We start from the raw sequence: 60,948 nt of genomic DNA, 5'->3' as shown, positions 1-60,948 counted from the left end.
ACTATATTAAAATTATCACTATATTCTAAATTTATAACTACATTATTTACTTAAACTAAACTTATCACTATAATAAACAACTAATAAAACATTTTTGTACCATTATACATTTAAGTTACCTAAATCATTTAATATTATACCATTATACCTAATTAAATCAATAATCCACAACATATATAAACCAGAAATAAAAAAAAATTATAAAACAGAAATATATATATATATATATATATATATATATATATATATATATATATACCATTATAAAACAAAAAAAATTATAATCCACAATATATATCATTATACCTAATTAAACCAATAATTCATTATTAACTAACAGAAATATATATAAAACAGAAATTAAAAAAATTATAAAACAGAAATTAAAATAAATTAGTAATAATTTAACATTCCGGAAATATTTTCCGGAAGCACTTCTTCCGGAATTGGCCTTCGTAACTTCCGGAAGACCTTGATCCGGAAGTGGTCATTCCGGACCTTCCTCCTTCTGTGCCTAAAATTTCTTCCGGATACATTTTTTACTGTTTTTCTTCTCTAAAAGCTAACCGGAAAACGAAATAAACGCGTACCTCCGACAAAATAGGAACAACAGCCACTAATAAAACTTCAAATACGGAACACGGGACCACCAAATCTTCAAATACTTCACTTCACGGGACCACCAACAGACTGCTGAAGGGACCACCACCGAAACAACAGCAAACGGAAGAAGAAACAAAGCAAACGGAAGAAGAAACAAAGCAAACGGAAGAAGAAAGAAAGAAAGCGCAGTAAAACACAGCCTGAAGACGTTAATTTAAAGAAATTTACACAAGGGCAAAATCGTCATTACATACGCATTAAAAAAAAAAACTAACTTCCGGAAGAAGCTTCTTCCGGAAGACTTCCGGAAGAAGCTCAATGGAATTCTTCCGGAAGAAGCTTCTTCCGGAAACATTCCGGATGACGTTCTTCCGGAAATTGTCTGTGAGTATTTCCGGAAGACACAAATTATTCTTCCGGAAGAAGATTCTTCCGGAAACTTTCCGGAAAAATTATTTCCGGAAACTTTCCGGAAGAACCTTCTTCCGGAAGAATAATTGCTGAAGGGCAGTTTCGCCACTTCACTGTTTGCTGGGTGCCCCAGCAATAATGCTGGGTGCACGTAACAACTCCCTTGAATTTAACTATTTAAGTTGCAACTTGGCAACTTACTAGGCTTATTGGGTCGAGGTAATGGGTCCAAAGCATTATGGAAATGTAAGAGTGGTTGTTGTTCCTGCACCCTGTTTTGCTAAGTTCACCTCAACCTTTTGATTAATGTTTTTTATTAAAATACCCCTTACAAAAATTCATTTTCGTTAGTCAAGAAACACGACAAAAACTTATTTCCGTCATGTCCAATAAATTTTCACCCCTTATATATACAACAAAATTTCATTATGTACGAAATCAAAATACACCATGAAAGCATATTTATGTTGTATATTTATTAATACATAACAAAAAAAAAATTGTCTAATAAACAACATTATTATAAGCTACAAAAAAAATCATTAATATAAAGATAAAAATACTCTATTCACTTTCTCATTATTATATGTCCCTCTCAAGTTAAAACTGCAAAAACATAGGATTGTAAACCTCCATGTGTTCTTCTCTCGTTCAGATCAAACAAAAATCCTCCATCACTCCATGTGTTCTTCTCTCGTTCACACCAAAAAGTTCCTCCATGCGTTCACGTCTAAGTTCGCATCATCTACGTTTTCGGTTAGACAAAAAAGCTCATCTTCATCTTTGCTACAATAACTTAAAATAATGGACAACAACGTTTTTCTTATTATTTTTTACACTTAATATACTAACTTTTTTTTACTTCAACCAAATTTTCTTTCATTTTTTTTCTCTCACCCGCCTCCTCATTTTTTTTTTGTCTCTACCTCTCTCTTAAAAGGCTATAATTCACTTACCATGCTGCTAATCAAGTGATGATGATGTGCTTTTGCAAATTATTGGATACTACATTTAATATACAAAATAATAAATGATTTTCCTCAACATATGTATCTATAGGCTCCGGATGGCTAACAGTATGAAAGTGTTCGTATATCCATGGCTATAAAATCATTAACAAATTTAATTTGTGTTAAACAAGATGTCTTAGGAAGTGCTTATTAAATTGAAGTCAAAATTACCTCCAAATTGAATACACCAAATATCTTTCTTCCAATGCAAGTTATGTACTACTCTTCCCAAAAAGTTTGTAATACGTGGTTCAAATTTGGCATATATCATCTTAACCAAATTTTTGCTAGTTTCTTTTTCAGGATATAGACAACTTAATTAAACGAAGGTGGAATGCTCTGCTCATGCCAGAAGAAATTGCTAGGATCAAATTCAGCTTTGACTCGTGCCAATCTTTCAAAATGAAACTTAAAATACTTCACACCCCAAGATTTTGCTTCTTCATAGCTTGTGCTGCCTCGGTTCACTCCTAGGTTAAGGTCCCTATAATTCAAATATGCAGCCCTTGGACACTTTGAAACATAAGGTGTCACGTATGAATATAATCTTCTCATCCCATATATGTGCTTTGGTGTTTCTTCATTTGAGTCCCAATACACCAAATACTGGATCCCATATATGCTCCCATTTCTATGTGGAAATGGAGTTTCTGATCCTGAAATCTCGCTCATTCTCCCTCCATATGGTGTCAGGATCAGATTGGTGTGTTGACTGTGTTCTCTTCGAGCAACATGTTCCACAGCCCTTCCAAACCTGCCACAGGAATGGGTTCTGTAACATAGTCTGATGTTGCTTTGAAGCTTCTGAATGTTTGGTTTCTCTGAAGCAAAACCTCCAAGGGTCCATTGATTGAATAATCTGTATTTGTAAAGAACTGACTGAATCCAACTCATCTCAGTGAAGCTGTTGAGCTGCAAACCCAACTCAGCAAAATTGTTTTGCATCAAAGGAAGCAGGTTCTCAGCTGTCCCTAGATACAATCCAGTGAAAGAAACCACAACAGTTTTTCCACCATTAGGTGATGATGAATTGGCAACTCCCATAACTGAGTGAAGAAAAAGTTCATTAGGAAGCTTGTGAGAAATAGTTTGCCATTTTTGGAAAAGGTTACTTGCACCTTGATCAAGTGTTTTTGCAACATTGAAAATTGTCACTTTTGGGGGAACAGGTACAAGCTTAACTTTCCATGCAGTGATCACTCCAAAGCTTGACCCTCCACCACCTCTTATGTCCCATAAAAGATCTTCCCCCATCAAAGTTCTATTTAGTATGTTTCCATTAACATCTACCATTTCAGCATCAATTACTTGATCAGCTGCAAGGCCATATTTTCTGAAAATTGTGCCAAATCCAACTACACTCAAGTGGCCTCCTACACCAACTGTGGGACAACTACCATCTGGGAAGCCACACATATTACTTGTTTTTGCAATTGCATAACAGAGCTCCCCAAGAGTAGCACCAGCTTGAACCCATGCACTTTCATCATTAATGTCAATGTTTATGGACCTAAGGTTTATGAGATCAATGATGAGGAATGGAACATCAGAGACATAAGAAAGACCCTCATAGTCATGCCCTCCACTTCTAACTCTCACTTGTAGGCCATGTTTCCTTGAACAAGTAATTGCTGCTTGAATGTGGGCTAGGTTTTGTGGAGTGACAATTAGGTTAGGTTTTGGGACTGAACTGTTCAAGAATCTGAGGTTCCTTATTAAAGATTGCAAAAGGGATGTGTAAGAAGAGCTGCTTTGGGTGAGTATTACTTCTGTAGTTGAGTTTGAGTCTTCTAAACCAGCTGAAAAGCTTGGAGGAAACCGCTTTCAGGGTCAACAGAAAATGAGGTTTCAGGGAAAATTGTGATGAAAATGGAGATTGATAGGAGAGCTAATTTGATACATGAAAAGGCCATATTTGTTTCTATACATACACTTTCAGAGCTTAAGCACTTATAGACAATTCATGCGGCTATTTAGTACGTGAAACATGAATATATTGAGCTAGGGAGGTATTAATTATTCATGAAGGAAAAACCATTGGCAATTACAATGTTTTGAAGGGTAGAATATTCTCTGATGGGGATTGTTTATGACATTTTTTATGTTGGATATATCACATAGAATAACGTGAGGTGTTAATCCTGATAAAGAGAAAGAAGAAATAAATGGAACTTTAAATGTTGATACGTGAATTTTTGTGAAAACTGAAATAAAAGTTACAGCATGTGTATAGGAAATTTTGATGAAAAATATAGATAGACAGATGTAAATTGTAATCAAGTCTTTCTTATCAGGGACGGAGTGACTGACGCATGAGTGTATTAGAGGCGGGACCAAAATTTATTTACACAATTATTTCATATTTAACTTCTAAAAGAAAATTATTTAATAAATAATAAGTTTAACAAAAATATTTATTATTAATTTTATATATATAACTAGATACGTGATCTGCTACCAAAAAAAATAGACATATCGATTCAAAAATCTATTTTTTCTTATGGGAGGGAGAAGGCCTCAGCTCGTCACCCCTTGAATCCGTCAATGTTTCTTATGTATATGATGTTCCATTCCTGATAAAAAATATTCGTCAGCATTTAAAATTTAAATTGACAGACGGAGAAAATGAAAATGGATAAATTATGAAACACATGGAAGCAATCCATTTTTTATTATAAAGGCTAGACACAATTGTGTCTTTTCAAGTTCATCATGGCACTTTAATTCATGTGCATGAATGTGTATTTCAAAAGAAAAAAGTTATTATCCATTTATAATATATAAATTGTGAACTAAGAAACTATATGCAAACACGTCGCTATATTATTCTTACATCAGCATAATTGATCATGTGTCAAATTCTGTACAATACTCATTTTATTTATCTTCTTCTTTATTCTGTCTCATCTCCTATTGTAACAGAAAAGTTGATACAACAACAATCAATGTCTAGTGGTTACGGTTTTTAACAAAATTTTGTTAATTACATACCATAATGAAGTTTTCTCCACATATGGTGTTGCAATCCAATACCTATATCTTTCAGTGTGTCTCCTCCTTCTATCTCCTCTAAAATATTCTCCTTCCACCTACTGTGAAACTCCAACTTTCACCTCTGTCATTCCACGTACAGTTTTCATATTTAACTTTTTTTCTACTCTTTTATATCTCTTTGTATTATTTTGTCTATATGATTGTTTCTTTTCATTTACCATTTTCTTGCAGAAGAAGAGAAGTTGTTGAAGTGAAGAAACTACCATGATTGTCTCTTTTTCAAGAATTAGAAGATCTGCAAAATACCTATCAACTTGTCGCCGTACAATTTCTTTTAATTGACTTTGCATATTATTTGATTTCTAAAATTATGAATCTCATTCGAGGTTAACCCTTGTGTTAACTTCTTTGACCAATTTTAATTGTGGCTCCAAGGTGACACTTCACATTTTCGTTCCAATTGGCATTCACTCACAAGGATTGATACAAATATGTCACAAAATGAATAAACAACCAAAATTCATTAGAGATTGAAGAGGAAAACACAACCCGAGGTCAACAGGGAGGAAGAGATCGCATATGTTTTTAAATTGATGGTGCAGCAACAAAGTTTTATCAAACTAAGAAATGTTAACCATTTGATTATGGAGATAAAGGAATTATATCAATCTAATTTAAAAATATCTTTTTTCCTAAATTACCTTTCTTATTATTTAATTTATTTATATCCTAAGATGTACATCAACTCAACTTTGCATTCTTCCCATGAAAGTTCCTATGAAACTGTACATTTATTTTATACAAGATGATGGTAGTCTTACTTGGCAGGTTACGTGTATTCCTATTAGAACATAATCCACTACTAGGTTATAAATGGCACATTATCATCCACTCATAATTCAAAATGCCTAGGAATCTTGTCTCTTCCTAGCTCGTGGCCTTGTTTATAGAATCCTTATATATATCCCCAAATAATTAATTTGCCAGAGATTTTTCCTTTCTTTAATTTGTCGATAGTGGTTGACTTGAATCCAGTACTGATTTTATACGCATGCCATACCACGCAAAGAGACTTGTACAGCTGCGCCATTTCCATTTTGTAAAAAAAGTTTCTCAAGATTGACCACTTAGTGGATTCTTAAGTGGTGCACGAAGCTAGAGGTAACACTACTATTTCATGGACACATGAATATGCAACACCAACTATTGGTACATCAGCACCAAACGCATCTATTAATTAACATAAGATTGTTTTAGTTTAATAAGAAATTTTAACTTTGAGTCATGATATATGATTTTATTAAATATTTAAAGAGAGAATTTTATCATTCATCATGATCCTGTCCGATTCGATCAGGATTGTTTCAGATAAAAAAAAACTATTGGTGCATCTCAACTTATTAAACGTGTTCCAGATTAGGATAGGCGAAACCGTGGTTTCAGTTGAAAATTTGACAACAGCAAAAGATATGGTGCGGCGTAATATTGTGTATCATCCAGAGGGGTTCAGTCCTGGGTAGGAGTGGCAATCAAATCACAAACTGTTAGGGAAGAACTTGCTGTTACAAAAATCACGATATTTTAAAAAAGTTAATTCAGTCAATACATAAAAAGAGCAAAAACAGATTAAAAAAAACATTTAGTAATTAATGCTTCGGTGCTTATATCTATAAAAGAAAATGCATTTCATTCCTCTAACCACGTTAAAGCTGAAAAATGAAATTTAATAATCTTAATTTATTTATTCATTTATGTGTGTAATAGAAATCTTCAACAACACCTTGCAGATCGATGCAATTTTTTTTTAATCTAAAAACTTATCTACTAATTGTTTCTCGAGTTACGGAGGATGTGACTTTTGGAGGTTCAAATTCCAAACTTTAGAAAATTTTCAATCACTGAGCTCAAACTTGGCACTGGAATCTCCGTTTATAAGCATTAGCAAAACTATAAAAGGTTCACGTTACGCTTTTCATAAAATTGGCAATTTTTTATGTACCGTTTGTTTGTTGCACATACTACACGGAATCCATGTATCTCCAATCGTAAAGGAAGATGAAGCTTCTTACTTTCTTTCATTTTCCTAACTTTCCCTCTCTTTAAGCGTCCATTTGTTCTTCTTTTAAAGCCAAATAACTATGAAAAGAAAAAGAGAGAAACAGTTTCAATATAAAAAATTTACCTTGGGAAGGTTATATCATTGGGCTATAGTAATATTTTCTCTGTTAACAACCACACCAAAAAAAATATTTCCATTCCAAAATGAAGAAATGTATTCTACAGAAAATAATTCCTACCTCTAAAACTGGAATATTGTACACTTTCTTCACTACAAACTATACTGTTCGTTAAACACTTTTTCCCTACGTTACCTACCTTTCCAAATAATTAGATAATAAGGTTTTTTTTTTTCCATTTTAGTTTTCCATACATTTATAAGTTACGCTCACCCTTATAAATTTGTGCAAAATTACAAAGATTACTCTATAACTTGAAAACGAGAATAATTCTATATATGCAGAAGAAGTTTACCTTCTGGAGATGGAAATTTCTTCTTGTTACATTAACTACGCTTGGCAAACAAGTATTTACAAAACTTTTAAGAGTTTGCCATTAAACTTTGCGTAACACTATCAAGTGAAGTAAAATATGTACCAATGAACGAGTGATGTTGTGGACCTGCCGTTTATCCCCACTACAAAGCCATGAAATGAATTAATTATCATGGAATATGGAACAATTAATTAAAAAAAATGCAGAATTTCCTTTAGTTGTTGCATGCTCATATATATGATGCTGCAAGAATACTGACAAGCTTATCTCGTTATTCTAAAATGTTATAAAACTAGTGGGGCCATTGAAGACAGTTGGTTTGCTTATACCATTCTTTTTAGCAACTATGAAGCATAGAGAAATCCTTTCAGATTATGTTAAATGTGAAAAGGGGTCGATGTTCTTGTAATCAAAGATACATCAGAAACTCATGTTTCACAATGTCATAATTAAGAATAGAACATTAGCCACAAGATAATGCCAACACTCTTCATCTGTATTATGACGTTTGTCTTAGCTCAATTATACGTAAACTATTGTGTAACACATTGTGACCATAGCACATTATGGTCATATAAATATAACATTTGTGGTAGCCTCCTTAAGCACAAAAAATTGAAACCAAAACCTCAGAACACAAAACCATGGTGTCACCAAGCTCAAACTTAGCAACTTTAATCCTCCTATTATCAGTTTCAATGGCAGCTTCAGCTTCACTTGAAGAAAACTTTGTCCAATGTCTCAGCTTCTATTCAGACAAAGCAGCTCCATTTTATGCATCAATTTACACTCCACAAAATGCATCATTCAACAAGATCCTTGAATCCTCTGCACAGAACCTAAGGTATTTGGTGCCCTCAGCGCATAAACCCGAGCTTATATTCACACCCTCGACCGATTCACATGTCCAAGTGGCAGTGACTTGCTCAAAGAAACTTGGAATTCATCTGAGAATTCGTAGCGGTGGCCATGACTATGAAGGACTCTCATATGTTTCTGAAGTTGAGACCCCTTTCATAATTGTTGATTTGTCAAAGCTTCGCGCCGTCAACGTTGATATAGAAGACAACACTGCTTGGATTCAAGCCGGTGCCACTATTGGGGAGGTCTATTACAAAATATATGAGAAAAGTTCGGTTCATGGTTTCCCTGCAGGCCTTTGCACAAGTTTAGGTGTTGGAGGGCACATCACGGGAGGTGCATATGGATCCATGATGAGAAAGTATGGCCTTGGAGCTGACAATGTCCTAGATGCAAGAATAGTTGATGCAAATGGCCAAATCCTTGATAGGGAAGCCATGGGGGAAGATCTCTTTTGGGCTATTAGAGGAGGTGGAGGAGCAAGCTTTGGTATCCTTCTTTGGTGGAAAATAAAGCTTGTTCCTGTGCCAGAAACTGTCACAGTTTTCACAGTTACAAGGAGCCTAGAGCAAGATGCAACCAGGATTCTCCACAGATGGCAGGAAGTGGCACCCTATATTGATGAGGATCTCTTCATCAGAGTCATCATTCAACCAGCCACTGTTGGGAACAAAACTGAGAGAACTATCACAACATCTTATAATGCTCAATTCCTTGGTGGTGCTGACAGACTCCTCCAAGTGATGAAAGAAAGCTTTCCTGAATTGGTTTTGACTAAAAAAGATTGTCTTGAAACTAGTTGGATCAAATCTGTGCTCTATATTGCTGGCTATCCAAATGACACTCCCCCTGAAGTTCTGCTTCAAGGAAAGTCAACTTTCAAGAACTACTTCAAAGCCAAGTCAGATTTTGTGAGAGATACAATACCAGAAACTGGACTTAAGGGGTTGTGGCAAAGATTGCTGGAAGAAGATAGTCCCTTGATGATTTGGAACCCATATGGTGGAATGATGAGCAAATTTTCAGAATCTGATATTCCCTTCCCTCACAGGAATGGAACACTCTACAAAATCCAGTACTTAACTCTTTGGCAAGATGGGGATAAGAATGCCTCAAAGCATATAGATTGGATTAGGAAGCTTTACAACTACATGACTCCTTATGTGTCCAAGTTCCCAAGGGAGGCATATGTGAACTATAGAGATCTGGATTTGGGAATGAACAAGAAGAACAGCACAAGTTACATACAGGCAACTGCTTGGGGCAATATGTATTTCAAGGATAATTTCAACAGGTTGGTGAAAATAAAGACCAAAGTGGATCCTGATAATGTGTTCAGGCATGAGCAGAGCATTCCACCACTCCCAGTTTCAAGTATGAGGCTAAAAGACAAGAAGTGCAAGACCTGGGAATGAGGCACTGCGTTGCTGGAGCCATTGGGGTGGTTGCTATAAATTTGTTATGGGTTTGATTAGCTAATTTAGATGAATAAAGGATACATTTGGATTTTGTTCTGTTTTTGGTCATTCCAATGTTGTAAAACAATGTTGGAAGTGCTTAATCATTGCTATCTTTGTGGTTGTGTGTGAGTGTGACAAGATTACAGGTGACAAGTGTTGTTTTGCTAGCAAGAACTGTACAACTAGTGAAGGTACTTTTATAAGGATATGACTCTCTTAAATACGATACTCAAGTGTGACACGTGGACCAAAACATAATCAGAAGTACTCATATAGGACTAAAACATGTAGGTTACATGTACAACTACAAAATATAAAATTAATGCATGTATAGAGACAAAAAAAATAAAAATATAATGATACAATAATACATACCAAATTACATAAGGAGTATCAGAAATGACTTGAGTTGAACGAATTGATAAAATTGTGAATTATAGAATCATTGTACTTGTTTGATGAGTCATAACTCGCTAAGCGAAAATCATATAAGATTTAGATTTATAACTTAAGTACTCGCGCTAAGAGAAAGGCCTCCTTCTCTAAGTGAAAACAAGGACAGAGAGGTTGTCAAAGTAATGCTAAGCAAGGACACAATCTTTACTAAGCAAAAATTATATAGAAAACATGTTAAAGTCTCATCATTAAAACTTTGTTACATTGTGCGAGATTACCTTTATAGAGTAAGTTTGGAGACGCTACACAAACTCACTAACCCTCATAACTCAAGCACCAAGGGAGTGAGTTATACAAAACATGTATAGAAGTTGCACGTAGGCGACAAAGATATCCCTACTCATTAAGCATTAGGGCCTAACTTACTAAGCGAAATTAGGCTTATGCTAATTGAGAGACCCCTGAAACAATAATGTTGTGTAATTGAGGTTTCAATTATGTTTACCTTGTTATCATGTTATTATACACTACTTGAGGATACTGCATAATCACTTGTGAATAAGGAGTCTACTTTGGAGGAAGAAGGGTAATTACCTCCAAATACTAGAGGATGACTAAATGTTTTAAAGTAATAAAGAAAGGACATGCATCTAAATCTCCAATTGTAGCAAGACTTCAAAATCCTTTATATATACTAATTGGCTGATCGTATTTGCCATAAGCTGGCCAATCTTTCATACAAGAAACCCATGCATTAGTTTTATGCGGCTTAGAAGTACTTTCTTTTTAATAAAGAGTAGTTTTACAAAGAGATATCTTTCTCTTACAAGCAAACACTTTGCATGTTCAACGCTTACATACTAAAATTTAAAGTCATCTTATATAAATTTTATTTTTTATAATTAAAAATTTAGGTGAATTAAATCACGGGAGTTCACCAGGATCAAAGAAGATCTCGAGACTCAAAGTGTTTCTTGGTACCCTATAAAAATTTTAGATTTAAGGGAAAAAATATTATCATGCTTAAAAAAGAACCACTTTATTTATTAGTTTATTTATGTTTTTATTTCCAAAATAGTTAAATTTGTAATTATTTTGAGACTTTTTATATCTAAAAAATTTGTGCAGGGTATTCAAATATAGACTTGAAATCATATTTTAAGAATTTAACAGTCACAACGGGATAAAAACTAAATTTATATTTTATCAAGTTCCTATAACCAAAATAAATATCATAACAAATAAAAATAAAATTCACTAATTTATTAAGAATTAAAAATAAAATTTATTATTTTATTAGGTAACCAAAATATCATATGTATAATCATATATTCCAAAACACAAACTGTGGACATACCAACCTATACTAGACACCACCCCATGGTTAATAAAAGCATGAAGCAACATTTAACGAAAGACAGAAATAATCATAATAGTTCCCATTTGACTTCGCCTTCTACCTTTTCACCCTTGAAGTGTGTTTATGTCCGCATCACACAGACTACAATATCCAATAATAAAAAAGATTTATACTAATGAATCATATAAATAAATCTAACATATTTTAATTTAAAACTTTAAACTTTAAAGTTTTAAGTCTTTTTTTCACATTTTTATTCTTACATAATATCATATTTTACCTCACACTTATACTCCAACAACATTAATTTTCTTTTGTGAATTATTGGAAGGACCAGCCCCATTATTGAACATCCTTGCAACCAACACAATGACCAAAAGAACAATGCACCTTAACACTTTTTCTTGCATCACCTGAGATAAAACTAAAATTAACGTGTGCAACTTAGCAAAAAGGATATTTATTGAGTACAACAACTTTAGTGGTCTATCTATACGAATATCAAAATTGGAATTTGATTAAAAAATATCAAAATTCTTTGTGATAAATATTAACTACAATTTAATTATAACAACAGGATTTATAAACCATGACTAAGAGATTAGACAATGATTAAAGGCCAATTTTTCTCCTGTTTAATAAATGAAAATGTTGCAAGTCAAAACAACTTCGTTTAACAAATGAAAATGTTCCAAGAAATTATGCACATAAAAATGTGCCAATGGTTTGCATCTTGTTTAGATAAGCACTAAAAGAAAAATATATGAAAAGAAAACAAAATATACAATCGCATCATTGCATATATAACCTTTTTAAAGAGTAAATTCAATTTAGGATTCACCTCAGCACGATGCTTTCTCCCTGATTCTCGTACACATCTTGAGTTGTGCACATGCATAGTTTGCAATACCTAAATCTAGCTGATACGGAAGAAGGGGTGCCAATGGCAAGGCCCAACAGAAAAAGCACAAGACTAAAATACCTCCACGATTATGTGTAACGGCTGGTGGTGACCTGGCAACTCTGTCTCTTGTTTTGCCTACCATTTCCATAGAGCAGGATCCTTTCTGTTAGTGCATATCCTACAAAATTCCAAATTTTGTTATGATCATAGTTATATATACAGCTTCATGTAATAAGGAAATGGCAATGAAAATTATCTTTAGACATTCTTATCTATGTTAGGAGGACACTAGCCCTCGAAGTCGAGTCTCATTCTTCTCTTTTCCCTAACATTGGTGCTTTCATTAACCTTGTTTATGGTTGAGTCCACTCGCTCCAAAGCAAACTCAAACCATTTGGAGGATGCCATCACCAAGCTCTCACAGAACCATTTATCCCTCAGTGAAACCATTCATTCCATGACCCTCAAATTGGACGAACTCATCCACAAGTTTCCCACCCCAGACTCCCCTCAACACTCACCCTTTTCTTCCACAGCTGTACCACCTCTTGCGTCCCCATCCTCTGCTTATCGCCTGAAACTAGAGGTTTCGTGTTTTTATGGTTCCTACCCAATGGGTTGGATATTCAAAGTCACGCGGTTCTTTGAATATCACTCGACCCCAGAACACGAACGTATAATCGTTGCTTCCTTCTGCATGGATAGCAAGGCCCTTGCATGGTTCCAGTGGATGACTAGAAATGGTCAATTCACTTCATGGCCGACGTTCCTGCAAGCTTTACAGACCAGATTTTCTCCCACTCAGTATGAAGACCCCACTGGGTCTTTATTCAAACTCACACAACGAGGAGATGTTCAAACGTACCTGGCGAAGTTTGAAAACTTGGCCAATCGGATTGTTGGTTTGCCGCCACAATTCCTCTTAACTTGCTTCATCTCAGGACTCCAGGCCAACATCTACCATGAGGTTCAGGCTTTGCAACCCCTCACCTTGGTCCAGGCGGCAGGGTTGGCCCGTCTCCAGGAGGAGAAACTATTTGACGGTCGTCGGCCGCCACGTCCTCGATCATCTTCCTTTTCTTCACCAACGCCTCTCGCGCCGCCGGTGGCTGTTGCTCCTTCTTCAGTGCCGCTAGCATCACCTTCGATTCCATCTCACCCCGCGGTTCCTATCTAGCGCCTCTAACTGGAGGAGCTGACATTGCAGCGCGAACAAGGCCTTTGTTTCAACTGCGATGAAAAATTTCATTGCGGCCACAAGTGTTCCTCCAGGGCATTTCTGCTTATTGGGGATTATGAAAAGCCTTTCGAAGACGCTGCTCCTTCCTTGGAGCCCTCACCCGACCCGCCCGACCCCACTGACCCATTTCAGGCCCAAATCAGCCTTCATACCCTTTCGGGCCATCTCGCCCTTGAAATCCTGCGCCTGGTGGGCCTAGTCGCTCTCCACCTCGTGTTGATCTTAGTAGACAGGGGGAGTATGCATAACTTTATTTAGGAGAGTGTGGTGAAGCAACTAGGCTTGTCACTGTGCCAAATAGCTCCCTTGCGGGTGATGGTGGGCAATGGTCACACGTTGGATTATCACCTTCTTTTCGAAGCCTCCATGATCACAATCCAGGACATTACCTTCTGTGTTGATCTTCATGTCCTGCCCCTGTGCGAAACCAATCTTGTTCTGGGTGTGCAATGGCTAAAGTCTCTCGGGCCGGTATTAACGGACTACAACAAATTATCAATGAAGTTTATGCGCGAAGGGCGTTTAGTGAAGTTTCAAGGAGACACTGATGCTTCCTTACATCTCATCACCCCTCATCAGCTTCGTTGAACTGTTCGTAAAGACACTACAAGCACCTACTTTCATCTCCAATTTACCCCAACAGAACACCCTTCCACACCACTCATCCATACCTCCATACCTTTATCTATTCAGACACTTCTCACCCACTTTGCTTCCGTTTTTCAAACACCTTCGTCCCTACCACCCTCTAGACCCACCAATCATCGCATTCACCTCGTCCCAAATGCAGACCCAAACACGTTCGGCCTTATAGATACCCTCACTTCCAAAAGCAAGAAATTGAAACTCAAGTGAACACGATGTTGCAGAATGGTTTGATTCACCCAAGCACCAGCCCCTTCTCCTCTCCGGTGATCTTGGTTCGGAAGTAGGACGACACTTGGCGGTTTTGTATTGATTAATGTGCCCTCAATGTGATTACGATGAAGGATCGATTTCTGATTCCCACCATTGATGAACTGTTGGATGAACTAGGTGGCACGACATGGATTTCTAAGTTAGATCTCCTCCATGGCTATCACCAGTTATTGGTGCATGAAGAAGACATATCCAAAAAAGCTTTCTGAACGTACCATGGCCACTTCAAATTCAGAGTCATGTCGTTTGGCTTATACAACGCCCCCTCCTCGTTTCAGGCAATGATGAATGCCATTTTCCGGCCATATCTCTGTCACTTCATCATTGTCTTCTTTAATGATATTTTGATCTTCAGCAAGACCCTCAAGGACCATGTCACACACTAGGAAAAAGCTTTCTAGATTCTCTTGAAGAAGCAATTCTTCCTGTGGATGTCCAAATGTTCATTTGTGCAAACACAAATTGAATATTTGGGACATATGGTCTCGTCTCAAGGGGTAGCATCGGTGCCAATGAAAATCCTCGCCATTCGTCAATGGCCTACACCACACTCGGCTCAAACCTTACGCAGTTTTCTTGGCCTCGCCGGCTTTTACCGCCGATTCATTTGGGGTTACGCTTCGATTGCGGCACCACTAACAAGGTTGTTGGGTCAGGATCCCTTCGAGTGGTCACCGGAGGCAGATCGTGCCTTTCTTGACTTAAGGCAAGTGTTGACTAATGCCCCTGTTTTGCAACTCCCTGACTTTGAACTTTCATTTACGGTGGAAACGAATTCGTCTGGTGTCGACGTAGTGTTATCTCAGAAGAGATATCCACTTGCGTTCTTCAGTAAACCTTTTCCACCCAAGCTTCTTCGTGCTTCCACTTATGTGCACAAACTCTTTGCCATAACCACTACCATGAAGAAATGGCATCAATACCTCTTGGGGCACCGTTTCACCATCATCACCGATCATCGTAGCCTGCGAGAGTTGATAATGCAAGTGATTCAAACACCTGAACAACAAACGTATTTGGCTAAATTGATGGGGTACAATTACTCCATTCAATGTCGTTCAAGTAAGTTAAACACAACAGTTGATGCCCTGTCTCGGCTCCCAGAGACCATGGATGGTTCCCTACTACTGCTCTTGATTTCTTCATTGACTTTTCTCAGTGAACTGAAATCTCACTAATTACATCATCCTAATTTCCTCAAGTTGTGCTAGGAGATTACCCTCCATCCTGATCAATTTCGCAACTACCAAATTGCTTAGGATTTAATCTTGTACCAAGGTCGTATATGGTTACCGGCAGGATCGGCTTTCATTCCAACATTACTCACAGAATACCACTCATCTCCCATTGGAGGGCATATGGGGATCTCGAAAACTCTCGCTTGTATTAATGATAACTTTTTTTGGCCCGGAATGTGCAAGGATGTCGCCAGCTTTGTCGTACAGTGCCTTGACTGTCAACATACGAAGTACGAGACCAAGAAGCAGGCCAGCCTCCTCTGTCCTCTACCAGTCTCTCTCCGCCCTTGGGAGGACTTCTCCCTCGACTTCATCGTTGGTCTGCCACCATTTCGAGGCTATACGAAAATTTTGGTCGTGGTGAATAGATTTTCGAAGGGCATCCACCTGGGTATGTTACCCACCCAACACTCCACGCATTCAGTTGCCATGCTCTTCATGGACATTGTGGGTAAGTTTCACGGTATGCCTCAAAGCTTAATCTCTGGTCATGAGTCAGTTCTGGCAGGACTTATTCCGGCTAAGTGGCACGACTTTGCGAATGAGCTCTGCCTACCATCCGCAGACCAATGGTCGGACGGAGGTATTGAACAGGGTCATCAAGCAATGTCTTCAAGCCTTCGTGCATCAGAAGCCATCATCGTGGGGCAAGTTTTTAAATTAGATCGAGTGGTCCTACAACACCTTGATCCATTTTGGTTCGGGTTTGTCCCCATACTAATTCACCTTTGTCAAGAAGCCCCTTTCCATTCCACAATACCTTACAGGCACTTCAAAGCTGGACGTAGTGGATGATATTTTGAAAACCCGAGAAAAAGCATTTTCCATTATTCGCAAGAAGTTGATAAAAGCTCAGGACCTTATGAAGAAAATGGCGGACAAGAACCGTAGGGACGTCACCTTTGCGGAAGGAGATTGGGTCATGGTCAAACTGCGCCCTCATAGGCAATCCTCTATCTCAGGAACTTATTCCAAACTTGCGAAAAGATTCTACGGGCCCTACAAGATCGTGGAACACATGGGCAAAGCTGCGTTTAAGCTACAGTTGCCGAAGGATGCTCGCATTCATCCCGTGTTTCGCTGCTCCTTACTCAAACCCTTCCATCACTCTACTACAGAGCACATTGACCTTTTACCCCTTCCTGCTAACTGCATGAATGGTCAACCCTTGATTACTCCTTTGGTGATTTTGGCCACGCGCAGAGGCACGGACTCGAACATCCAGGTATTGGTGTCATGGAAGGGCCTTCCACCCGAGGAGACCACGTGGGAGGATTGGAATTCATTGAAGAACACCTTCCACCTTGAGGACAATGTGCTTTTCCAAGCCGTGGGGAATGATATGAAAGAATGGGTGACAATGGCAAGGCCCAACAGAAAAAGCACAAGACCAAAATACCTCCACGATTATGTGTAACAGCTTATGGTGACCTGACAACTCTGTCTCCTGTTTTTCCTACCATTTCCATAGAGTAGGATCCTTTTTGTTAGTGCATATCCTTGAAAATTCCAAATTTTGTTATGATCATAGTTATATATACAGCTTCATGTAATAAGGAAATGACAATGAAAATTATCTTTACACATTCTTATTTGTGTTTGGAGGACACTGGCCCTCGAAGCCCAGTCTCATTCTTCTCCTTTTCCCTAACACTAGCATTCAAAATCTTTTGTTCATTTGACTTTAACTCCTTGACTATGGGCATGTTTGGATTATAATCTTTTCTATAAGCACTTTTAGGAAAAGAAAATAAGAAGAAAAAAATGAAATGAACTTCTCCATGAACTAAAATCATCAAAATTCAGATTGAACATTATGATAAAAAGTATAAATCATCTCTCTTTCACTCTTTTCTCTTGTGTTTTTTGTCATTCTTATTTTGTAGTTTCACCTGCTATTATACTGTCCAACAATGGATATTTCCACTTCTTCACTCACCAACCTAGTTCTTGCCCCTTCAATGTGTTTGAAAGAAAGAAAAATTCACTATTTTAAGTAATATAATATTAAAAAATGGAAAGATAATTAAGTTTCAGATTTCAAATCATAACATAAAAATAATTTTTTAGGTAAAATTTTAGCATAAAAAGAAACTTTGAAAATAGTTAATAATTTTACTATTTTCTATAAAAAAAAATAATTGGCACAGTTATTTTTTGGAACAGTAATATCTTTATTAAAATTAACATTAGATAACAAAAATGTTCATTTTGAATTATTAGCTTCTGAAAAAATAATCTAATGAAGTAAGCAATTATTTTTTTCTATAACAACCTATTGAGTTATTAACCTAATGAAGTAAATAATTATCTTTTTCAAAATAGCAATCTGAAACATAAAGATAACTAAAGTTTTCTCAATATTAATTTAACATAAAAATAATTTTTAAATATAGTTAGTTAGTTATCTTTTAAAAAATAAAAAATATTTATAACAACGAATTCATTGAACTGCATATTTAAAATATTCACTTATGGAAAAATTAAAAATAAAATTAAAAAAAAAACTTGAATGCAAAAGATTAAAATGATAATAATTTAAATAATGTAAAATAAAATTCAAATTAATAAATAGTAATATTAAAGTGTATATTTGAAACATTGGCTTTTTTCAAAATAATCAATGGTTTTCTAAAAAATTCTTTACAAAACTAGAGAAATACTATTATTATTTATTAAAAATAAGAATTCAAAATAGAAAGATATTAAAGTTCAGATTGGAAATCTTAACAAACAAATATTTTTATTAAAATATTTGACTGTTCTAAAGTATAAAGCAATGTTAACTACGAATAAAGTGTATAATTGAAATCATTTACTTTAGGAAAAAGAATAAACTATTTTTTTAATTTTTTTCATAATAAATAAAATGAAATCAAAGTTGAAATTTTAAATCTGAACTAAATTTAAAAAAAAAAACATAAAAGGAAAATTTTAAAATAATTTAATATGATTCAAATATTATAAAAGAATAAAAATTGTAATCAACAATAATCTGATATTATAAAGAACATGGACAGCATGTTTGAAAGAAGATCTCCAGAGCTTGGATCGACTGAAAAGAAACAAATGTTAAATACGTTTCATTGAATAATAATTTGAGATTTTAAATCTTAAAATAAGAAGACTTTAAATATAAATAACATAGAAGGTGAGTTTTAAAATATTTAATAATTTAATTAAATCAACAAATATAAAAATAAGTATGAAAAATGATAAATTTACAGCTTATGTAGATTTATAGAACAATATCATATTACTTTAGCATCAAGCTCAAAGGAAAATGTGTGACAAATTGGACCAATAATGAAGAATTTAAGTAGTCAATATTTTTGTGTGTTTTATCCAAAAATTACATGAAAATGAAATGCTTTAATTATTTTGGATGATGAAGCATAAATAAATAAGTGGGTAACAAAGGCACAATCTTCAAGCAAAAGATAGAACAAAAAAGGACAAAAAAACAAAAAAAAGAGGGCATTGGCGTCGCACTCGCCCAACAAGCTAAGAGGGTCGCCCAACGTGACTGCTCCAAGGGCCACCATGCCCCGTGTGGTTGCGTGCGTGTTCGCCCAATGTAACAACTCACAGTGGGATTTTATTTGCTTATTATTTTTTGTTTTTACAATGTTATCGATAAGTTTTCTCGGTATTAGATTAGATTGCTTCCGAACTTTAGTTATTTTTAAAATCAATATTAGTTTCTAAGATAGGATATCCAGAGTTTAAATATGTTATCCGTCGCATAGGATACACTTGTCTTTTAAGTACATCTTTTACATGCATTAAACAATGATGAAGTGAGTAATTGAAATTGTTTACTTCTGGAAAAAAAAACAATTATTTATTTTGGAATCATTTACAATAATGAATTTTAGATATTATAAAAGTAAATTTGCTTTTTGGACACTAATCGATTATTGTTTGCATCATATTTATAATCAATTACTACTATTTTTCAAGCTTCCTTTTTACGTGAATTATTTTAAAAATTTACAATAAGCCTTAATTCAATAAATTATAATGAAACTGTGATTGTGTGCAGTTGTATAAGCATTATTGTCTAAATGCTCATGATTTCTACGACAGTAAAAGTCAACCCACACCAAGCCATTGCGGTACAGATAGGTTTAATTATTATTTTAATATTTCAAGTGTTTATTTTTTTAGTTTCTGGAATTTTTCTTATAACAGGAAATAATATTATTAGACTCTCATCAAGGAATTGAATTAGCAATCGTCACAAAAGAATCAGATTCATGACCCAAATTTGTCAACTAATCGGCACAACAATTTGCTTCTCTATGAACATGAGTAATGTTGCTCTCCATTCGGTGTTACGCGACATATTAGACAACTCTCTGGTAAGAGTTGATCTTCCCTGACTGAATCATATGAACCACAGCCAGCGAATCCATTTCAAATATGGGCATTCCGAATATTCATTCATATTTCTTGCCGGTTTAATTCCATGCTTTAGACCCCACAGTTTTGCCCAAATGGAATTACACACACCAATATTCGAATGAAAGCATGACAAAACTCTCCCAAACGAATCTAGAATAATCCCCCTGCAAGCCATTTTTGCAGTTGAGGCTTTATATGATCCATCTACATTTACTTTGAAAAAGAGGAGGGGTCCAAGCAATGGCCACCTCTACTTTATGTTGTATGATATGCTACAGAAACCCAAGGGAAAGAGTAGATTGCTGAGTAAAGACCAATTTAGTTCTGTCTAACCATAGATGATAGACAGTTAGCCCGAAAAAACTAGCCCACGTGCCTAAAGGAGCTTTGATATCCTTTGTGTTCAAATTCCAAGCAAGCCAATCTTGAAGACCAATACTAAAAAATTTTGCCCTGATGTTCGAAGGAATCATGTCTGACCAAAACTTCATGATGTCTTCACAATCACAGAATGTGCATAATGGATTCTAGCACTGTCATTTGTCATATGGCGACGGATTCTTTCTTCATTAGGGAGCAACCTCCCATGCATCAATTTCCATAGAAACAAACAAACTCTCTGAGGGCCTTCATATCTCCAAATCATCTTGAAATCTCCAGACTCATCCCTGGGATTATCATAATAACCTGCAAGATACCAATATGCAGTCTTAACTGATAGCATACCATTTCTCGAGGTACACCATATTGGAGTATCTTTGTAACCTTGAACAGGTGGATTTATTGCAGCAATGGTAGAACAAACATTCTGGGAAGAATGTTATTCAACCCTCTCCAATTCCAGCCATCATGAAAGCTATATGCAGACACTGCCAGATTGCATTCCTGTGGAGGAATTTGAACCTGCATCATAGAAGAGAGAGGTTGGAAACCAGGAATCCAACGGTCAGTCCAGAAACGGGCTGAATCACCATTATTAATACTCCAGGTGATATTATCTTCAATATGACTCCATGTCATAACGATCCCACGCCAAGTATGAGAGGCTTCAGTTTCATTTCGAATGACTGGGACAGGTTGGCAGCCAAATCCATATTTGGCTCGCAAGACTCGAACCTAGAGATTATCTAGTTAATGAATAATATTCCATCCCAGATTCAGGACATAGCTACAGTTGAGATTTCTGAGTTCTAAAGCCAAGTCCTCCATTTCCTTTCAGCGAGCATAGAGTTCCCACATATCAGATGCACTTTACATTGATCCTGGGTGCTACCCCAGATAAAATGGCAGCAAAGCTTCTCTATTTCATCACAAATGGTTGCAGGAAAGATGTGGGCCTGCATAATATATCTGGGGAGGCTCATTAACGAAGATTGAGCTAATGTTACCCGCCCCCCAAGAGTTTTGAAAATTGTTATTTTTAGTCCTTCCCATGATAAATTAACAATTTGTAATAGTTTTTAGTCGTCAAAATTTGATTTTTAATTTTACCGTTAGAATTTGTATTTTAAATCCATCACAAAGTGTCAATTTATCATGGGAGGACTAAAAAGTCTAATTTTCAAAATCCATGGACTATAAAAAAAAAGCAAATTTAATTTCAGCCTTCATGGACTTAAAAATAAAAACACCCCAAAATTGAAGGACTAAAACACTAAGCCGTAGAGATATTAGTGAAGTACTGAAGTTACAGCGGAAAGGAGTATGCACAAGGTGAGCTTTCCATCATAAATCAATCTGATACAAGAAATCAATTTTTACAGAATGTTTAATTGTCGAACTTTGGCACCACAAAATTGACGAATGATGGCACGCTAACACCCCAGAAAACATCAATGATTGGGGAGGTCAAATAAATTAGATAAATAAAAGCAGGAATTCCTGAACTTGCTATTATTTTAACCAACGAACATATGCTACCCTTGACAGTAATTTACATACTTTTGGCATCCATTTTAGGAGGAAGTGTTCCAAAAACTTTATCCCATAGTGATGAAGTGATCCCAAAGCCTTTATCCTGGATCCGAAAGTGATGATTCAAGTGGTACTTCTGCAGAAAAAAGGGAGAAAGAAGATTTAACTTGCATGGCTAATAAAATGGACATAATTGCTAGTATATGATACACTCAAAGACGAAGTGCAACATAAAAAAAGGGGGGTAGGAGAAAATGAACATTTGGCAGGATAATCTAACAAAAAATAAACTCTTGTTCCTAAGAAAAGGAGGATCCAAATCCCTTGACAAGATACCTTCACATTCACTGTATCTTACTCTCAGATTAATGCCCTTCAATTTCTAAGAACTGGTGAAACCATCAACTATTTTCCTTTTCAATGATTTGTGCTAGAACAAGATGAATTCGTTTAGATAAATATAGCAAAGCAATGCATGGTAATTTAATCATCATCCACAGTTGAAGATAAGAGTTTTTACCTTGAGATTTCGGGGCACTTCAGTCCTTGGCTGACCATGGTGCAAGTAATAATGGGTGCAATCATACATTACATAACCCAATAAACCACCTCCAAACAAAGCAGGAGCAGTTGAAGTGGTCGCCATGAGTTTCACCAAGTTCCAGAACTGGACACAGCAGACAAAATCACTAACATCACTTCATGGAACCTTAAGCAATAATGTGAAGAAATTATCTCTAAATCTTTACCAATATTGACATATCGGTGCTGCATACTAATCAAATAATGTTATTAAATGTCAAAAAAGTTTTATGGGCATTTTCAAAAGAAAGCTAGAAATGGTGATATACGTGGCTCAATCCAGAAGAAAAAAATTCTTTTAAGATTTTCTGAAACTAGTATTACAAATTGAGAATATAAACATCGCCGAATTATTAAAAGATCTCCTCAAACATAAACTAAATAATTTCAAATTTAAAGAAAATCCTATCTGCTACTTAGTTTCACTTCAAACATCCAATGTTGTCCAATCAGTGATTTTCCATCCAAATTTTTATATCAGTGGCATGTAGCTTAACAATATATAAAAAAATTCAACGTGACACATTTAACTATTTAAATGAGTAATTTATATGCTAGAGGGAAAAAGGGAAATAAAAAAATTCAATGTGACACACTTAATTTAAATGAGTAATTTAGATAGTAGAGGGAAAAAGAGAAAAAGAATGAAGTTACTCCTTTGGTCTTTCCAATTATAGGAAGCATGGATGGTAAAAACTTCGATGAAAATTTAAATCCCACAAATATTTTCTCAGCCAATAAAGTATGGGAAAATGCAATATAAAGTATGGCAAAAAAGAGATACCGGCATCAATAATATAGCTGTTGCAGCAGGAGGGAAAACGAGTCTTAAGCCATCCATGGGGTGCTTATGGTGGCAGCCATGGAGAAGATAATGCAAGGTATTCCCCCTAAAGTAGCATTCAATCCCCCAAAATAAAAAGCAAATAAACTTAGTGTTATTCAAACCAATAAGTTAATCAAAGTAGATATAGTTAAACATAATTACAAGCAAATATTAACATACGGGTTCACACTATGGAAAGAAAGGGGAAAGGAAGAGATCTAACCAGTAGGTCTTTGTTTTAATGTGGAAAAGAAAACGATGCAATGAGTATTCAAGCAGTGTCCAAACAAAAATGCCAAGAACCACCAATAGAGCTAAATGAGGACAACTGAGGCCCATTCGTATGGACTTATATATAAACCAGCATACAACTGGCAGCCAAATGACTGGTATTGCCCACCAGACTGTGCGCGTCAAGAACTGTTCCAAGTAGTAGCAATAACAAGTCAATAACAAATGGAATTTTTTCAATGTATTATCAGAACTTAAAATTTAAATCTTTGTCCATTTGTAATGTGGCCAATTTTTTAAAAAAATGGATCATGGGATCATAATGTTAAAATTTGTTGAAACATGCTTATCAACATCAGAAAGCTATGAAACCGGAAATGTTTATGCTAGTAAATGTTGCGTAGAGAAGAATCAACGATAGCCAAACATAACTCTAGTGGTAATGGGAACACTGAGGTTAATGAATGAGCTGAAAAGTAGAAACATATGAAAGGAAAAACAAGATTAAAGGTGAATAGTCATGGAGAAACTAGGATTAGCAACTATTCAGGACAATATGACTTAAACTCACCTGATAAAACTTAATCATATGAGAAAAAACCAACAGAAGATTCATGAGAAGAAAAGTAGATCAAGTGGAATATGGTCAAATTGAAAAGGCAGAGGAGCAAGGCGAAACCATTGGGAAAAAAAAAAAACTTGCTCTAAACGGTTTTACTAAAAGCTTGGTTTTTTATTAAGCCAATGGCAATATGGCATCAATTAGTCCATCTAGACAACCTCTCTTGGTGAGGCCAGGCTTGGTTTTATAGTTTTATCTGTAGTTAAAGGGCATACCTCCAGAATCTCATTTTCAAAGAAACGGGGGCCTTCCTTGCTGACAATGGGCTGGTGAACCCACTCTTCATAAGCTTCTCCAAGATGCCCAACCTTTAAAACATTGAAAATAAGATCAGACTCAACAAGAGATTACTTCGTATACAAAGCAAAAACTAACTACTTGCTATCTCAACCTGAGATCATACATAAACAGAAACAAGACTTATATGAAACTTGAAAACTATGGGAAGAAAGAGCATGGAGAACATGTTAGAAAGAAGATCTCAAGGGGTTTTGCCTTTACCTGGAAAACAAGGGCCTTATTCAAATCAACTACAAAGTTCTGCACAACCATCATGCAACTGAATTCAAAGACCAAAAATAGTATCAGGACTTAACAGGAAGTATGTTTAATGATAAAAAAACAACAATGTTATATAAAAGCATGATATGCATCACTCACTACATGCCACATGGGTTAGGAAACTTCACAAGTATTGTTTTATCTTGCCTTCCTGACGGCATTGATTTTTATCCTTTTTTGTAGGGAAAAAGCTAGGAAGGCGAGTTGCCAAAAAGAACAAAGAAACAATTCATTTTCAATAATCTTATTTGTCTATAGTCTTATATAGACTTATAGTGCCACATTGCAAAAAGGTTCTCTAGTTATCATTACTCCATGCCAAAGCTTACGTGGTGGTTGCTCTAAGAACTATTTCACGCTGCAAACTTGCAAAACAATGATAAGACGCACGCAATTTATAAAAACAAACGGACCCCTATCACACCCTTATAGGTACTAGAACCGACCAGCGTCGTTTTCATCCAACTAAAAACATGCCAAACTACTTATCATCAACATCAAACAAAAAAACAAACAATAATCTCACATGCATAAATACCCCAAAAATTTATAATCTATGAACTAAAAAACTAAAATTAAAAAAATACTTTAAAAATTAAAAATTAAATGGATATTTTCTTTTCCTCAACAATAATCACCAATGCTCAGTATACAGTACGGAAACAAATCCTCAAAACTGGCTCGTCTGCTAGGATATAAAACAGAAATCTGAACTCGAATCAGCAAATAGTTAGCAGTGCCACCAATTAAAAGTTGAACAGGTATCACCGAAAGTGCACGGATCCAATTGAGCAGCAAATTGAAGTGGCAAAACCTCTAAAATCACTATAAACAAAAAACATACACGCTTGAAATTCACATCTAGCAAAGAGCACATGATAACCGTAGAAACACAGCAATGCTGAAACGAAACAATTAAATCAATTCTAGATCTAGAAAGTAGAAACCGTACGTGAATGGAGAGAACAAACCTAGCAGTAGCAGAAGGCAATGCAGTGAGATCGAAATCCAAAACCAAAACCAAAAAGTGCGTTTCTTTCCCTAACCGGAGAGAGAGGAAGCACCCCAACCTTCTCCGCCACGTCGAGCAATGGAAAAGGGATAGACAGTGGCGCGTTGAGTTTTTGTTTAGAAAAAGCGTGCGAGAGGGAATCTCAGCCGTTCGTTTCCACGGCATCGATGAATAATAATATCTCTATCCGCGTTGGATTCTAGCCAGTGACAGCCTGGCACTATGGCGGGATCGCCTGCGCCAACGCTCACGTGAGGATCAGAAAGATGTGTAGAGTTTTGATGACGTGGCAAGATTCTATTGGATAAGAAGAATCCGAGTTTGGGATACGGTGCTGAGTAGCTTCTCAGACGATGATGGTCTTTTCGGGTGGGACCCGCCGAATCTCGTCAGGCTAATGTGATATAACGTGAGATATTTTAAAGTTGTGGCCGCACACCGGTGAGGAAGAACACTCAACCCCTTTTTCTTTTTCGTCTTTTGTACAAGTATTTTTAGGATATTTTTAAAAAATTTAAAGTAAAAATATATATATTAGAGAAAAAAAATTACTTTATTTATGATTTTTTTATATTCTTCTATAATTTAAAAGGAAAAATTATTTATCATATAAATTATGAAAGAATATAAAAAATTTATAAATAATATAATTTGTCATCTTTTAATAAATATATTTTTATTTTAAATATTTTAACCAATATCTTTAAAACACTGATATCTTCTTCTTCTTTTTTTAACACTAAACACCCTTCTACAATCTACATGGTGGGAATCTACAATTTACATGGTGGGAAAATAATGTAGGGTAAATTATACTCTCTCATTTTCTTTTTTATATATAGTTAATATGAATTTTTGTTTTAATTTATTTTGACCATTATTATGATTTTTTTTCATGAATATCCACATTATTAATTACTACTTACTAATTTTGATCCATATTTTAAACTATATAATCATATAAAATAAAATGGAAAATTTTAATAAAAACTTCCAAAATTGAGAATATTATAATAATATGATTTAAAATTTATTTATCATATTATATAAGAGACGATTATTAACTGAGATTATCAGCACACACCTGAGAAACTATGATAAAAATATTATATCATATCATCATATTACATGTTATATAAAAGACAATTATTGAAGAGAATGCCCATAAAATTCCTATTATGCTCGTACATGAGAGTTTGACATGTGGTACTTTTCTTGATTTTTTGGTCATTTTGTCCTTCCATTTTTTTGCACCTTTTTTCTTGCTGCCACTGATACGTGTCATTCCCTGGTTGATGGATTTCAACTTCCCATTTAATTTCGCTTAATAATTTGAATCTTTGTCTTTGAATGAGTTTCTAGTGGGGTTTGTCGGGGAGAAAGTGTGATTAAGTAATTTTTTTTTTATATTAATATGCATCTCTAAGTTTGTTTTCTTGCTTTGTAATTTGTTAAAGCTTGCTATCATAGTAATTCAATCTAGCTAATTTTTTTTACCCTGCCATAACTTTTTGACGGTGTGGTTGCTAGATTGTCACTATGAACTATATCAATATTGAAAAAAAATCCCATACCTCAAAAATCACCATCAATCTAGCTGATTTTTTTTACCCTGTCATAACTTTTTGCCTAATAACAATAATTATTTTTTTGTTTTGTTTAATTATTGTTATTATTATTATTCTTATGTAGGCGCTAGCTGAAGGCCTTTTTGTATGTTGTGATGACACATGTCTTCTTTCTAATAATTATTTTTTTGTTTTGTTTAATTATTGTTATTATTATTATTCTTATGTAGGCGTTAGCTGAAGGCCTTTTTGTATGTTGTGATGACACATGTCTTCTTTCTACTCTCTCTTAATTTGTGTTATTTTTTGGTTTTGTTTAATTATTGTTATTACTATTATTATTATGTAGGCCCTAGTTGACAAGGTTATTTTTTGTTGTGCCGATATGCATGTTTGCTCCCTTTCCGGTAGTAACACTGATCTTGCCTACCTAATACGGTATTATTTGTCTATTGAATGTTCTTTTCTTCGTTATTTTGTTGTTTCAAATTAAAGCAGTTTTCGCTGCTCTGTCAAGTCTTCTTTCTACCCTCTCTTAATTTGTGTTATTTGTTATTTTGTTTAATTATTGTTGTTGTTGTTATTATTATAATTATTATTATTATTATGTAGGTGCTAGCTGAAGACCCTTTTGTATGTTGTGATGACACAAATCTTTTTTCTACTCTCTCTTAATTTGTGTTATTTTTTAGTTTTGTTTAATTATTGTTGTTGTTGTTATTATTATTATTATTATTATTATTATTATTATTATCATTATTATGTAGGCTCTAGCAGACAAAGTTATTTTTTGCTTTGTTGATATGCATGTTTGCTTCCTTTCCGGTAGTAACAATGATCTTGCCTGTCTAATACGATATTCTTTGCCTATTAAATATTCTTTTCTTCGTTATTTTGTTGGTTTTGTTGTTCCAAGTTAAAGCAGTTTTTGCTGCTCCGTCAGGTCTTCTTTCTACTCTCTTAATTTGTGTTATTTTTTTGTTTTGTTTTATTATTATTATTATTATTATTATTATTATTATTATTATTATGTAAGCGCTAGCTGAAGGTTGTGATGACGCAGGTCTTCTTTGTGCTCTCTCCTAATTTGTGCTATTTTTTGGTTTTGTTTAATTATTGTTGTTATTGTTGTTATTGTTGTTGTTGTTGTTATTATTATTATTATTATTATTATTATTATTATTATTATTATTATTATTATTATTATGTAGGCTCTAGCAGATAAGGTTAGTTTTTGCTTTGCTGATATGCATGTTTGCTTCCTTTCAGGTAGTAACACTTATCTTGCTGCCTAATACGCTATTCTTTGCCTATTGAATATTCTTTTCTTCGTTGTTTTATTGGTTTTGTTGTTCCAAGTTAAAACAGTTTTCGCTGCTCAGTTAGGTCTTTTTTCTACTCTCTCTTAATTTGTGTTATTTTTTTTGTTTTGTTTTATTATTATTATTATTATTATTATTATTATTATTATTATTATTATTATTATTATTATTATTATTATGTAAGCGCTAGCTGAAGGCCCTTTTTTATGTTGTGATGACACAAGTCTTCTTTCTGCTCTCTCTTAATTTGTGTTATTTTTTGGTTTTGTTTTATTATTATTATTATTATTATTATTATCATTATTATTATTATTATTATGTAGGCTCTAATTGACAAGGTTATTTTTTGCTTTGTTGATATGCGTGTTTGTTTCCTTTTCGATAGTAACACTGATCTTGCATGCCTAATACGGTATTCTTTGCCTATTGAATGTTTTTTTTCTTCGTTATTTTATTGGTTTTGTTGTTCTAAGTTAAAACAGTTTTCGCTATTCTGTCAGGTCTTCTTCCTACTCTTTCTTAATTTGTATTATTTTTTTGTTTTGTTTAATTAATATTATTATTATTATATATGCGCTAGCTGAAGGCCCTTTTTTATGTTGTGATGACACAAGTTTTCTTTCTATTCTCTCTTAATTTGTGTTATTTTTTTGGTTTTGTTTAATTATTGTTATTATTATTAAAGAAAGGTCAGTTACTTTGTGGGCTGTCTTTTCTTTGTATGTAGTTATGATGGTCATGTATTTATCGTACTTAATCATGGATAGTGTTATGCATGATGTGTGAAGTGCAACAAGAGTGTTGTACTAGAACATGGACCATTCAAATGTTCACGTGGGAAGTACAATGAAGGGAGTATAGTAAGGTTGTGTACTTTTAGTTTACCATTACACATTAAATTAGATTTTATTTTATTGTTAAATTCTTTTGTGAGCCAATTGTATTTGTGTGTAAAAGGTATAAGCTAGAAGTGATGGTGTATCGCAAGAAACAAAGTTTCAATTTTGTACTCTGGGATGATGAGTGCATAGAACTTATAGGGAAATCTGCACAAAAATTAAATAACATGATATTTGTTGTGTGTGTTTATATGTTTCACTTACTCCTATCTTTCTTTTTATTTATATTATTAATGACCGTTTCCCTAATATGTTAACTGTTTTGTTTATGTCTATCTAAGGGTGGTACTCTTGCATTTAAAATCAAGGTCCAGTCCAAATATAGGGTTCATCTGTGAAAAAATATATCTGATGATCCTGAACTAATGCAAGCAATTATGGCTGCATCTCCAACCAAGAAAGCTATGGATGAAGTACCTAACCATGATTCACAACATGAAGTGTCTGTTACTCCAGCCAAGTACGGTTTAGCTGATGTCTTTCTAGATGATAATTTTCCTAAACAATTTCTTTTTGCTCAGCTCTCAACTACCAAGAAGCATATCAAGAATGAATGAATAGTTGGACCTCGAAATTGTGCTTCAGGTGTCATGGTTTAAGATCATGTGTGTCAAGACTTTCTAACTTATTATTTTGTTTTGGTGTGCATATTTTGTTCTTAGACAATTAATCAAATATCAATGGTGGTTTAGCTCTCATGGTCATGGATCTTGTGTGTCAAGACTTTCTAAGCTGTTATTTTGTTTTGGTGTGTATACTTTGTTCTTAGCCAATTAACCATGTAGTACTTGAAATTAAATGCTTTAATGCCCAATGTTATGATCTGATACCAATGTTGTTAAAAGAATGTTTCGTTCCAATGATTCTATTTTTATTTCATAATGATAAAAAAAACTCAACATCTAAAAACTAAACAAAGAATAGAGTATGTGCTAAAAACTGAACAAAAAAACTGAGAAAGTTTACTTTTTTGAAGGGTAAAAGAGTATTGGTGAGGCTCACAATTGGCATGTATTGAAAAAAGTGCACGACCTCCTTTGAATGTTGTGAGAAGCTAACTCATGAATATTATGTGTATTACTATTATTTTTTTCATATCTCTCACTTTTTATTTTATTTGTTAATTTTTTTATCATTAATCAATCATAATTTTTTCTGTATAACTTATAAAACAATTGTTATAGAAAATAATAAATTATTATGATAATTTTGTAATTAAATAACAGTATAATTTGTGTACATCTTATTCATTAGTTAAATTATAGTTGAATAAGGTAAAATTATCAAAGTTTATAAGTTATTTTCATTTATTTTTTAAATAAATAAATTATCAGTCCAATTATATAACTTCAATTATCCTATGTTATTGACACGATGCTTAAATAAGTGTAAAATGAGAATTTTGAAAACTTAGAAGAATAAAAAAACAGAACAAAAAATGCATTTTTTATTCCTACCTTGCAACAAAAAATCCCGATGCTTGCTAAATGAATAACCAGAAGACATGTACGCGCGGGTTAGAGGCTACTATTATATAAAATATCTTGCTAAACATGTTTGTCTGCATAGTATCAGGTTTTGACAAAAGTATATCTCACTTTTTTTCAAAGTTTGAAAAAGGAAGCATAATATTTTTTATTTAAGTCTATTGTATTAATATATTATTTATGTAATTAAAAATAGTAACAAAAATTAAATTTACGTTTATGATGATAATTATATACGAAAAAACTAGACACAAAATTTTAAATTATATTTATGATACCTATTTATTACTTATTATTTCTGGTCAATCATATTTACTACTGGAAAAAATATAATAATTTTTGTCTACCTATAAAAAGGAATGCTTTCTCTTCTGTATAGACTCACTAAATCATTGTTCTCTTCTTCTCCTTGCCCCTTAGGTTCTTTGTTTTTTTCTTTTGCTTGCGAATTCTGATCCTCAAAGCAGAAGACATCGTCACTAACCAATTACAAAATATGATGGACAAGTTTTTTTTCTTTTATCAAACTAGGTTTCTTTGTTATCCTTTTGTTATTTGCACAAGGTGATTTCTTGTTTCTTTGGAGAAGTTTCATGTAATTCTTTTAATTTGTGTGTTTTGACTACCTTGATAGTTGATACTGCCTGCTTTTCTTTATTTTTATTATTTAGAAGCAAAACAATCTCTACAAGATGTACACAGCCACAAACCAATCTCTAATATAGTGCTGAAAAACTAAAAAAGTGATTTTTTTTTAAAAGATTATAAAGGAGTAGTTTCCAAAAGAAAGTTTTAAGGAAAAGGTTATTTAAAAAATAAACCTTTTTTTTTCTCTAACCTTACCCGAACACAATCTAAGATTAACATATAACTTATTCAAACATCAAGACGCTTTTCATCGATAATATCGTGTTTGAAATATTTAAATATTAATTTTTTATGATGAAAAATAATTAGTATTAAATATTTTGTGAGTCAATTTTTCTTTTTAGAATACCTTGACCATAAATGAAATTTATTATGTTTTGATAAATTTACTTCGAAATCCACAATTAGTATTTAATTTATGGCATATGTTTATTGAAAAAAAATACATAAAATAAAAATATAAGAGTATATTTATGTATGTATCTCTTTTATTGAAAGAATTTCAACTCCTTTCTTAATTTTATTATTGTATCTAAAAAAATTATTTTGAGAGATTCTACGCGAGTTTTATGCTTTTTCTTTTATTTCCTCACATATGATACTAAGTTTTTTAGAGGTAAATTTGATAGAGAGCCAGTTTTTTTTTATATAAGATTAGAGAGCCAGTTATTAAATATAAAAACTTCTACTAGTAAATCAAAATTCGAACCTTTCTTTATCTATCATGTTAAACTACGAGATGCATTACTCATTACTTTAAAAGAAAATTGAAACCCGCTACCATTTTATATAGGTCCCATGGAACATGTTTCCGTTTTTGCGTAGAACAAAGAAAAAAACCAAATAAGAGCAAAAGAGAGCAAATTTTCCTCCAAGAGAGGAAGAGCTTGGAGCAAAAGAGAAATGGAATTGACTTGGATTATAATGGTAACTTTCTTGCTTTTTTAAAAGCTGGGAAGTGCCATTAGCAAAAAAAGTGGACACCAATAAACAATGGCCTACATGAAGTTGTCAATTTAACGTCTATTGTTCTGGGCTTAACAGCTAACTTGCAATTTCTAGCCCATTTAGATAGAACTAAATCGAATAATGAAAATATTATCAATGTATTTCTAAAATAAACTATGATAAATGCTGTGATTCATTACTTAAGATCCCGCCAAATATAGAGACCTGGTGGAGGTAAATTTGTTTTCTTCTTCTTTTTTTTCGTTGTTGCACTCAAAACACAAACATGTTCCATGAAACTTATATAGAATGATAATATGTTTCCGTTCTAACATGATCCTACAAAAATATAATTCCGTTTTGATTATTGATAAATAATCAAAGCGGAAACAAATATCAAAATGAAAACATATTTCTATTTTAATTTTAATCAGTAATTTCCCAACTTTATTCAAAATTTATCATCATCATCGTGGATGGAAGTTGGCACATATTTTTTTTCCTAACGAAGATATGCCAAGTGCTTGGGGCAATACCATAGTACCGAGTGACCCTATGTGGCAAAATTCGATGGAAGCAAAATTTGATAAAAGCAAGTGTTAATGCTTCTAACTAGAAAAAATGAATATGTATTTTGATATTATTAGATCTTGATGGAATTTGGATGTGTAAAAAAGATGATATTGTATAAGTTCTTATTATAAAATAAAATGTGTTTCCAATGCATATAGTGATCAATGGAAACACATTTTGAAGAGAGGTATTTTCATAAATAAAAAAAAACGAAACACAGAAGGGTGTTAATAGCAAAAAAAGAGCGTGTGTTTAACAATGGCCTTTCTTGTAACTCATCCAATACGGCCCCATCTAATATCAGTTTATTTGTAATTTTAATATTTTTATAGTTTATATTGTATGCTATTTTTTACTTTTGAGAATTTAGGTAAAATTTGATGTTTGGTATTTTCATGCAAACTCAAGCAGAAAACAACCCATATTTTCAATTTACTTTTTTCTACCAAAATTTAAATTTATTCTTCTCTTTTATTATTTTCAATCACTTGATCACTGGTTATAGAAAATAATTATTACACTTTCATATCTCTCTATCGCGACATTGAAACCTGTCATTGTCACCTCACTCTCTTTCTACCATTTTCACCACTTGTTTGCCCTCTATGCACATTGTTGCTTATGGAACAAAAGGATTTATATGAGCAACGAGATTGAAATGAAAAAGATTTGGTGTTTGTTTAAGAAAAAGGGTTAGGAAGAATTAGAAAATTGAGCTTTAGAAATTTTCACAAATGTTTTTCTTAGTTGGGTTTTTTTCATATTCTTTTTTTATTTATTTTTCACAACTAATTTGAAATTAAATAAAAAATTGTGAGACACAACTTTTTTTTAACAAGTAAATTCTTATTTAATTTATAAATTACATTTGTTACTTGTGTTTCATAATTTATCATGTGACTTTCACATCATACTAATAATTTATGTGATATGTTATATTTGATTATGATATCATTATTTAATTGATAATGTTTAACGAGAAAAATTAAAAACATTTATAAATAGTAATCGAGAGAGTAAATCCAATCAAAATATTGTTGAGAAACTAAAAGGAAATTTAATTAAAAAAATAAGAAACTAAACATAATTTGTACAAATTTTTACATGCGATTATCGTGTTAGATTAGTTCACGTGATTTTTGTGATTGATTCTTCACATTTCTTGATGGTAGTACTCAATAAGGGGACCAAAAATAAATTATGGATAATAGTTAAAAGGCTAAAATTGGTCTAAAAATATTTAGAAATTAAAAGTAAATTTCATAAAAAAATAAAACAAAACATAATTTACCTATAAATAAATACATATGATTTAATAATATTTTAATTTAAAAAAAATATTAATATCATGGTGCTTTTTTAATAAATTTCCAACCTCACAATTAATATTATAGCGGTGTTGTTACGTTTCATGTATAAGTAACCTTTTTATTTTCAGATTTGACAAGTTTCAATTATCAACATTTAATTTTGAATTTATTTCTTCTGACTTTGTTCTCCAAAATTGAACGCATCACGTCATTCCTTTTTGGTACATAAACAAAAAAAAATTGAGCTTTATGCACTTTTCTATATATTTTGCACATCATATGTTTTTGAGGTAATTTTGTTAGTCCGTTATTAAATATAGATACCTTTGTTTGTCAAAAAAAATATATAGATACCTTTACTAATAAAGATTCTAATCTTAATTCGCGACCTTACATTACGAAAATACTATTATTACATGTTTTTAATTGAATAATATTCTATTAAAATTGAACGTTAAATTGAAAGTTACTTACATAGAATATATATATAATATATTGAACAAAAGCTTTATAGTCTATTGCACATGTCCAAAAAGAATTCCCATGACAATAATAATTAATATTAGTCGGTGTGATATGTGAATTAAATTATGAAATAAATGCCATACCTGATTTTAGGCGTCTTTTTAATAATAAAAAACTAACCAAGGGATTAAGTTTGTTTATTCTAAGGAACTTAATTTTTTCAAGAAATTTAAGAGACTAAAATCAAAATTGAAGGGTAAAAAAAATACAATTACGTCAAATATATATTGTGTCACATTTTAAAGTTTTCGTTTGTTTTTCTGTCTATACGAATTTCTAAGCATGTAATTGGAAAAGTAATATCTAATTACTCTATTTTGATATATATATATTGGTTTTATTAATTTTGATTGGCATATACAGGCTCAGCAATTAGGACAATCAAGCTAATTTACCACTCGAACAACCCTTGCGAAAAGATTAATTTAAAGATCGATTTAAGAAAATATCACAACATTTCATCTCGTCTTATGATTTTAAATTTATTATGATACGTCTAGCATCAAGTGAAGAACTTACATACATTTCACAACTTATCATGATATAGATACTTCAGAGCAAAAAATCAGTACCGGAATATTCGCTACATGTTTTGCTGGGAATTAGCAATGCTCTATTGATTATGTACTTATGATTGTCTCCTATGCAAAGAGTGAAAGAGGCACAAACCTTCACAAGCACCACAAATGTTGTCCCAAAAACAACTCACTTCACTTATTGATGTCCCTTATCCACTCCAATAAATATACCCAACTCAAGAGGTAATTCACACTTCACGGGAATCACCTACTCCTTTATGATGAGTATGACCAATTGAGCATGATATGTGGTGCTTGTTGCCTTTTTATTAGTTCCTCTCACATAAACTTGATACCCCTTTTATTTCGTTTGTATATCATGAACATTAATTTGCCTTTTCACCATTAAATGGCAACCGAAGCTTCTAGTTCTTAAAATAACCACTTTCGTCTATCTATTATTCAGAATCCCCCACCTCCTCCCCAATGCTCCAAGTTCATGTTTTTACCCACTAATATTATAAATTATACAGTAAATTCATCAATTACATTTGAATAGTATTCGTTCTAATTTTATATATAAAGTGTGTTAAAGGTTGTTTCAATAAGACACATTTTATCAGGATGTTTGTTTGAATCTCATTATTAATATGAGAATTTTATTAATATATATCATATAATATTTCTATAAGTATTTTTTTGAATTTCAGGTGTGTTTGATTAATCAAATTTTAGAGAATTGAACATAACAAAAACATTTGTCTAGTGTTTGTTTTCAATAATAATTAGTGAACAACTGACAAAACTCGAAATTTGTAACTCATTATTTCATGGGATAACTTTTTGTCTGGTGGTTAACGGTTAAAAAATTCAAAATTATCCTTATTTTTTCTTCTCTCTTTCTCATGTTCGTTCCCACTTTGTTCTATGTTGTTTTGCAGTGCGGTATAACAAGAGAAAATTGGAACTTTCTCGGAGCACAGAAACTCAAATAACGTTAGATTGAACCAAATCCTTCGAAGATTGGAAGAGTGTAATGTGGACTCAAAAGCTGATGTTAAATCTAAGGCCTGTTTGGATGTAAGCTTCTCTAGAAGTACTTCTAGAAGAAGAAAATAAGAAGAAAAAAATGAAATGAAATTCTCCATTAGCTAAAATAAATTTTCTATTAGCTAATTTGTAGATGTCATCTCATCTTTTAAAGAAACTATATTGATGAGCTTTTAAAAATGAATTTATGAAGAGCTTATTTTTGTTTATGAAAAATTTCATCTCATCTTTTTTCTTTTTATTTTTTTTCTTTTAGAAGTGCTTACCTAAAAATACCTTTATAAACTTTACAGTACAATCTGTTTCCTTTGCTTGAATCAACGCCTTCATGACCACACGAGATATCATCTCATGATTTACATCGATCGATGCCGATAGCCATGAAAATATATTACACATGATTGATTATAAAAAAAAAAGTTGCTAACAACTAACAATTAAATCTGTTAAAATTCTAAGAATTTGGACTCCTAGCCATGCCTTTATGAACTCCAATTTGAGTAACATACTGTGATAAATTAACAAAAAAATATATTATGTTAAATTTCATATTTTTACATTTGTGTTGTGCATGTACATGTACAACAAACCACACACATAACGTAAAAATTTGTCTTGCTCGTTGTCCTGTGCTATTTAAGCAGTCATGCACCACATCTAGAAACAAACACATCTTTAAGGTCTATCTTGATTTTAATAAGTTTTCAATATTCAACTTATCTAAACTTTTGTTGGTTTAACAAAATTAACTTTTAAGATATGAGATTGAGTCTAATTTAACTCAAAAAATAAGCTTATAGAGAGTGTGTTATGTCTCACATGTTCAATGTTTGATGCATAAATAACATGAATGATCCATTAATATATTTAGAATAATCTCTAATATTATCTTAAAATATGAATTTAAATTTAATTAAATTATAAAATTAACTCAGAATAAGAATTTTTTCTACTTATATATTATATATTCTATCTTGATAATATTTATAGTTAATGTGTAATTTGAATTTTTTCTAATTATATCTAAAATTAGTACTAGTGCACAAAATTGAGTCAGATTACGTGAAATTATAGGAAACTAAGAAGGAATTTGAAACCATAACTTTTCACATACTATTTCTTCACATTAAAAATTGAAAAACATGCATGTATAGTAGTTTTTTTTTAACAGTAGTAGTTATCTTAGAGTTACTTAAAATCTTAGTTGCTTTATTATTTTTTATTGCTTTTTTTTTATCACATTACCTTGTTCGTTCAAATAGTAAAAAATTGTGAGAATCGGGTATCATAAGAGTTTATGGAAACAAATTTGTTACTTGTATGATCAAATACTTCCCATCAAGTGAGTCTAACAGAAGACATTGCAATGATGTTAAGCATATACTTTCGCATGTTAAAGAATGTATATTTATTTACTTGTGATATAACGATTTCTATGATATCTATAATTTGTTTGGTTTGATTCCTCCTAATAAGATATGATGTGTTATCAATTAATGCTCTTTTAATTAGTAAGTAATGAACTTATATTTTAAAAAGATGTGAATTTAATTTTTGTTCTCGTTGTTTTTATATGTCATATTTAAATCTTGAAGTTTGTCCTAACGTAATCAACCTTCGAAATCTAATTCACTCAAATTTTATTTTATTTTCCATAAAAAAATATGATGGGCTGAGTTTTCGTTGATAAAGACAATCTGAAGAGGATATTGTAAATAATTATCAAACCATAGTTCCCAAATTTTCTCGCTTGGGGATTCTTTTATTTACTTGTATAATGTCCCTATGTGAATGAAATAAGATACATTTTTTACTCTCTCTCTCTCTACTATATTATATTTATATACATCCTTTGGAATTTTATTTACGTTATTTCTAAGAATGCGTCATTATCTGTATTTTTTTTTCTCCCTTTCTCCGTAATAAAGACACAGGGAACAAACAAAAACGAAGAAACTTATGCCATGTTTGAATATTTTTAAAAGCTAACTTTGGAGGAATATCAATGTATCGGTGCATTGAAGTTCTTTTTTATTTGGAAATTTTACTATGGGTGAATAAAATGACAAAAAATTATGAATTTATCACTTCTCAAATCCATTTTATCCCTAGTTTTTTTTAAAAAATCTCAAACACGCTAAATATAATTTCATAGCCGTTTCCAATCTTATTTCCCAATCTAGAAGATATGTAACATTCTACACAACGGAATACAAAGGGGAATAAAGTCACCAGAAGTTCCATTCCTTCCTATCTGCATCTTCTAACCTTTTCAATCTTTTGCCATCCATCTAAAACAACGCATTAGAAGTTAACAACTGAACAAAACATATAGGACGCATCACACATAAGAATAACTAATTAACATCATAGACAAAGAAAGAATGTATGGACTGTGATTAGTATCTATCTATCTATAAATTTACATCTCAAAGTACAACGCATGAAGTTGGATTCCCAACAAATGGTTGGAGTTCCTATCATGGGAATAATCCTCTCCTCACTCCTCAGTCTTTTAGACCAACATGAATCTTTTACCAGCTGTGTATCTTCATCTAGAAACAAAGTGGGAAAAAAAAAAAGAAGTCAAAACAAAAACTTGTTCCATCAAGAGTTTGAAACAGAACACTTGATCATAGGCACATTCTGTGATCTCCATAGAATCCCAACTATCTTCATCAAGCAACACCATGTCATCAAAAGAACCAATGCTGGGAAGCGCCCCAAAAGAAGCCCAACAAGGGCAATAATCATAACTAAAACCATGGAAGAACCTGAATTCCCAACTCTTTCCACTCTCTTCTCATTATCATAGGAACAAGTGATTCCACAATCAAGTTTACTGTTACTTGACTTATTATCCCCATTCTCTTCCTCTACTTCAATTTCTAAAATTGGTAACTTTTCTTCCCCCACAGCGCTTGAAATTTCACTCCCTGACTCACCCTCATTGTGTTTATTCACCTCACCCTTTTTCTCTTTCTTAGACCCACGAAATTTCTTAGAAACAAGCTTCACCATCTTGGACCTAAACCTACCACTTCGGCTAGGTCTAATCTTGCATTCAGAAACATCTTCATCACATAAACACGGCTCCAAAACCTTCAATGCCACGTCACCAATTTCGCAACTAACACCCACTTCGTCGGTTGTTTCCACATCCTCAATTTCATCGATTGACAAACCCTTGTTGCTCAATTCCTCGGATTCAAATTCAATTCTTTCAACACGCTCCTTCATCCCAACCTTTTGGAACCACCATGATTCTGGAACAGAACACGAAACCACGACGCGCCGGCCTGCGTATTCGAGAAGCAGAAGGGAGAACGCCGACGCGGTGATTCCGACGGTGAGCCTCTCCACGCTCGCGACCAGAACCAACACCATCAGAATCTTCGCGACGAGAACGACAGCGTTCACACCCGACCGGGGAGAGCACTGGGCAATTCGATCCGGAGCCGAAACGGCGGTGTCGTTTTGTTGTATTGGAGTGGCTGGAAAGGTGGGGACGCGTGGCGGCGGAGAGGTGGCCGGAGAGGGAGGCGGCGGGGGAGGCGGATCGGTGGCGGAGAGGGATTTTGGCGGCGGCGGCGGCGGTGGTTTTTTGGAGCGGTGTTTTTGGAAGCGACTTCGGTTTTTGACGAAAAGGTCGATGAGGGAGGTGGGGAAGCCGGTCTCGACGACGAGGGAGCCGCCGCGTTTGGGCGATTGGAGATCGGCGACGATTTGGGAGATTCGGGGGACGCGGTTTTTCTTCCACGGAAACGGCATCGTCGTTTAAGGGAGAAGAAGAGTTGAAGAAACTTAAATTGAAACAAGTGAAAGAAAGGGTTTAGTTTAGTTTAAGGGTTAGGAATAATGGAACATTGGTTAGAAGGAAGGGAGAAAATAGAAAGTAACCGGTTTCCACGGAGAGAGAAAGGGGAAGAAACGAAGGCGCGTGACTCTCTGTGTGTGTGAATTAATTATAAAAGGAAGGGTTGTTGTGAGTTGAAAACTCCCCACTCCAGAATGCGACCTCTTTGGAGTTTTTGTACTACTACCATCTAATAAGTCTATACTACCAAACATTATTTTAATTATTCTTATTCTTTTTTTATAATTTTAAAAAATATATGTTATCTTGATTTTGATATGTCTTAGTCTTACTGAAGTATTAATTGATTTTAATTTGAGATAACACCCTTCGTTGTACGGCATTTATTGCTTGTTTTAATTGTCAGAATTATTTTTCATCTTAAAAATTAAAGTCAAGTTTGTACCGTGTAAGCTTGAGTTTAATTTTTAAGATGGATTATTGGTTATTTTAATTCTTGGACAATAACGTATTCATTCTTGAACGCGAGTAATATAACTAACATTTGTGATTTTTTGGAGTTAAAGAAAGATTTTCTTTTTTCAAATTGATATGTTTTGCCGTTGATTTTTATTTTTTAGTGAACGAGAATATGCGTGGTTATGTGGACTATTGATTCGTTTCTTGCATATATATTTTTTTTAGGAAGAGAAGGTGGGTTGGTTTTTTGTTTGGTGAAATAGGAAGACGAAACTAATAACAAGGTACCTCCTTGTGGTGTAACAGCATTTTACCAATCAATGGTGGAGGAATGTTTCTTGCCAAGCTATATATATTGGATTTGGCTGTTTAATATTTATATAATGTAATGAAAAATAAGTGCTTCAGTTTAATACAAACGGTGAGGAAGTATATATTTTGGTTTGAGGAGAAGGGTGTTGATAATATCATCCGTTACATTTAATTATGTACACATAAAACTTAAGTTATAACGTTGCTATGAACAGTGATGAACTAAGACGTTATATAATTTATTTTTTTAAGTTGTTATCAGTCTTCTCTTGTCTTTAATATTCAAAGATGATGTAGATTTTTCCCCCTGAATTTGAAAATAGAGTTTATGGACTTTTATATATATATATATATATATATATATATATATATATATATATAAAATAACAATATCATATACATAAAGGTAGTTGTCATTATATCATTAAAAAAATAAATTAATATACATTTTCCTGAGACATAGGGTTCTTTTTTACCAAAAAAATATACTTTATTCATGAAAAACCTGTTATGGATGTGAGTTAGAACTTAGGAGTATTCTAAAATGAATGCAAGAAGCTCAAAATGTAATAGATTAATTTAATTAATAATATAAAAAAGTACGGTAACGATATTTTTTTTTAGATAGTAATGATATTAATTTTAAGAAATGTTCCTGTTATATTTATTATATAAATAAAAAAATGTTTATAAGATGTAAGAAGAGCAAGTGGACTGACATTCTCAAATATATGTTTAATAAAAAAATTCAAAATAACATGACATTAATTCATAATGCGTGACAGGCTTGTTATATTGACATTTTTTTTCTTATATGACAAAATGATTTTTATGAGGGCATGCTAGTTTTATTTGTTATATAGTTGTTTGAAGGCAACAAAAACAAATCTTACCTATATATATTATAAAGTTGATGAGCGTGTAACAATTAATTTATCAATCAAGAATGTGAAAGTACGTGGTGATCTTACCACAAATTACAAAGTGAAATTTCAAGGTTAATCCTAATTTGGATAAGCAACATCACAATTAAGTTTGTTATTGCAATTATTTGGCAATCTGATATGGACTTTCTTGTCACTTTATGAGCTGCGTAATTCAGCAACGCAACGCGTTCCTTTTCTATCTTCATGGCTTTATAATATGGATTATATCAATTTCCTCCATTCCAATTGGTTGCCAGTAAGAACTAGGAAATGTGAGGTTACATTTGTTAATTGGCAGAAAAACTATACAAATGTAACACACAGGAGCTGCCACAGTGAACTCCAACAACAACGCTATTCTTTTTATCTTCTTTTTCTTAAAGCTGTCTTTAGATATTGCATGATGTGATTGACTATATAATTCTTTCCACTACACAATGAACAATAGGTGTTGCCTTAATAATTGGAGCACATTAGATAATTGTTTAATGGGACCACTAGGCCATTTCCCTTGATCAAATTACATATTATAATGGATATATACTTTAGAATTAAAAGAAAAGAATATTGAAAACATGGATCAACCTGATATAAAATTATTTTAGTTTAATTTTAAATTTTAAATTTAAATTTTATATATGCAATTTACTTAGGGAGATAATATTGTTAATTACAGTATAGTAATAGTATTTTGATCATATATGTCTTGTAGAGAATATTTGTAATATATACTAAAAGAATTGGAAGAAAGGAGCATAAAAAAGGTTGACTTTTGGGGTCCCAAAAGTGGGATAAGACCCAAAGAGCTTGAAAAAAACTATGATTATGGCTGGGCGTGTGAGTGAGTGACAGTGGGGTTGGTGGGTATCCCAGGCACGCAGGCAGAGTTTCTTTGAACAAAGGAATCATTTTAAGACACAAACAAAGCCGAATAATTTAGCATGTTTTCTTGGATCTCATAATACAAAGCCTTATTTAGCACAACAATAGGTGATGTAAATGCAAAGTCAGAATCATTGGGGAACATTGGAACGAGAAGCACGTGGAATCATATGGAATTTGACTCTACTTGGTCTCGTGCTATGAGAAAGTGATACCTTGTCTACTCCTTTCATCCCCTACCTTATGTTTTGACTGATATTGTCTAAGCTCAATATAGAATATGCCATAGATTCACGCTTTAAAATCAGAGCTTCATTTTTTTATTTATTGCTTGTGTTGTATTAAGTTGTTCTTTTACCAATGAAATTCGCCACAGAATGTGAACTATTATTGGACTGAGAAAAAATTGATTCTCTGGTCATATCATATGGCCACCGGAATTCTACGTAGAACACGAGAGATTCTTGTACTAACTTAGTGATAATAAGTTAATAACATTAGTCAGTGTAATGTGTATTCAATATAAGTTAATGATTATCAACAATTACGTGGATCAACTGAGGAGAAGTTGTTATAGTAATCTTATTAGTTCGAACAGAATTATGTCCAATGAAACTTATATGTGGTCTAAACAAAAAAAATTAATAAGTTAATGATTTGTGAATGGATTTAATACATCAAAGTATTTGAGTGAAGTATTCAGCAGGGCAATAATCTACTTGTGAAGGACTCAAACAGAATATACTCTCCAATTTAGGAGGAAAAGAGAGACTATAACAGTGAAAGACCAATGTGGCATGAAGAAGGTGCCACTATTAATTATTGCATGTAGACATCAAATTTGAACAAATAAGACATGGCCTAATCCAAAAGGTATCCGAATCCAAAACATCATCAAGAAGATATGGAGTTTCCTTGACAGACCCGCCAATGGAAAACCCTTTTCAATTATTTTCCTTCCCTTCCAAATGTCATGCTTATGACCCGCATAGGTACCAAAATTGAATCAAATGATAAGTACTTAATTCTTATGAATTTGTGGAACAGAGATTTTTCCATCAATAGCTCTAAACTCTGTCTGCAGTTGCAGATCATGGCAAGGTTCAAACATTTCAAATCCTTAAAACTTATACTGGTTATTTTACTCTTATAATTCCAGCTAAGCCAGCTGATATTTTCTTTTACATTACTTTTGTCCCCACCAATAGTGAGGAAAATATAATGCAAACCCATTCACGAAATGACCATTTATTTTTAAAAAAATTCTATTAAAAAGCCGATAAAAACAATTGATTATTTCTTTGAAATAAACTAAATTAAATAGTATATTAATGTAAAAGCATAGTTGAGCCTCCTGTTTGAACTTTTCTTCCTTCGACCAATAGCATAGTGCTCTGCTCTTTCACCATTATAACTTCCTGACTTTATCTTCAATAAAAGCAGGAGTTTGCTTTTCAGAAAGCTGAAATAAGCATGCAATCAAATATATTTGTCCTAGGATCAACATATGAAATGTTTGTGGAGGAATGTTTCGGCTAAAAGGTGAAGCTGACTTGTCTAAATTCATTTGCTAATCACTAAAAATGTTCACATTTGACCCAAAATACCAATTATGTCATGACACATATCACCCTCTTCGCTGAGAATGTTGCCCAAATTTGTAATTTTTCGAATGCACATGTATAAATTGAGTGGGTAATGCATATTTCTTTAAGGCACTTTGGTTGGGGCTGGCTAATAAATATGTTAAAGCTAGCAACTTAAAAACTACTTATTTAACACGGAGAACAAACTAATGCTAATACTAGTAGAACACAAATTGATATAACAAATGACTTAAGCCACCATCAGCAGCAGAAGTACCTAGTGCACCAAATCAAGGTGACATGGTGGGTAGTTACAAATGTATAACAGCTTCTAGAAGAGTTGCTTAGGGTAGTTAAATCTGGCATAGGGAAAAGCTATATCAAGAAAGAAGTGAATTGTAGAGTTGGAGTTTTCATCCCTAAACTCAAAGGAAGGGATAGGTGCCTTATCTCTCACAGTGTGTCTCATTCTCATTCTTGTTTTTGAGTTTTATATCTTTTTCTCTTGAATCACCACATAAATTCTCCAATTTTCTTGAAAGATCCATCACAATTCAGCCGAGGAAGAAGAAAAAATCTCTGAACATCTTTACCCTTACACAAGAATAGAACGTTTGACCTCCCTACACAAGTTACTAAGTTAGTGAATGAACCACAATAATATCTGTTCCATCTATAGGAACTTGAGCCACATCAAATTAATGAGTATGTGTGTGTCTGAGTAGACAGGAAGCCAGGGATCAATAATGTATTTGGAATAAATTCATGGTGAGAAAAAATCAAATCAATTAATTTTTCATGGTGAAGCTGAAACAATATATAGTTGCTTCTACTTTTTCATGGTTTCAGCATGATTTTGTAGGGTTGAATCAATTCATGTCATTGTTACTCATTGTCAAAACAAAGCCTTTTCACTTTTCAGTTATCTTTTTTCTTCCACAAGTCAAAAATTGATTTGTTACCAATATCACCAACCATGAAAGAACGGGAAAAAAAAAATATCCCTTTTAACATTCACATCATGGACTAAAGAGCTGTCGCCAATAACTTATGTAAAGCTTTGCTTACCAAGCACGAGATTAAAAGCCTTTGTTCAATTCTGTAAATTCATAATAATGATTAAATTCAAAGTGTTAGAATACGTACTACAGTTATTATTGATTTATATTCATAAATATGTTAAATGCTGATTATACTCAAATGTATAGCTGGATGCCATTTATTTTAGTACTGGATCCGTTGTGGGGTGAGGGGGCAATGAGATGTTGCATATATAAACCTTCCCTCAACATATCTTATTCATTAGATGTAATTTGTCTGATGGTATTAGAAACTGATTCTCTGGTTCTGGTCAGTGGTCACTCTTCAATTGTTTTGAAGTGTTCTTATGGGCCACTCATGGTCCTTAATTAGCCATTACTAACCTTTGCAAGCGCCGAGCATTTAGCTTTGCTATATCTTCAGGGACTTCCATTCCTTCCTAAACACAGTTTTACAACCCCAAGTATTTTTGGTATGATCCACGGCTTTATAACGTAATTACATACTCAAAAATCTAAAATTCCTTATTAGACTAATGTTCCTGCACCCGTTGATGTTAGGGCTCAGTAGTACAAGTCAAGTATTTTAAATCATTACTAGATTGAATCAACAATTTTCACAAAACAAGATTCAGTAATTTGATTGTGTTGGAGGCCACTGAATCAGTCTTTTTAAAGTAGCGTCAGACTGTGGTTTGACCAATCAAACAAGATGCTATATTGCTCTTTAACCCCAAATTTCAATCTTCGTTACCTAACACAATAGCACACATTATCAATGCACGTCAATCATGCCCACTAACTAATATACCAAGCTAATTAACAATTATTTTATCTTGTTATTTAAGCCTCCATAGTTAATTCTTCAACCCAAAAAAAAAAAAAAAAAAAGCTCTCATTAGAATTGATGAGACAAAATACAGGACAGGGACATCTTTAATCTCATAATTAATGCAAATTGGTTGGTTATAGTCACAAAATAATTCTAATATTTCTATTCTTCAAGACATTGTAGAAATGTTGGCCATAGGATAATGTTCCTTGTGAATAGAGAATTAGGCATGGAGGTATGATATTTTTCTTTAAGAGGTGCCACACGTAGATGTCTCGTTGTTGAGGGGGCAAGATGGGCACACTCGCAAGCAAAGTTTGAAGATCTTCAATGCCCATCTTTAGGGACACTAGCAAACACACCGAACCAATTAATAATAATAATAAAAATAGAACTTCCATTTAAAGTTAGCTTGATAATGGAAACTGTGAGCGTCCATCTAGTTTTCTTTTCTAGTCTGTGTCCAGAATCATCTTATTTTCTAGATTCATGCATGCAGGATTCGATTTATTTCGTTTTCTTTTCAAGAAGCAATTCAATGTTTTGTGTCTGATGGAACCTAATTCTACAAGAAGCGAAATGTTGTAACTTTTTCTTTCATCATTGTATCACGTTCCCCATAAAAAAAATATTGAGTTAATTTAACAACTTTTAAATTTTATTTTTATTCAACTTTTGAACCATTTTTACTCTGCATAACCTTATAGTGGTTTGACAGATAACTTGCTATGGTAATACTACTACGGATGAGAGACTTGAAAGGGACCGAATAATGAATATTAAGTACTAATTATTTTTGGAACGATCGAAAATACTGAAGTGACACGTTTTAAATGTAAATTATGAGTTGTTTTCCCTGATAGAGAAACTTAGATGTCACGTTATAACAATTTGTCTTTATTTATCACTATAAAAAAAATTGTCTTTATATGATTGAATTTTTCACTATTAAAATCAAATAACATTTTAGTATGCCTTTTCTTTTTTAAAGCATATAATTTCACGTTATTTAATATTTTTAAAATCTTTTAAGATATTAATTCTTAAAATCAAGATATTTTTAAAATCAAATAACATTTTAGTATGTGTTTTCTTTTCTTTTCTTGAATCACCTTGTGATGTGAAAAAAAAACATAAAAAAAGAGAAAAAAGAGTTATCAGGAATATTTTTTCACATCACACATGGTGATTCAAGAGAAAAAAAAAACATAAGAAAATAAAGAAATAAATAAATTTTAAAAAATGACAAATTCTATCAACATTTTAATAATAAGTTAATCTTATCAAGTTAAGATATATTTTTTCATGATATTTCAGTTTTTAGTTGTCATGTAAGCTTAGACATTAAAGATTACGGACAAACCGCGAGACTGAAATGTCACAATTTTTACATATTCAAGTAAAAAAAATAATTTTCCATTTTTCAGCAACTAATATATCAATCAAATATCATGAACAAATTTGAATATTTACTCTTTTCATTTCTTTCTTCTCTCATTTCTACACAAGCAAAGATAGTCACTTTTTAATTTCTCACTCATTTCTCTTCCTATTTACCTATTTCCCATCCATTTTATCGCAATCAAAAGAGAAAATGGAGAAGTAAAACAGATAACAAAGAAATTAAAAAAAAAAAAAAGAGAAAGAAAGAGGGTGGAGAGACTTGGATAATCAATCACTCGCTATAAATGTTTTTTTTTTGGTAATGGGCCGTTCTAATGAATTCACTCACGACATTTTTTAATAATGGAACGAAGAAAACAAAAGGAAGAAATTCTTTTACAAACGCAAGAAAGGGAATCTCATAGGCTCATAGCATCCGCAAGTAGCACAATCTATTTTTTTAATGAAAAGTTTAGGTAACTTTTGAGTTCCAAAAGCTTATGATGATCAAAATATGTTTCCGGTCCTTAATAACAAAATAAACCTTCGTTGGTAGTAATATATTCCTCATTCCTGGAAGTGGCGTGTATTAAGTTTTTCTATGGAAAAAAAAAAATTGATTGTCATCATTAATTAGATGTTTTGAATAAGACTGCACATATGACATATCCGTTATTTTCTGTGTTATGGTAGTATTTTTCTTTTTACGCTACCACTCTTTGGGTAATAGTAATATGGTATCATACTCACTTTGACTATTAAGGAATTAATTCGGTGATGTTCTATAGCAGCGTTAAACCTCTGGCATGAAAAAAAGAAAAAGCAAATATTCATGATTGCATAAATGCATAATGTTCGTCTATTCAACTTATTTCAAATCACAATTATTTTATTGCTATATTTTGAAAAACTTTAAAACCATTAATTACTTCCCAAAATTTAAACCGAAAGAAACAGGGATTTCAAAACTCTGAATAGGCTTTTGGGCTTGGCTATATATTTTCCAAACTGTGGTTGCATGAAGTCAAAGGGAGGAGCCTGTATTACATTTTATGATTTTAATTTGACTTTACCTACTCTAAAGTCTTGAGGGTAATGGTAACCTTAATATGCTTGAAAATTGAATTTTGGATGAAAAAAGGGAGAGGAAGATATATTCTTTTTAGTAAATACTTCTTAATTTTATAGTGTTTATTAATTTTTTATAAATATTACCGTATGCAATTTTTTTAATTTAAAAAAATGTTTACTTTTAAAAAATATTTTATACATATATTTTTATATATTTTAGTGATAAATTAAATTCATTACAAATAAAACTTATCCAACCCCTCGTGACTCCACGACATTGAAAGGTTGGATCCAAAAATTGGAGAAATCGGTGACAGCTGGGTTGGGCTATAAGGCCATCAATTCTCACCGGCCCACCTCACTCCAATCAACACTCATTCAACTGCCGTTTTTAATATCCCACTCCTTAATTATTATTTTTTATTTGGTACCAACTTAAACTTAATTAGGAATTTAGATTATCCGTACCTCAAGGAATTTTACTTTTTTATTGTCTTTTCATGTGTTGTTCAGTTTTGATGATTTTTAAAATTAAATATTAACAAAATTGTTATGCATTATTATTTTAATAGAGTAATACAGGAACATCAAAAAAAAAAAACAGAAAAAACAGGTCCATACTTCAAGACATGTTAATAAATTTTGATTCTTTAAATAGATTATAAAACTAATTGTGGATGGCAAATGAATACATGTCTTTTTTAACAAATTCAATGTTTTGACGTCTAAACTATACTCATTTAGATCTCACTCCATAATTTTTATTCAATTATAATTCAAATTGAAATATTCATATGAAAAAAATTAAAATAATGCCCACTTAAGTTTGGCTCTGTTTTTATTCGAAAAAACTCTCCCATCTCGATTCTCGTACCATTATATTTGTCCATCATCAACTAACTACTCATTCATCTCGCGCGCGATTTTTTTTTTTTATAATTTATAAAAAACAAAATTGAAAGTATATTGTTCAGTCCGTTCTACAAAAACTACACTCTAGGTTAAAAAATAAATAGCGACTCGAATACAACCCATTTAAAGTTATTTAGTTTAGTTTAAAACCTCATAAAATTATTTAGTTTAGATTTTATTTTCAGTGATTTATGATTTTTGTAATATCAATGACATTTCCTTAAAATGGAGAAAAATATTCCCACAATTTTTTTTTTCTTAAATTAAAAGTCTTTCATCAACTAGTGTAATCTGTAAAGGATAATGCAGGGAATAAATTTATTTCTAAAGGAAATTGAAACAAATTAAATAAAGTTAATTCACACTCTTAATCAACTTGAATTAGTTTTTTCTGAGTCTAAAAAAAGTAGTTTAGAATGCCTCTTATATATGTTTTTATAAAAAAATACCCTTATTGTTAGTCGTTTCTTCGAGTTTAATACATAATAAATAAAGTATATTAATATTATAAGCCCTTTGGAAATCAAAGTTTGTCGTAGATTATTTTTAGATCTTACTTATAAAAATTAAAGCAATAATTATTTAGTTATGAGAAAGATCAGAAGAATTAAAATTAATAAAATATATCTTTTTAATGTTATGAATAATTGAAAAAAACTATTATTTTTAATGTTGCCTAACTTATTCCAAATAAATCTTAAAAACCTTATTCCAAAGAAAAAAAGTTACTGCAATTAACAGCTTACCATGGTCACACTATTATTATTAGAATCTATGATCTCGAGTATGTCATCTAAACTTTTTTTGTTTTATCACTAATGCATCTGCAGTGGTTCAAAATGTTATATAAATAATTATGTGAGTTATAAAAAAATAAAACTCTTTTATAAAAAAATTATAAATTTAAATACTGCAGCATTAATTAAATTAACTAAATTTCTTGATATCTATAAATTAATTAGTTCTTATAAGAAGCACGAAGTACTTAATTTCAGAATTCATTTGTAATCACCTAGCTCTCCTTATATCTCAGAAAGGTCACAGACAAAGCACCATTTCTCACAAAAAAAAAAGAAGCCATCCTCATTTAATAATAGAAATATAGAATGATTACAAGCAATGCATGTTATATTTCAGGAGACACCGCAACAGAAAGAGAAACGGCAACCCTAATAGAAAAATGTTACATGAACACCAATCTAGAAAAAAAAAATATAGAAAAAAATATAGACTTAATATAACTTATGATATGATAAAAAAAATGTGGTTAAAAATATTTATTTATAGTTGATATTATTGATAGTAATAACAAAGGCAGAGATGGTAACGATTTTTTTTTTATCAAATGCGGATAATTTTTTTTTTATTTGGGGTCGATTTTAAATTTTCATCAAAGATGAGATAGGTGATAACAAGTATTTTGTGTTAGATATAGTACCATTTACTACAGTTTATTGTTTTTTTTTAAATAGTTATTTTTGTCTCTCAATGTGTAATTGATTGACAAATGCGTCTTTGAAAGATGAAAATACAAAATTGTCAAATGGAATGCAAGGTTGTTGTAGTCTCTAAGTCAGTTAGAGATACAATTCTACGTTCCGCAAGTAATAAACCTTTATACTAGTTTTTTTTTTTGAATTAACGTCTCTATTAGTTTGAGCATTATTATATTTTTTATTTAAATTTATTTGCGTTCTTTATTTGTTAATAACTGTTTTTCATTTCATTCATATTATGTATAGTAAGTGTTGTCTCGAGTGGAAGCATGGAAGGTTTATCCATGAGATTCTTTTATATTTGAGGTATATATATATATATATATATATATATACATTTTATTGATTAAGGAAAAAAATTTATAATTTTACTTTAGTTCTATCTAGTTTAAATTTTCTCTCAGACTTTCTTTTAAAAAAATAGTTGATTATATTATTTTTTAAAAATAAATATAAATAAATTTGGTCATGCAGCTTGTTGTGTTTTTCTACTCAAAACACTTGACATATTAATTTCAATCTAAATATTAGAATACTTAAGTTAGAATTGAGATATAGAATAATTTTAAAGATTAAAAGTGAGAAATTTATTAAAAATTTGATAAAATTATAAAATATAAGATAAAGTTTTTTTAATGGTAAAGATTAAGGTTTGACGAGAAAATAAAAATAATAATAATAATATATATATTAAAAGACAATTCAAAAATATATTGCATAAATACTGAATGAATAGCAGTAAATTACAAACACATAATAATAATAATAATAAGAAGAAGAAGAAGAAGAAGAAGTTACAATCTATTATTAACGTTAAGATACATTTGTCATACTTTTTATATTTTGAGAGACTAAATTTTGTATTTTCATCTTGTAGGGACGTATTTGTTAGTAGAATAAAAAAAATATTATGAAAAATATGTTCCTATATTAGCAATCCACGTTGACAATCATTTCAGTGACAAATTTATTCTTCTGTGTCACGTAGACGACTTTATTAACGGTGACGAACATAAGTTAATGACAAAATATATTTGTAATACTTTTTATATTTTCATCTTTCAGGGATACATTTGTCAGCGAATTGCATATTGAGGGACAAAAGTGACTATTTATCTTTTTTTTTTATATTTGAAGTCGTAAAAATTTTAACGATTTTAGTTTTTTTTTATAACTTCAAACTTGTATATGTTTTTTTTATCTTGTGACTTTAAAGTCGTAAGTTTAATTGTTTTTTTAAATTTATATTTTATGACTTTGAAGTCACATTTTTTTAGGATTTTTATTTAGTTGTATTTTCTTTTGTTTTGCTTTCAATTTTTTTTAAAATATAAATAATTTTATTTATTTAATTATTAAACAAATATGTTTATTTTTATTTGTTATTATTTTTATTTAATATCTTGTATATATTTTTTTATATCATTTTATTTAATATGTTATATATTTTTCTAATATTATTTTATTTAAAATATTTATATAGTTTTTGAATATTGTTTTATTTAATATATTTTGTTTATATAAAAGTTAGATAATTTTTTAATAATGTTATTGAATTTGATTATATTTGTATGAAATAAAAAGACTAACATAATTTTTTTAATATATTTTTTTGAATATTTGTTTTATTTTAAATACTTATTTTTTTTAAAAAAATAAAATTTAAAACAAATATTAAAATATTTTGTTACTAATATTAACTTATAACTTATGAAATAATATTATTTATTTTGTACAAAAGAATTTAGTATTAATAACATGTAATAATTTAGTAATAATAGTAGTTGTTAAATTAAAAAAAACAAAATTCATTAATATAAAATAAATAATACAAATTAAAGAAAAACATAAAAAATATAAATTATATTAGTAGCTACTTATTTTTATAGACAATTACTACGATTATATAAAAAAATATATAATTGTTATTTAAATATCAAAGATTTTTAAATTAAAATATTTTATATTATTTATTTCATTTACAAAATAAATCAAATTCAATAACATTATTAAAAAATTACCTAAATTTTAAATATACAAAATATATTAAATAAAAAATGTTAAAAAATTATATAAAATAGTATTAAAAAAATATATAACATATTAAATAAAATCATATAAAAATATATACAATATATTTAATAAAATTAATAACAAGTAAGCATAAAAATATTTATTTAAGAAATAAATAAATAAAATTATTTATATATTTTTTTAAATTGAAAGAAAAATAAAAGAAAATACAACTAAATAATAAATCCTAAAAAAATTACAACTTCAAAATCATAAAATATTAAAAAAACAATTAAACTTATAACTTTAAAGTTGTAAGATAAAAAAAATATATACGATTTTGAAATTATAAATAAAAAAAATATGTTACAATTAAATAAATAATAAATCTTAATAGGATTTGTAACTTAGAAATGATAACACCTATTACTTATTTCATTTTCTTTGGTAATTTAAAATCCACCTCAGATGAAAAAAAAAATTGCCCTCTTTGGATTAAAAAAAATGGTAACGGTTCCAGAACAGTGTCGTTTCGTCTTTTTGGTTCCTTATCACAGTTGCACAGCTCAGCACACCACCAAAAAATATCATTTAAAAAACATTCGCTCTCTTCCCAAAACACCCTCAAAACATTCCATAATTACTAAACAGGACCACCCTTCAAATTATCCCCCACCTTCAAAGCATTGACCCTCTTCATTCATTTTCATTCCAAAAACACACACACACACAAATTCTCAAACCCAAATCCCAAGTCTCCTAAAACCCTAATTCGCAGTGAAAATGAGAGAAATCTTGCACATCCAGGGAGGGCAATGCGGTAACCAGATCGGAGCGAAGTTCTGGGAGGTGATATGCGACGAGCACGGCATCGACCACACCGGAAAGTACAGCGGCGACTCCGAGCTCCAATTGGAGCGCATCAATGTTTATTACAATGAAGCCAGCGGCGGAAGGTACGTTCCACGCGCCGTCCTCATGGATCTGGAGCCCGGCACCATGGACTCCGTCAGATCCGGCCCCTACGGCCAGATCTTCCGCCCCGACAACTTCGTCTTTGGCCAGTCCGGCGCCGGCAACAACTGGGCCAAAGGTCACTACACCGAAGGCGCCGAGCTCATCGACTCCGTCCTCGACGTCGTACGCAAAGAAGCCGAGAATTGCGACTGCTTGCAAGGTATAACCAATTAGAATAACTATCTTGAATGAGAGCGTTTTTAGCTGTCATTCTTCAACTAAAGTATTTTTCGATCTATGTACATTGCGTAAGTTAAATCTACTGTTTGGTTACTAATTTTGATTGATTTGATTGGATTGTTGTGGTTTTGATGGGATTGGAATGGTGATGATGACGTGGCAGGGTTTCAAGTGTGCCATTCGCTTGGTGGAGGAACGGGTTCCGGCATGGGGACGCTTCTGATCTCGAAGATTCGGGAGGAGTATCCGGATCGGATGATGTTGACTTTTTCCGTGTTTCCTTCTCCCAAGGTTTCTGATACCGTTGTGGAGCCTTACAATGCTACTCTTTCTGTTCACCAGCTTGTTGAGAATGCTGATGAGTGTATGGTTTTGGACAATGAGGCTCTCTATGACATCTGTTTCAGGACTCTCAAGCTCGCTACGCCCACGTGTAAATTTCTGCTTTCTCTTTTTAATTGGTGTTTTTGTTATTGTGGTTGTTCTGTTTGTTGCTGTTTGCTGCAGATGAACGGTTGAATTGTTGAGTAATTGTTGGTGTAATTGTCTGGTTTTGCTTTGAATTTCACAATTTAACTTAGGGTTTAGGTTCTGTAAGCTTGGAGCCTTGGATGAATAATGTTGAGTAATATTTGTCAGTGTAAGGATTGTTTTATTTGTTTACTTTGATAAATTTCTCCATAAGTATTTAGAGAAGAAAATAAGAAGGAAAAATAAAATAAGCTTTTCCTAAAGCTAAAATTAACTTATGCATAAGTTAAATCAACTTTTGAAAAAACTAAATGAGAGAGATCTACGATAAATTAGCTTATAATGGGGGAACTTTATTTCATTTTATCTTTTTTTCCCCCTTGTATAATTGTTTATGGAGAAGTTTATTCAAGTAGAGCTGAACTGTCATTGTGTTGGTGGGGCCATGGGGGGATTCAAGTGGGGTTAGGTCTTGTGTCTTGCTAGTTGCTGGTGAGTGGTGGTGTTCAGCTTCTGCTATCAATTTGGTTTTCAGTCCCTTTCTCTAAATGGAATGTGGTCACTTTATTGATATTTTTTTGAGATTTGTATTGAAGATGTTAAAAGAACTAATGTAAAGAAAATTGAGTTTTGTTTGGGGATGACATTTTAAAAGTGGGTTATAAGAAGAATTGATTTTATTTGAATAATAAAATAAAATCATCTTGAATTTTATGTTTTGTTGGTTCCTTCACCTAAAACAATTTTTACTCCCACCTGAAAAGCTAAAATAATTTAGTTCTTAATCAATTCTACTCACGGCTGGATTGATTTTAAGAACTCCAAAAATTACCTAGACAACTATTGTTAGTTTACGAATAAATTCTTTTGGGCCTTAAACAAATAGGACATTAGTTGGAAGTTCATTTTAACAATTTTTTTTTTCTTGTTTTGATTACAGTTGGTGACCTTAACCACCTGATATCTGCCACCATGAGTGGAGTTACTTGTTGTCTACGTTTCCCTGGGCAACTGAACTCTGATCTTCGCAAGCTTGCTGTTAATCTTATCCCATTCCCCCGGCTCCATTTCTTCATGGTTGGGTTTGCACCCTTGACATCAAGAGGATCCCAGCAGTACCGGGCTTTGACTGTTCCCGAATTGACTCAGCAAATGTGGGATGCTAAGAACATGATGTGTGCTGCTGATCCTCGTCATGGTCGTTATTTGACTGCTTCGGCCATGTTCCGTGGTAAGATGAGCACAAAGGAGGTGGATGAACAGATGATCAATGTGCAAAACAAGAACTCCTCATACTTTGTCGAGTGGATACCTAACAATGTGAAGTCCAGCGTGTGTGATATCCCACCTAAGGGTCTTAAAATGGCATCCACTTTTATTGGTAACTCGACCTCAATCCAGGAGATGTTCAGGAGAGTCAGTGAGCAGTTCACGGCCATGTTCAGGCGCAAGGCTTTCTTGCACTGGTACACCGGGGAAGGAATGGACGAAATGGAATTCACCGAGGCTGAGAGTAACATGAACGATCTTGTTGCTGAGTATCAGCAATACCAGGATGCTACTGCTGATGAGGAGGAGTATGAGGAAGAGGAGGAAGAAGAGGAGATTGGTGCTTAAGGCATCTCTCTTATTTGTCAAAAATTGTTTCAAATATCAATATGGGTTGGCTTTGAACGAGTGGTGTAAGTTTAAAATTGTGATGCAGTCAAATTAGATTGACTCGTTAATGTGTATGCTTATTGTTGATTGTTGACATTGTATAAACTGGGTTTTGTTGACAATGCTTATGTTCTTGAGAGATCAAGTCTTGGATTGTTTGTAAGAGTTAATGACTGGTCCTCTTTTTTTCTCCCCTTTTGATAATTTGATTATATAGTAAGTTGCCTCTGAATTAAACAATAATAATGTTTTTTTGGGTTTCTTTTTTTTTGTTGAATTGACATGCTGTTACCAACGGTTGAAGCTCCGATGATACGTGCCTGGTCCCTGTTGGGCAAGCTTTGGCAGACTAATGAAATGTTGCAGTTATAATCAATGACTAGTAAGAATAAAATGAAGACGATTACTATCATAGTTGTTGATATTTGAAATGCTATTTTGAACGAACATATGGAGGAAGAAGAAGAAGAACATATGGAGGAAGAAGAAGAAGAAGAAAGACGCAAGGCAAGTTGTGATTGTAACTTGCAAGGCTACAGTAGATAATCGTGAAACCCGTGGCTTCATTTATTGGCCTCGTCAAGTTGTGATTGTAAAGGCTACAAAAGATGGTGCCATTATCAAGCCACAGGGGCAGGTCACTGGGAGTTAGTCTCTGAAATTGTATGGGTGGAATATTTTGCTTTTTGAAATTATAAAAGCCTTTTAGTTTTTTATTTTATAGAACAGACTTTTTTGTTTTGTTTTTTTTTTGGGTTAACTTTACTCTTTATTATGGCCAATATTCACCCGTTTTATCATTTTTTATGGTTCCTTTTTAGAAAATTTTGTTTAAGGTGAAGTATGGTGGGGGTTGGTTTGTCAAATTCTTGTTTATTTTTTTTGTATATAACATTAGAGCCTGAAATCATGAAGATAAATCAGAAATATGCAATTTTAATTCAACCATTTGTTAGTATTTTATTCATATTTTTTATATAAAAATACTTGATATCTTTTTCTTTTTTTTACATAACTATAACGTCCATCATTTTATGCAGTGAAAAAAAAGTCCATCATTTTATATAACAGCTTACTGCGTAAGTAATCCGAGAGATTTAAATTAACAAGAAGGATACATATATTATGCTAATTTGTTTATTTTTTGAAAGGATACATTATGCTGATATATTATTTTTGTTGTTGAATGTCTTATGCTGTTAGTATATGAATTGAAAGAAATTTGTCTAATATCAATAAAGGAAAGAATATTGAATGAAATTTCATTAAACTTAAAAAAAATGTAAACATTTTATCCTAAAGTGACGGTCAGCTTTAAGAGTGGGTGAGTTGCAATCTGTTCTTGCTGGTCCACAACGAGCTGTCCAGTATTGTCTTTGCAAAAGACGTATGAAGTAGGTCCATTTCGTGCAAGCTCATTTTCAGGGTAATTCTTTTTTTTTTTTTTCTTCTCTTCCTATCCTTTTATCTTTTTAGAAATTAATTTCTGAAACACATTTTTAACATATTTATTTTATAAATTGATAGATCATAGATGTTTTTAAAATATATTTTTTTAAAATTCATTTGATATATTTTGGAAACTATTTTTCTGAAAATATTAAAATTTTAGTTTCTGTAAAAGTTAAAACTTTTAACTCTTTGAAAAACTTATTTCGGCAAGAAAGGGTAGCAAACATGTGTTCACCAGATCTTGGTTTCCGTTCATCATCATCATCATCATCTCTTGAAAAATAATTGGTTGGGCAAAGGGGGTGTAGAATGAAAAAGGTAAAATGAGAAGGAGAGATAAAAAAAAGAAAAAAAAAAAGAAAAAAAGACACACCTAGGAAATATCCTTGGCATCCGCATAATTAGAAGTGGGGCATAGAATTAAAATTGGGAAGGGCCAAACGTAACTTTCAGAATACGAAATTTCCTTTCCCTTTAAATTTTATGCTCAGCCCGCACGTGTGTACATCACTTTTTCTTTTTTGGTGAAAACCTTGCACTGGCAGCGCAGCCTCAGGTTTTTGGGTTCTCCCTTTGTAATTATCTCTATATAAATTAGAATAATTATATTAAATAAAATATTTTTAGAATTATTGATTAATTGATAATGTTTATAAGCCATTAAAATTAAGCATCTACAAATTACGAAAATAAATCTCAAAACGTCTCCATGTACATGTTTCAGATGATAGCAAAATGTTTCAGACCTTCTCATACATTCATATCTTCAATAAAACGTACAGAAAGAACCTTCAAATAGACAGACCTTGCGCAATTAAGCCCAAAGTAATAAAAATCAAGAAAACATTAAATATTGTTATGAGAGAATTTTATTGTGTTTTATCTTTACTAATTGTATTTCTAAGTTCTAACCTGCAAGCCCTTTTTTCCCTCCTTTTTCTGACTACCATTGATTGCATGTTGTACCAAATAAAATCTATTAAAACATGAAATGTATCTCCTCGAATAGTTACACTTGATCTTAGCCAAAAGGTCGACAAAGTAATACCAAAAAAAGAAATTTTCTCGAATACGTACAACAGCTCCAACCCCAAATAGATACGGTTGTCATTCATTTAGAATACACAATAATACCCTTATTTTTATTCGCCACTCACATTCTACTTTTAGAATGTTCTTTACAAATGGAAGAGTTAGCTGTTTCAATTAAATTTAATTAATCAATTAATTAGATTCTTTTGTAAATGACTAGCCGAATGGCAGCATCGCCGGCATTATTATCCATAGGAAGAGATTCCTCTACACAGTACACACGCTAGCTTGAGCAAAACCAATCACTAATGTTTTTCTTACCACTTCAAAGATGACCAATTATGTTCTGTTTATTTTTTTATAGAAAAAAATATTATTGAAACCAATGTTAGCATGACATGACCAATTCCGTTCTTAATTAGGGCGGCATATTTGTTTCTATACATTGGTTTATAAATAGGCCTTAATGCAATGCCATATTCATCCACCAATAACCAATTAATGCTAAACACACATTGCTAGCACACACATATTCTCGTCACTTACAAACTCCACTAGGGCTTTCTGCGTTCTTGTCAAATGGCTAATCTCTCGTTGTTGCTGGCAGTTTTGGCTCTTTCACTTTCAGTTGCTTTAGCAGCTGATAATAGTGCTCTCCAAGATTTCTGTGTGGCAGACCCAAAAGGGCAAGGTATAGCAAATGCATATGCATGCACGTACTATATATTGTCCTTAGTGACACTTATCTTCGCATTTTATTTTAAATTCTAAATTTTGTATATTCTTGCAACTCGGCATAAATAAAAGGAAGACAAGATTATTTTTCAGTCTTGCATATTTAAGAGAATTGCAGGCAAGAAATTCATAAATTATGACATTTTTTATTATATAAAATTAGGTATTGAACCGAGCTTAAATGTTTTGTGATCAAATAACTATATATCTTATGAGTAAATAATACTAACTATTCTTTTAGTTTCGTAAAATTACATAATTTTTTAAAATATTTACAATAACTTCTCTTGTAAGAAAAATGTTTTTTAAATAATCAAGAGTGAGTTTAGTTAGTGTAATCTATAAGAGTGATGTCAGTGTATATATATATATTTTTTAAATTAAGAGAGTTAATATAGAAGTAGATAAAAGCATAAAAAAATTGTATGATTTTATAAAATATCAAGGATAATTAGTGGAATTTACTCTAATTTATCCCAAAAGTTTGAGTAACTATAACATGACTCCGCCCTTTAGTGTAAAGTTTATAATTTATACACAGAGAGAAGTGCAAAAGATTATAACATTTGTGTCCATTGATCAAATTATGGCAGTGCTGGTGAACGGTTTCGCATGCAAGGATCCAAAACTTGTTGAAGCAAACGACTTCTTCTTCAGTGGTCTTCACATAGCAGGCAACACCACAAACCCTAATGGGTCAAAAGTGACACCAGCCTTCGCAA

General features: G+C 32.3%; 5 protein-coding genes and 1 pseudogene across 12 annotated transcripts in view; 3 read left to right on the top strand and 3 right to left on the bottom strand.

Annotated features, from left to right (window-relative positions):
• Nucleotides 1-2,316: 2,316 nt before the first annotated feature.
• LOC100796807 (berberine bridge enzyme-like 18) lies at nt 2,317-3,937 on the bottom strand (annotated as a pseudogene).
• A 4,114-nt stretch (nt 3,938-8,051) lies between these two features.
• On the top strand, nt 8,052-10,098 carry LOC100775353 (berberine bridge enzyme-like 13). Its single transcript, XM_003546232.5, has one exon. The coding sequence runs from the start codon at nt 8,216-8,218 to the stop codon at nt 9,845-9,847; it is 1,632 nt and encodes a 543-aa protein (XP_003546280.1). The 5' UTR covers nt 8,052-8,215; the 3' UTR covers nt 9,848-10,098.
• Nucleotides 10,099-20,365: 10,267 nt separating this feature from the next.
• Nucleotides 20,366-26,246, bottom strand: LOC100820263 (dihydroceramide fatty acyl 2-hydroxylase FAH1). 7 transcript variants are annotated; one of them, XM_014768196.3, is made up of 9 exons: nt 26,063-26,186; nt 25,730-25,916; nt 25,032-25,089; nt 24,746-24,838; nt 23,901-24,097; nt 23,636-23,741; nt 22,790-22,936; nt 22,297-22,405; nt 20,366-21,705 (listed from the first exon to the last, which is right to left on the bottom strand). In XM_014768196.3, the coding sequence occupies exons 3-9, from the start codon at nt 25,083-25,085 to the stop codon at nt 21,656-21,658; spliced, it is 756 nt and encodes a 251-aa protein (XP_014623682.2). In that variant the 5' UTR covers nt 25,086-25,089; nt 25,730-25,916; nt 26,063-26,186; the 3' UTR covers nt 20,366-21,655. The 7 variants fall into 7 exon arrangements, with proteins under 7 accessions (XP_014623682.2, XP_040865944.1, XP_040865945.1 ...); XM_041010010.1 differs by lacking the exon at nt 25,730-25,916 and having other exon boundaries at nt 26,063-26,228; XM_041010011.1 differs by lacking the exon at nt 25,730-25,916 and having other exon boundaries at nt 20,366-21,692; nt 26,063-26,227.
• A 13,092-nt stretch (nt 26,247-39,338) lies between these two features.
• Nucleotides 39,339-41,073, bottom strand: LOC100819191 (uncharacterized). Its single transcript, XM_003546229.5, has one exon. It carries the CDS (start codon nt 40,720-40,722, stop codon nt 39,559-39,561), a length of 1,164 nt encoding a protein of 387 aa, XP_003546277.1. The 5' UTR covers nt 40,723-41,073; the 3' UTR covers nt 39,339-39,558.
• A 13,299-nt stretch (nt 41,074-54,372) lies between these two features.
• TUBB (tubulin beta chain) lies at nt 54,373-57,246 on the top strand. The gene is made up of 3 exons (NM_001360303.1): nt 54,373-54,857; nt 55,041-55,310; nt 56,289-57,246. Exons 1-3 carry the CDS (start codon nt 54,464-54,466, stop codon nt 56,963-56,965), a joined length of 1,341 nt encoding a protein of 446 aa, NP_001347232.1. The 5' UTR covers nt 54,373-54,463; the 3' UTR covers nt 56,966-57,246.
• A 2,824-nt stretch (nt 57,247-60,070) lies between these two features.
• LOC100818120 (germin-like protein) overlaps nt 60,071-60,948 on the top strand; it is a 1,285-nt gene continuing 407 nt past the window's right edge. Inside the window, exons 1-2 of one of the 2 annotated variants that reach the window (XM_014767853.3) lie at nt 60,071-60,160; nt 60,783-60,948. The exon at nt 60,783-60,948 is cut by the window's right edge and continues 407 nt beyond it. In XM_014767853.3, the coding sequence (XP_014623339.1) occupies nt 60,071-60,160; nt 60,783-60,948 (256 nt within the window). Of the gene's footprint in view, nt 60,183-60,782 lie in introns of both variants that reach the window. The other variant, XM_003546227.4, reaches the window with a different exon arrangement.

Source organism: Glycine max, chromosome 15 (assembly GCF_000004515.6).
Source record: "Glycine max cultivar Williams 82 chromosome 15, Glycine_max_v4.0, whole genome shotgun sequence".
Lineage (NCBI taxonomy): Eukaryota > Viridiplantae > Streptophyta > Magnoliopsida > Fabales > Fabaceae > Glycine > Glycine max.
The sequence above is the reverse complement of the archived record's forward strand: the minus strand, read 5'-3'. Positions and strand labels throughout refer to the sequence as shown.

What these genes read in the sequence shown, in the direction of transcription:
- LOC100775353 (XM_003546232.5), top strand. Translation starts at nt 8,216, where the DNA reads ATGGTGTCACCAAGCTCAAACTTAGCAACTTTAATCCTCCTATTATCA.
- LOC100820263 (XM_041010010.1), bottom strand. Translation starts at nt 25,085, where the DNA reads ATGATGGTTGTGCAGAACTTTGTAGTTGATTTGAATAAGGCCCTTGTT. An exon ending in ATAAGGCCCTTGTTTTCCAG is followed by an intron (nt 24,839 to 25,031) that starts GTAAAGGCAAAA and finishes AATGTTTTAAAG; the next exon opens with GTTGGGCATCTTGGAGAAGC. An exon ending in TTGAAAATGAGATTCTGGAG is followed by an intron (nt 24,098 to 24,745) that starts GTATGCCCTTTA and finishes TACTTGGAACAG; the next exon opens with TTCTTGACGCGCACAGTCTG.
- LOC100819191 (XM_003546229.5), bottom strand. Translation starts at nt 40,722, where the DNA reads ATGCCGTTTCCGTGGAAGAAAAACCGCGTCCCCCGAATCTCCCAAATC.
- TUBB (NM_001360303.1), top strand. Translation starts at nt 54,464, where the DNA reads ATGAGAGAAATCTTGCACATCCAGGGAGGGCAATGCGGTAACCAGATC. An exon ending in GAATTGCGACTGCTTGCAAG is followed by an intron (nt 54,858 to 55,040) that starts GTATAACCAATT and finishes ATGACGTGGCAG; the next exon opens with GGTTTCAAGTGTGCCATTCG. An exon ending in CAAGCTCGCTACGCCCACGT is followed by an intron (nt 55,311 to 56,288) that starts GTAAATTTCTGC and finishes TTTTGATTACAG; the next exon opens with TTGGTGACCTTAACCACCTG.